The sequence below is a fragment of the Monomorium pharaonis genome, chromosome 5 (genome assembly GCF_013373865.1).
Source record: "Monomorium pharaonis isolate MP-MQ-018 chromosome 5, ASM1337386v2, whole genome shotgun sequence".
In the NCBI taxonomy this organism is placed as follows: Eukaryota; Metazoa; Arthropoda; class Insecta; order Hymenoptera; family Formicidae; genus Monomorium; species Monomorium pharaonis.
Window position 1 is genome coordinate 17856176 of NC_050471.1, and position 72089 is coordinate 17928264.

At 32.4% G+C, this 72089-nt stretch overlaps 3 protein-coding genes across 5 annotated transcripts; 2 read left to right on the forward strand and 1 right to left on the reverse strand.

Moving 5' to 3' along the window:
• The first annotated feature begins 1408 nt into the window (after positions 1–1408).
• Positions 1409–3377, forward strand: LOC118645777 (protein NYNRIN-like). Its single transcript, XM_036287484.1, has 4 exons — positions 1409–1553; positions 1654–1920; positions 2029–2361; positions 3223–3377. The coding sequence occupies exons 1-4, from the start codon at positions 1409–1411 to the stop codon at positions 3375–3377; spliced, it is 900 nt and encodes a 299-aa protein (XP_036143377.1).
• A 12616-nt stretch (positions 3378–15993) lies between these two features.
• On the forward strand, positions 15994–19388 carry LOC118645612. 2 transcript variants are annotated; one of them, XM_036287036.1, is made up of 7 exons: positions 15994–16614; positions 17109–17309; positions 17528–17605; positions 17729–17929; positions 18195–18388; positions 18463–18622; positions 18703–19388. In XM_036287036.1, exons 1-7 carry the CDS (start codon positions 16398–16400, stop codon positions 18819–18821), a joined length of 1170 nt encoding a protein of 389 aa, XP_036142929.1. In that variant the 5' UTR covers positions 15994–16397; the 3' UTR covers positions 18822–19388. The 2 variants fall into 2 exon arrangements, with proteins under 2 accessions (XP_036142929.1, XP_036142930.1); XM_036287037.1 differs by lacking the exon at positions 17729–17929 and having other exon boundaries at positions 16014–16614.
• A 5601-nt stretch (positions 19389–24989) lies between these two features.
• On the reverse strand, positions 24990–31345 carry LOC105840195 (major royal jelly protein 3). Of its 2 annotated transcripts, none has more exons than XM_036286927.1 (3): positions 31213–31345; positions 29524–30391; positions 24990–26641 (listed from the first exon to the last, which is right to left on the reverse strand). In XM_036286927.1, the coding sequence occupies exons 2-3, from the start codon at positions 30288–30290 to the stop codon at positions 26119–26121; spliced, it is 1290 nt and encodes a 429-aa protein (XP_036142820.1). In that variant the 5' UTR covers positions 30291–30391; positions 31213–31345; the 3' UTR covers positions 24990–26118. The 2 variants fall into 2 exon arrangements, with proteins under 2 accessions (XP_036142820.1, XP_036142821.1); XM_036286928.1 differs by having other exon boundaries at positions 29524–30413; positions 31213–31342.
• Positions 31346–72089: the final 40744 nt, after the last annotated feature.

Sequence of the window (72089 nt, forward strand, 5' to 3'; positions counted from 1 at the left end):
AGACGGGAATTTTAAATGGATTATTTGAGAGCGCCCTTGGTTTGACGGGCAGCAGGGTGGAGAAGCGCGGGCAAATTTGTTCTCGAATTGAGGACTGCCCTGCTCGGCTCTCCGAATCCCTTCGACGAATTTTCGAAGAAAGTTCTTGTGGACTTGAATTTTCGCAAAAGCAAATGTTTTTAAACTTTTTAAATGAATATTCTCATGTATTTTCTGAAAAGGTTGTTGCTGGAAATTGCAATATTTTGTTTCATTGTATAAAATTGTGTGATTCTCGTCCTATAAAACAGGTACCTCGTCGAATTCCCCTTCATTTACAGGAAGAAGTGAATAAAATTTTAGAGGATATGAAAGTCCAAAAAGTGATTGAGGAGTCAAATAATCCTTGGGTCTCTCCAGCAGTTATGGTGAAAAAAAAGGATGGAACTATAAGGTTTTGTGTTGACTTCCGAAAATTAAATGCAGTGACTGTTAAAGATTCTTTTCCACTGCCAAGGATCGACAATATTTTAGACTGTTTAAAGGGGAATTCGTGGTTTTGTACTATCGACTTAAAAAGTAGATATTGTCGTAACAGGTAAGCTTAGATCCTAAAGATCGTGAAAAAACTGCGTTTTCGGTTGGAAACGGTTTGTGGCAGTTCACAATAATGCCTTTCGGTTTTTGCAACGCCCCTGCTACATTCGAACGATTGATGGAAAAAGTATTAAAAGGTTTAATCTCAAAGGTTTGCTTTGTTTATTTAGACGATGTAATTGTTTTCGGGAAAAATTTTGAAGAAATGTTATGCAATTTGAGAGAAGTTTTTTGTTGTCTAGAGAATGCTAATTTGAAAGTAAATCCAAGTAAATGTAATTTCCTTAAGAAAGAAGTTAAATATCTTGGTCATGTTATTTCTGCCGAGAGGGTTGCAACTGACCCTGAAAAAATTTCTTCTGTGAGAGATTGGCCACTTCCCAAAAATCGAAAGCAAGTTAGAAGCTTTCTTGGTTTTTGTTCTTATTATAAGAAATTTGTTAAAGGTTTTGCTGTTGTGGCAAAGCCTTTGTATAATTTGACGGAAGAAAATCGTAAATTTCTTTGGTCTTCTGAATATCAAGTAGCTTTTGAAAATTTGAAACGAGTTTTAACATGTCCTCCGATTTTATCTTTTCCTTCGGGAGAAGGACAATTTATTTTAGACACTGATGCCTCAAATCATGGCATTGGGGCGGTACTTTCTCAATTTCAGGAAGGAGAAGAAAAAGTCATTGCTTATTTCAGCCGAATTTTTAATAAAGCAGAGCGGAATTATTGTGTAACTCGGCGGGAGCTTCTCGCTGTTGTGGATTCAATGAGGTTTTTCCATTATTATCTCTACGGACGGAAGTTTTTGGTAAGGACAGATCATGTTTCTCTTCGCTGGTTGATGTCTTTTCGGAATTTGGAAGAACAACTAGCAAGATGGATGGAACGTCTACAACAATATGACTTTGATGTCCTTTATCGTAGGGAAAGGTTCACAATAATGCCGACGGACTTTCTAGACGTCCATGTCTGTAGGATTTATGCCGGTATTGTATAAAAGTAGAATCTAATGAAGAATCTTTAAAGGAGGAAATTTTTGGACATCTTATCTTTTCAAGTGAGAATTTTCAAGACATTGGCGTGCAGCTCAACTCCAAGATGCAGTTGTTTCTAAAATTGTTCATTTCAAGGAGGCCGGAACTCGTCCAGATTGGCAGGAGATTGCTTTTGATGATCCTTCTTTGAAAATCTATTGGTCTTATTGGGATACTCTATTGCTGATCGATGGAGTTCTTCATAAGAAGTGGATTTCCCCGAATTTGCAAAAGAATGTCTTTCAAATTGTGGTTCCTCGTCAAAGAATACATGAAATCTTAAAAGAAGCTCATGATTCTCCCTCAGGGGGACATTTTGGTGTGAATAAGACACTACAGAAAGTTCGAAAACGTTTTTATTGAGTCTCAAGCAAGAGAGATGTAGAGAATTGGTGTGCTTCTTGTAAAGAATGTGTTGCTAAAAAAGGACCACTGGGAAAAGGAAAATCTCCTATGGAAATCTATAATGTGGGAGCTCCTTTTGAAAGAATACAAGTGGATATTCTTGGTCCTTTACCAACTTCTTCTTCTGAGAATAAATACCTTTTGGTGGTAGTGGATTGTTTCTCCAAATGGCCAGAGGCTGTCCCTTTAAAGAATAAAAGGGCCAACACTGTCGCGAGATCGCTTGTGGATCAGGTGTTTTCACGTCATGGAATTCCCTTGGAATTACATACAGACCAAGGAAGGAATTTTGAATGTCATCTTTTTAAGGAGATGACTTTACTTCTCGGAATAAGAAAGTCACGAACAGTGTTGGGTAGTATCTCTATACATGTATTTAGATACATGTATAGAGATACATTTTGTGTATCTGAACCTGTATCTGAGATACATTTGAATTAGAGTATTTGTATCTGTATCTAGATACAAAACACAGTATCTGAACTGCTTTTCAGATACATTTTCAGATACATTTTCAAATACATTTTCACGTACTTTTTGTCTTTATTGGGAAAAAAATGTTTTTTTAAGGTCATTTTTGATTTGCTATTACTGTCGATAGCGTCATTTAGATTTGCGCAAATAGTACTTATGTATGAAATAACTTTGCTATCTAGTCTATAGAATCATTAGATTTTGTGCATATTACATACATTATTAATATTATTATTATTATTACAATAAAATATAATTTAAAAGACGAGAGAAACGCAAGTTTACTCAACAACTCAACAAACAAATAAAAAATTCGGAAAAGACAGTAAGAGTTCAGCGACAGGTATTTATGCGCAACACAAAAATGTAATCATTTATTTTATAATGCGCTTTTCGTGTTGCGCACAAACATTTAAATTTTTCAGATTTTTTTATTTGAATAATTTAAGAGTATCTGATACGTATCTGAGATACTTTTAAAGTATCTGAGTATCTGTATCTATATACATTTTGATTTGTGTATCTGTATCTGTATCTAGATACATTTTTTATAAGTATCTGTATCTGTATCGAGATACATTTTAAAAGTATCTTATCCAACACTGGTCACGAACAACTCCTCTTCATCCTCAGTCGGATGGACAAGTCGAGCGTCAACATCGCTCAATCTTGAATTATTTGGCAAAGTTTATTTCAGAAAATCAAAAGGATTGGGATCGTTGGATTTCGTTATATCTTTTAGCTTATCGTTCTTCGAAACAAGAAGCTATTGGAATGTCTCCTGTTGAAATGTATTTGGGACAAGATCTTCGTTTACCTCTAGATCTACTTAGAGGAGTTTCCCCTTCTACGGAGGAGGAGAAGGATAGTGCGGGTTTTGTTTCCAAGCTAAGATAGAGACTAGATTCCATTTATCATTTCACTCGACAACGTCTTTCGATTAGTTTAAAGAATGCCAAATTTTGGTATGATCAACGAGCAAGGCGAAAAAACTTTGAGCCTGGACAGCAAGTTTGGTTTTATAATCCACGGCGGATTCCAGGAAGAGCACCTAAGTTGCAGAGTCCTTGGGAAGGACCATGGAAAGTTATTAGGAAAATAAGTAAGGTTTTGTATTGTATACGGAAATGTCCTCGTTCAAAAAATAAAATTGTGCATGCTAATCGTTTGGCTCCTTACGTAGAAAGAAGGGGGGAGACGACATAAATCCGAGCCCAAATGTCAGGGGATTGTTTTCTTTTGATTGAGTACGTTGGGACGCGACTATCGTTTTTTTTTTAAGAAAAAAGTTCTTTTCGTTTTTTTTGTTCTTGTTCTGCTTGTTTTGTTTTATTTTCAGTAATTTTGCCGAGAGGTGCGGACGCATGAGGGCTGCTTCTCGAGATGAGGAGGAAGATTTTATTAAGAAGACTGCCTCGCCCACGGTTTTTTGACCACGGTTTTTCCGTGGGACATTGGGCAAATGCCGAGGCAGGGGGCAGGGAGCTCTTAGAGCGTTGGGTCCGTGGAAGTAAATTCCCCCCCTGACCCCGAAAAAAGAAGCGAGAAGTACACAAGATCGGGCAAAGAGGAAGCTTCACGGCAGGAGAGGAGCACGGGGACGGAAAAGGGAGCCGGCGCAGAAAATTCCGCGTGGGAGTCTGGCCAGCTCTGCGAGGAAGAGTGGAAGGGTCGTCTCGGTTGGACGTGGTCCGGTTGAGGACAGGGAAATCGTCCTGGAAGCCGAAGGGGCCTTCTTGGAGTAACAAGAAAACTGCTCTCCGGATTGTCGGGACGACAATCTTGAAGAGGGGGAGCAGTGTTACGAGCGTCGCCCGGTATACTCCGCGACTGCGACTCAGCTGTTCCGAAGCCGATCGATACATTGATTTTACCGAGAGCGTTGTCAATTGTCACGTTCTTGGCAACGTTTGTCAACAACGAGTCTAATCTCGGTCTCGAGCTTTGTCGTACGCGTTAATAAAGCTGCTTGGTTTTTAAGTTCAAAAGTGTCTTTCATTTCCGCGGCGCGCACGTTACATTTTTATTCAATTTTAATGCAAATCAGTTAAGTTGTTAATAAATGTTAGTAAATGTTAGTAAATGTATATTTGACGGTATTTATATATAGTTCAATCTTTATTTAAAAATCATAAATGCACTGTGCGCGCGAGTGCCGGAACCGCTCAGAGTTGAGCGCGGAGGGTTTGTTGCGCAAATCCGGAGACTCGCTGGAGGAAAGGATGAGCACAAAAAATGTAGACCACTCAGAAGTCGTTTTGTTTAATTCACAGTTTTATTGGTAATAACACACACAAAAAATGTCAATGTATAGTAGTGCTATAGTGACCGTGTCACGGATCGCGATAACGTTCGGGAGCGACAGATCGTTTCGGATAGTCGGAAATCTTCTAATCGAACGCTCGGTTCCTGCCTATCGTCGTTGCAATGGAAATCTTGCCGGGCGCGTGTCAAAACGCCCTAACGGGACGGAAATCTTGAGCGCGAACGAGACGGAAGGATTGATCACGAGGCAGACGTTCGATCGCGAACGCGAGATCAATGTCGCTTCTCGGAAAATTAGCACCATGCACTTCGCACTCGCGATCCGCGACAAATCTGCAATACAAAAGAAGGAAATCTTAAATTCAAAATAAGTTGAGTTCAAGTTTGATACTTGAGACGAGGAATACCGCCGAATAGCGGATGTGTTAGAGTTTTAGAGAATGCGAAAAGCCGAAAGAAAATTGTGAATTGCTTGGCGGGCAAGAGCAGGCGCAAAACTGACAATTGGTGATCGCGTCGAAACGTAGTGCGATCCCTAAATGCGGAAAATCATGCGGTCCTCCGATGACACGCACGGACTCACAGAGTCACGGGTCGTGTCGGGAGCGAGTGATCGCTATGTTAGCGTTCGCTCATCGCCGAAAGCCGTTGACACGGCACGTCGACGACACGCGAGATAAAGCAGCGAGAACTGGTGTTTAGAGCTCGAGCTCTAAACATGCACACAATGCAATAATGTTGATCATACCCAGCTAGCCAGGCCTATTAAAATCACATATCGTGAAAGCTTTATAGCAAGGATTGTTTCAATTTTGACAATAATTTTATGACAAGTAATTGTCTGTTGCTTTGTTTTCTAAAAGTTTCGAGCAAATTTACGGCAAAAGTTTTCATCACACGATGCTGCAAATAACAGAGAAAGACTTGTACATAAATATTACGTATAGAAATTACAAGATTTGTTCCGACACGATAAAATGCAAAATTTAAGCAAATAACAGAGCAAACCTTGCTACACGACATGACGATAAATTTATGGCAGAAACAGGAAATCTTGTTAAGCACAGAATAACAGCAAATTAGTAGCAAGAACAAAATAAAACTTGCCGAGCATGCTTTCGCAACAAAATTGCGACAAGGTGTGTCCGTAAACAGCTTAGTTTTTGTTGGCAAGGCTTGTCGCAAATAGTATGACGCACATTTTATGCAAATAACAGGGTTGCATTATCGGGTTTTAAACTTTATTTCTGACTTTACTATCTATCTCGAGATGGCGCATTTCTCGTGAAAAAGATTTACCTACTGGATTAATAAAAGGGATTCGTCGAGAACAGAGAACCAAGTACGATTGCACCATTCACATTTGATATTGGACTAATCAGTCTAATATTTTATTTTTGTTGATCTAAATTTCGACAATATTTGTTCTGTTCTTGCCACAAATTTGTTATCATATTGTGTACAGCAAGGTTTGCCTTGTTCTTACTGCAAATTTGTTGTTATGCTTTACTAGCAAATTTTACTTTGTTATTTGCATAAAATATGCGTCATACTATTTACAACAAGCCTTCCCAGCAAAAGCTAAGCTTAATGCGGACACACCTTGTCGTAATTTTGTTGCAAAGGTTTGCTCGAGTTTGCGGCAAACTTCGTGCAAAGTTTGCGTCATTTTGCTAGCTGGGTTATTGTGTTTCGAGTCAAAAGGATAAATTTAAAAATGATATCGAGACTTCAAAACAAAACGTCAAAATGATTCAAGTCACTCAAGTAACGTCAAATGTAAATCGCAAATTTGTAAAACACAAATTAATGGACATTTAATCAAGCTGCAACTAGACATTGGATCTGATATATCTATTTTATCAGAAAAGAAAATGGTCTTTGTTGGGAAAACCAAAGGATCACTTACTTTTCATGTTGTATGTGATGCGTCGGAAAATCAGATTAATTTTAAGGATTTAATTGCGAAGTAACTTTTAATGAAATCACCAAAATATTTCAATGTTTTATAACATCTAATTCAGTTTTAAATATAATGAGTCTCGATTGATTTGCAGCTTTTGATTTATGGAACTGCAGTTTAAATAGTTTTTGTAATAAAATTAAATGTCAAGCAAATCCGACAATAGAACACACAATTTGATCTATCTTTATTTATAAAGAGATGTAAAGAGGTTTTCTCTTCTCAATTAGGAAAACTTCCTTTGCCAGATAAAATATTTTCACAGTTTCAAATTGTAAATATTTCACTAAATTAAATTTGTCTAACACTTTTCTGCAAATAGAAATTGATGAAGAATCTAAACATTTATTAACAATCAATACTCATCGCAAATTATTCGTATATAATCGCTTACCTTTTGAAGTAACTAGAGCTCCGGGTGAATTTCAATCAATCATGGATTCAATAATTTCTGGATTAAAAAATGTCTTTGCATATATCGATGATATTGTCGTTGGTGGAGCAACAATTCAAGAGCATAATCGTAATTTATCTCTTTTATTGGAACAAATTATGGATTACGGTTTCCATCTTTGATTAAAGAAATGTAATTTCTTTATAACTCAATTCTTTATAACTCGGTTATATGATCAATGGACTAGGATTACATTTAGATCCTGTTAAAATTGAAGTAATCAAAAACATGCCTGTTTCACATAATCTCACTATATTACGTTCTTTTCTAGGAGTCATTAATTATTATTCACGCTTCATATCAAATGTGCACATTCTTAGGCGTCCTTTGGATAATCTTTTAAAGAAAGATTCTAAATGGAACTGGACACCTAAATGTCAGGAATCTTTTAATCAATTCAGAAGAATTCTTACTTCAAAACTTTTACTCACACATTATAATCCAAAATATGAGATAATTGTGGCAGCAGATGCTTCCAATGAAAGATTAAGAGCTTGCATTCTTCACAAATTTCCAGATTATTCCATCAAGGCTATTAGTCATGCTTCTCGAAGTCTCACTGAAGCTAAACATAAATACAGTCAGATAGAAAAAGAAGCGTTAACAATCATATTTGTAATTACAAAATTTCATCGAATGATTTTCGAAAGAAAATTTATTCTTCAAACGATCCACAAACCTTTACTTCAAATTTTTGGAAGTAAAAAAGGGATTCCAGTTTTTACTGCCAATCGACTTCAGCGTTGGACACTTCAGTTATGGTCTTACGAATTTAACATTGAATATATTAAGACATCAGAATTTGGTCACGCGGATGTTCTTTTAAGACTTATCAGTCATCAACAATGTCCTGAAGAGGATTTCGTTGTCGCTTCAGTTCAATTGGAATCTGATTTGTTTTCAGTCATTAACGAATCGTTTCAATCTTTGCCAATAACCTTTCAGCAAATCAAAGATTCGACAAAAGAAGATGGTGTCTTACGTAAAGTAATCAGCTTTAAATTCATAGCCACAGAATATTGATTCGGATTTACAATCTTATTACTGTCATAGAAATTCTCTATCTGTGGTACAGGATTGTTTACTTTTTTACGACAGAATCGTGGTTTCAGTTCAATTTCGTCAACAAATTCTGAAACAGATTCATAAATAAAAGTCACCCAGGAATTGAGAGAATGAAAACTATTGCTCGTTCTTATTTCTTTTGGCCGAGAATTGATCAGGAAATAGAAGAATTTGTTAGAAATTGTAAAAATTGTGCACTTTCTGCGAAGACACCAGTCAAAGTACCATTATCAAATTGGTCTCTTCCTTCAAAATCATGGCAAAGAGTTCTTGTGGATTTCGCAGGTCCTCTTAACGGAGAATATTATTTCATTTTAATTGACGCATATTCAAAATGGCCTGAGATTTATTCAATTCAACAAAAACAATTACATCTCAGCAAACCATTAATATTCTTCAAGAAATTTTTGCTCGATTTGGTGTTCCTGAAAGTTTCTGATAATGGAACTCAATTTATTTCAGAAAAATTTCAGAACTTCTGTCTAACACAGGGGATTACTCACCTTCGTACTTCTTCTTTTCATTCAAGTTCAAATGGACAGGCAGAACGATTTATCGACACTTTTAAACGCGCACTATCAAAAATCGAAGAAAAGGGGAAAGTCACGGAACATCTTTGGACTTTTCTACAATATTATAGGTCTACACCTAATTCAAATGTTCCAAACAAAGTTTCTCCTGCTGAAGTTCTATTTGGAAAATCAATTCGAACAACTTTAGACCTTTTAAAACTTCAAGAGTCTACGACTCATCAATTTGAAAAAAATAAAAGGCAAAAACAAAAGCAAGAAGAACAATTCAACCGGAGATACGGAGTTAAACCCAAGACTTTTGAATCTAGAATGAAAGTTTACGTTCAGATACATTTAAATAATAAATGATCTTGGATACCTGGAAAAGTTATTGAAAGAGTCGGAAAAGTTATTTACAATACATTTGTTGATACTCGAAGTCGTCTGGTTCGTGCTCATGCAAATCAAATAAGATGGATCAAAATAGATGGATCAAACTTAGATATGATGATGGCTCTCTTCTACAGGAACAAGTTCAACTTTCTCTCGAAATATTTTTAAACACTTTTGATCTTGAAAAAAATCAAGAGGATTTTCAAGAGAATTTTCAAAGAATTTCCGAAGATCTTTTCCTTCACGAAAATTTACAGCAAGAATATTCTCTTCCTCAAGAATTTCAAGAAACTCTAAAATCGGAAGTTCAACAAGAGTTTTAAGATCGAAGTCAAGAACAACAATCACAAGTAACACAAGAATTAGAAACTTAACAAGAATTACATGATCAAGGACAAGAGCCTGAAATTCAAGAACCATAACAGATTAATCCAGTTAGGCGATCTTAGCGCCTCCGACGTAGTCCGACAAAGTTTTAGTCTTAGGTGCTGTCAGGGTTCTTTTTAATTTTATAATATGTAATATAAACTATAATATATGTTTAAAAGTATTTATTAAAAAAAAATTGTTTTATTTGAAAACTGCTGTCATTTTAATAATATTAATAAAAAGGAATTAAAAAATCTCTTGATATGCATTTATAAGTTCAATAAAAATATTTGAAAAATCTTATTAGATGTACACTGCCCGTCAATGAATCGCAGGGTCTTGCAGAAACCCCGACTTACCGACCTGATTTACCCGAAGGGTAAATGGTAACAATGAACGCGCGCGCACTTTGGAAAAGTGCACATCAAAAGAGATGCATTAGCAAAAACGTTGAATAATTAAAAAACGGAATAAATAACTAATTATTTGATTTGCAATCTTTTTTAATTTTAAAAATGTGGATTATCCCAGGTAGCAAGGTGACGTTAATACGACGTCAATAATTCGTCATTTAAGGTCGCAGACGTCATGTTACCAAATTAAGACGTAATAGTATCGTCATTTTTTGACCTATTAATTACATCAGTCATTTATCCATCCTACAACGTATTTCCGACGTCATATCTTGACTAATTAATAACGTCAGTTAATTGATCATTTTACGACGTATTAATAAGATTTTATTAGTGATTAATTACTGACGTTAACTATAATTCTTTGTAATAATTGACGATTTGACCTCAAATGACAAATTATTGAGGTCTAGTGGACGACACCTTGCTACCTATAACTATCATTATTTAAAGATTGGTTAATAAACAACATTATTAAAATTAATATAATATTTTATATAATTAATACTATCAATATTTTAGAATCATCCCAGGCAGCACATAATATTTATGATAAATATTTATTAATATTTATTAATATTTATTTTTTCAAAATATTATATAAATATTTTACACATATTTTATATATATACGAAAAAAAAAATCTTTATTCAACATATTAAAATATAAATTAAATATTTTATGTAATATTTATGATAAATAAAAGATAAAGATTTGTATAAGTAATATTTTGTAAATATTTATAAATATTTCATAAATATTTTTATAATATTTATGATAAATCTTTATGATTTGTCAAATCTAAGACCACAAAAATATTTATAAAATATTTAGATAAATATTTATAAAATATTTAAATAAATATTATAAATATTTTATAAATATTTTATAAATATTGCGTTTTGTCTGAGGTATAATTTAGCTTTATCAAAAGAACAGAGCAAAAACATATTTCTATAAGTTATTCCACATGTTATTTTGCATATGTAAAAATCAGGAAAAAAACTGTAAATTTATATTTATTTATAAAAATATTAGTTAACTATAAGTTTCATGTTTCTCGCATCTATTGAACCGATCTATAACAAATATGTATTCATGATCATCAAGTGTTCATGGATCATCACAAAGGGCTAAGTAGCGTACGATCTTCGAAGTCAAGCAACGTCGACGGCGGTTCAGAGTTGGATGGGTGACCGCGGAAGTTAGGCAATTCCAAACGTGACTATGGTGTGGTGGGTCGTGATGCTTGTTGAGAAACAACGTAGATTTTTTTTTACGTTATAATTATGTTATTTCGATATTTTCATAATGCAAGTACTGCATATATAGGACATGTACCCAAAATATTTTCTAAAACGTCAAAATAACGGCTTTTACTACCTGGGATAGTCATAAAAATGACGTTAAAATGTCGTCTTTATTAAATGTAACCTAAAAACTTATGTTTTTTCATAAAAATAACAATAAAATACCGTCAAATGTACGATACTAGCTTCTTGAAAATGACGTCAATAATATGAAAATAATGACGTATTTTTGACGTCAATATATGACGTCGTTAAGATGAGACAAATGTACGTCAGTTTTACGACATTTAGACGTCATTTTATCTCGACATTATGACGTCTGGTTCGTCATAAAATGACCAAAAAATGCCGTCAATTAGACGTCACCTTGCCACCTGGGATATTATAACATTTGATTATTTGTATAAATATGTATTTTGTAACATGTATTTCGAATTATAGATCTATCTAGGTAAATATAAATAACAATATATGGAAAGAAAAACACACAAGGTAATGGGAAAGAATTATTTTATTTATCACAGTTAAAATTATTAACGTTTATTAAAAATATTGAATTGATGGAGTGAATCTTTGTTGAAAATTTTGATGGTTCTGAAAAGAACCGTTTAAAAAATATTTAATAATCGGTCCAATATCCCTCTCGTGCAATGACTTGTTGCAATCGATTTTGTATCGAGCCGTTAAGGTTTTGAAAATATTGAGGCTTATGTCGTAAGCCTTCCCATACATTTCTCGCGTGCGCAATCAGATTTTCTTTGGTTCTTTTATGACCACAATCCCATGAATTTGCTATTGTTCCCCAAACATTTTCAATTAAATTAAGATCCGGGGATTTAGGTGGCCAATCGAGGACTTCAATTTCCGGATGTTGAGCAAACCATTCTTTTACCACGCGAGAAGTATGAACTGCGCTATTATCCTGTACTAATCAAAATGTCGGCATATCTTCCACGGTATATATTCTTCGAACGCTGGGAAGCAACACGTTGTCCAAAATATCTATGTATTCATAGGCATTCATATGCGACGATACTTCGACTAGTTCTCCAGGACAATGTGCACTTATCCATCCCCACATAGCAGAAGTGATACGTCCACTCCGCTCGTGAGGGACTACATATTTCGGATCAAAACGACGGTTTTCAGGCCTCCACACGTGTAAGCGTCGATCATGCGCCGAACAAAATACCTTTTATAAAAAAATTATAATCAGCACTAATATCTAGCTGCAGACCATTTAAACCTTTTCAATCTTATCGATATATTTAAATATTTATTAGTCTAAGAATTTATTAAAAATACCTTTTCGTCCGTCCATATTTCGTTCCCAATCTTCCTCTGAAGCCGTGTTCATTTGATGCAGTGCAAAAGCGACACGGTTATCGCGATGATTCCTCGTTAAAGCAATTTTACGTGCAACATGATAACAATGCACGTTCGCTTCGTGTAAGCGTCTTTGCGCTGTTCTGTCAGATATTTGTAAAACTAATTCATTTACAGCATGCGACACAGGATGAAATGGATTCAAATCTACTTCGTCGACCAGAAATCTATCTTCTTTGGCAGTCGTCAATCGCTGCCTACGATTGTGTACTCGCTTATCCTTCAATCCTTCTACTCCCTGCTCTCGCCATCGCTTGATCCATTTACTGACATTGGATTCACTGCAAGGAATACGACGTGAAATATCTCGCACACTTGCACCAAGCTCCCACATCCCAATAATGCGACCACGATTAACAATATGCAAGTTGTCTGCCATTGTTGCACGAGACGAGAGAGAAAAAACAAAGGAATTACCGATTGCATTTTGTTTTTCATCCTTGTAACACTGACAGAACGGCGCAAAGACGCTTACACGAAGCGAACGTGCATTGTTATCATGTTGCACGTAAAATTGCTTTAACGAGGAATCATCGCGATAACCGTGTCGCTTTTGCACTGCATCAAATGAACACGGCTTCAGAGGAAGATTGGGAACGAACAATATGGACGGACGAAAAGGTATTTTTAATAAATTCTTAGACTAATAAATATTTAAATATATCGATAAGATTGAAAAGGTTTAAATGGTCTGCAGCTAGATATTAGTGCTGATTATAATTTTTTTTATAAAAGGTATTTTGTTCGGCGCATGATCGACGCTTACACGTGTGGAGGCCTGAAAACCGTCGTTTTGATCCGAAATATGTAGTCCCTCACGAGCGGAGTGGACGTATCACTTCTGCTATGTGGGGATGGATAAGTGCACATTGTCCTGGAGAACTAGTCGAAGTATCGTCGCATATGAATGCCTATGAATACATAGATATTTTGGACAACGTGTTGCTTCCCAGCGTTCGAAGAATATATACCGTGGAAGATATGCCGACATTTTGATTAGTACAGGATAATAGCGCAGTTCATACTTCTCGCGTGGTAAAAGAATGGTTTGCTCAACATCCGGAAATTGAAGTCCTCGATTGGCCACCTAAATCCCCGGATCTTAATTTAATTGAAAATGTTTGGGAAACAATAGCAAATTCATGGGATTGTGGTCATGAAAGAACCAAAGAAAATCTGATTGCGCACGCGAGAAATGTATGGAAAGGCTTACGACATAAGCCTCAATATTTTCAAAATCTTAACGGCTCGATACAAAATCGATTGCAACAAGTCATTGCACGAGAGGGATATTGGACCGATTATTAAATATTTTTTAAACGGTTCTTTTCAGAACCATCAAAATTTTCAACAAAGATTCACTCCATCAATTCAATATTTTTAATAAACGTTAATATTTTTAACTGTGATAAATAAAATAATTCTTTCCCATTACTTTGTGTGTTTTTCTTTCCATATATTGTTATTTATATTTACCTAGATAGATCTATAATTCAAAATACATGTTACGAAATACATATTTATACAAATAATCAAATGTTATAATATAATCCACATTTTTAAAATTAAAAAAGTTGCAAATCAAATAATTAGTTATTTATTCCGTTTTTTAATTATTCAACGTTTTTGCTAATGCATCTCTTTTGATGTGCACCTTTCCAAAGTGCGCGCGCGTTCATTGTTACCATTTACCCTTCGGGTAAATCAGGTCGATAAGTCGGGGTTTCTGCAAGACCCTGCGATTCATTGACGGGCAGTGTACAACTTTGCTTCCGCCGTTTTTCAATAGATGGCTGTAGCGGTAAGTGGTGGTCAAAATAAATAGACATCATACAATAAGCTTAGGCATTCGTAAACATAACCCCATCGAAATATTAGTCGATTTGTGCATCATTCTGCATCATAAAGTTATTCTAGATTGAAAATGTCAGCTTACGAGCCAAATTCTCGTCATTTGCGGGAGGTTTTAATTTTTTGTTTTAATATGAAGAAATCTGCGGCTGAGACTTATCGAATGCTCTCAAATACGTATGGTGAGGCCGCTATTAATGAAAGAACGTGCCGAGAATGGTTTCAACGCTTCAAGAACGGTGATTTTGACGTCGAAGACCGGAAAGTTTTCGAAGATGCAAAATTGGAGGCATTACTTGATCAAGATTCGTGTCAAACGCAAGAAGAATTAGTAGGAGGCCTGTTCTTTTTCGCTGCACTGCTGCACTGGTGCAATAAGTTAGAGTGAGAAAATCTATATTTTTCTTATTCTAACTTATTGCACTAGTGTAGAGATACTAAAACAGAGATTCGCCAATGCGTTAACGATTTCTGATTGGCTCCCGTCGCTTGGGGTATAACCGGAAGTATGAGAGAGAAAGATAGATATAACTGACAGAGAAAGCCTAGCCGACCTAACCTGTCACCTGTCAAAAGAAAACAGAGTGTCTACGTGTCTACCAAATAGAATATAAAATCAGAGAGAAACCTGAGGTTGCACATATTTTTCTACGAGTCTAAATACAACCCAGGTAACAGACTGACGTCGTTTTGACGTCATATTTTAGACATGCTGTGACGAATGACGTCAATTGACCAAAGAATGACCGTCATAAACAAGTCATTTAAATGACGTTATATTGATGTCATTATGTCACGTCGTTTTGACGTCATATTTTAGACATGCTGTGACGAACGACGTCAATTGACCAAAGAATGACCGTCATAAACAAGTCATTTAAATGACGTTATATTGATGTCATTATGTCACGTCGTTTTGACGTCATATTTTAGACATGCTGTGACGAACGACGCCAAGTGACCAAAAAATGACCGTCATAAACAAGTCATTTAAATGACGTTATATTGATGTCATTATGTCACGTCGTTTTGACGTCATATTTTAGACATGCTGTGACGAACGACGTCAATTGACCAAAGAATGACCGTCATAAACAAGTCATTTAAATGACGTTATATTGATGTCATTATGTCACGTCGTTTTGACGTCATATTTTAGACATGCTGTGACGAATGACGTCAATTGACCAAAGAATGACCGTCATAAACAAGTCATTTAAATGACGTTATATTGATGTCATTATGTCACGTCGTTTTGACGTCATATTTTAGACATGCTGTGACAAACGACGTCTAATATTAGCGTGAGCAAATGTAAAACAGTTTGCTATGACCAGCGAACAAAAAACATCTTGAGAGAGAAGGAGAATCTCCTTCATGGCTGGCCGCTTGCTGTAAAACATTGAAACGGCAACGCTAACAATTATTGTAAGATCGCGTTGTATTGTTTTTCTCGCTCGTTTTGGCGCGAGTGCACCATCAGCGTGATGTGCCTGTGATTGGCTGACGCGTTGCGAAGCGCGCCATGCGCGTGCGCGATCGGCGCTGCTAAGCGAGTGACAAGCGTGTCGGAGTAGCAGTTCTTGTGTGTGCATGCTCGTTGTTGTGTGCGTGCTCGTTGTTGTGTGCCTGTTGCGTCTTGCGTGTCCCGGATAAACCGGCAATTCAGCCACCCTTTCCTCACAATTCCATCCTCGTTACAATATATGCGTCCGCCGTAAATACGCGTATACGGCGTCGGTTCTCGTCTCTCGCCTCTTTCGCCTCTTTCGCACGTCCAAACCATATTCTCTTTCGGCCGATCTCGGCGGTCTTCTCGCGTCTACGCCGACGTCGACGTCGTTTCCTCGTCGCGCCATTGTCCCGACGATCCCTTTGAATTTACGGAGATCCACTGTAATATTGCGGAAGCTCTACCAATATTAATTGTTTCAATATGGCTTTTCTTGGCATCGAATTTATGAACGGTGATAATAAGGAAGAACCAGGAGAAATAGCCGTAATTCATCAAGCATGGTTAACACCTCTAAAGAAAGAGATTTGGTGGCCGCCATACAAAACAAGTGCGCAATTCAGGAAAGCTCTTTCCATCGGAGAAGAACCCAAAGAAACGTGGACCATATACGAATTAAAACGAACATTTTTTACTTGTGGTATGTACATTATATTTATTTAGTATTACTTATTGTTAAATATATTTGTCAGTTAAATACTTTAATTAAGTATGAGTTGTAAAATAATTGTTACAGCTTATGTAATTTATTGTACACAAAGTTAATTATTTAGGTTAGATTAGATTTGCTCTGGCGAAAATCAAACACTTCCTGAAATATCTGATAAACGTAAATTGAAACATTAAAGTGTAAAGCAAGCGGAAGGATAAGAAAAATTCGTATACGCTTTACATAACTTTCAGAGAGCTATAAGAAAAGTGTAAAGAATTAAAACCAGAGAGGAATCGATGGAACGTTAACGGAATCTCACTTACTCTTTGTTCACGCCTCTAGTTATTGCGCCCTGATGTTTCAGTTTACGCTTCAAGAAGTGTTCCTTGCTTTTAAGCTTTATTTTCATAAGAGTGGATTAGATTAGATAATGTTAATTATTATAATTAGCCTGTAACATGTCTTTTTTTTCTTAATTATAGATGACTTGGATAAAGCATTAACAAAAATAAAAAAATTCGAAGAAGTCTCAGATATACAGTCTTCTGCATCAGATAATAATGACAACGTGAAAAAAAGAAATAGAAAACCAAATTTAAAATATGTAGTATCTTCAAGCAGTGAAGAGGAAGTCAATGAAAATGAAAGTTCCTTTCGTCGACCACCAAAAATATCAAGATTTGGTAATAATAAATTTTATTTATATATCTTATGTCAAATCAAGTATTTCGGTTAACTGTACTTTTCAATTATTTTATAAGAGAAATTATTTCTTTTATATTTTTAATTTTTTAATTTTTTTACATTGGAAAAAATACATAATTAAATAACTAATTATATAAATAGAGTTATGTATTGAGTGTTTTTGTGCAAAATATTATAGTTATTAATAATCTTTTAGTACACGAGCAACAAGATGAATCTTGTCATCAGGATCTAACATCAGAATCAATGATATTAAGTCCTTTGGCAAAAACAGGTAAAAAGAAATGTTTGTGTCATATTTTTGAATGTTTATTTCTCTCTCTCTCTCTCTCTCTCTCTCTCTCTCTCTCTCTCTCTCTCTCTCTCTCTGATGTTAACATTTTTTTTGTTACATTAGCCTTTTCATCACAAGCCATACGTTCCGATAATTCTTCCACTTCCACACATAGTTGGACAGAAAATGTGGATGCTTTGAATTCCCCAAAACAAACGCCATGCACCACTGTCTCCACTAATACCATTCCTCAATCAAATTCATCCAATTCAACACTTATTAATCAAGACTGTATTTCATGTAGAGCGCATTTGTGCTTCTCTGGTATATACAATTTTATATTAAATAATTAATATAGATATATAGTGTCCCAATGAACACACAATATTTTTTAAATGTTTTTTAAATATTTATTTAATAAATATTTAATAAATAAATATTCAATAATAAATAAATATTTAATAATTAAATATTCATTGGGATCTGTAAAGTAGAAACAGTTTTTTGTATATATTATTGCTATTATATATTATTGCTATTTTTTCTACATTTTTGTTTACATTTTTTTTATGTGTATTATGTATTTTAGAAAAAATATTTGCTAAAGTAAAAAAGGTGAGAGAAGAAATTAAAGAACTTAAGGGTATATTGCGACAACAAAACACTGAAGGTAGCATACCATCTATCCCTGACGATTTGGCGGTGGAGTTTCCATTAAAGACACGGGAGGAACTGCAAGTTTTAGAAGACTACTTAAATTCTCGTCAGAATAAAAATGCTATGGTATGAGTTCAATTAAACAGTATTTATTTATAAATATATGTGCTCTATGTATGTTTCTTTTTTTATTGTTTTAGTCATTATACTTTACAACATTAGGAGGTGATAGCATTTCTACAAAAACGAATAGAATTTTAAAACTCGTTCTCAGTAACGAACTCGCTGCAACTTTCAACTTTACAGGGACAAATGTCAAAGAAGCTTTTCAAAAGTTGCATTTGAAGAATGTAATAGTCCGTAAGTTCGATTATTGTTGAAAATTAGAAAGTATTAATAATATATTATTTTTTATTATTGGAAGTTGTTTTTGTTTATAGATGGTGTGCAAAAAACATTACCTTTAAGCACAGAAAAGGATGTAGAAAGTGCAATTAAAATTTGGTTGAAGCACGCTCCTGATAGAATCAAGGAAGCCTTAAAGAAAAACCGTCGATAAAGGTTACAACTTTTTACTGTTTTTCTTTGTTCCACAATTTTCATATGTTCCTATGTTTTTTTATCTTCGGATGAAATACTTATTTTATTAATGTCATATTTTTAATTATATTTTTGTTTATTTGAATAATTAATGTTAAGATAAATTTTTGATCCTGTACGTATAAATTTTTATCTGTACGTTACTTTGATAACAGGGTGTATACTTCAGGGAAAAACGTGGAAAATTTGGTATTCTCAGGGAATTTTGTTAGGATTCAGGGAGTTAAGAAAAATAGCTTCTTTGGTCATTTTATTTTTATAGATAGACTATTGTTTCCCTCTCCCTCTCATTATCCCTGTCCACCTCTGTGTCTCTTCTCTTCCTTTTCTCCTTTCCACCTCTCCTGTCCTTTGCTTCCTCTTCCTTTTAATCGCCATTCTTCCGACTCTCTCATCCTTGCTTTGCTTCTCGCCACTGTTCCTCTGTGCTCCACATACCTCCTTCGTTGGTGGTTTTCCTAATCCCCATCTTCCTCTCCGACTTCTCTATCCTCTCCAATCCTCTCAATTCCTCCTTCACCTGTCCTTAAAACATAGAAAACATCCAGCTTTGTATCCTTACTTCCCGTTCCCCCTTTACGTTCTCCCCCATTCCCCCTTGCTCTCCCTCTCTCCTCAGTTCCCCAACTCCTTCCTCCACCTCCCCCTTTCCTCATCCCATTCCCACTCCTTCCCATCCACATATTCCTGTTCCCAACCACTACCTTTTTTCCTAGCCTCCTCTCCTCTCTTGCCTTCTCCAACATTCTCCATCTCATCTTTCTCTCTTCCCACGTCAAATCTTCGTCAATACCTATATCCCACCTCCTTATTTCCGACCTTCTATCCAGCATTTCCTCTTTATCCATTAATCTCCTCATCTTGACCAAAATTATCACATCCCCCTCCCCTACCCTCTCCCTCTCTTTCCATTTCCCTTCTCATTATCTCCCTTATAAACTCCTCCCTCTCTTCCGCGTCTTCCCCCTCCTCTTCCGCCAGCTCCCACCAATCTTCATTTCTTCCTCGGTCTCCTCTCTCTTCTCTGCCCTCTCTCCTCTCTCTGCTCTCTTCATCACCTTCTCTGTTCCTCTTCATCCCTCCTCCTTCTGTCCACGTCGAAGCTCCTCCGCTGACCTTCTCCTTTATCTCCCTATTCCTGTCTCCTCTCCCTCTTCCATCTTCTTCCACCTCCTTCTCCCTACTTTCCTTCTCCATCCTGCCTCCTCTCCTTTCATTTTATTTTTGTATTGTAAATGATCGCTTTTGTGTCGCTACTGAATCTTCATGACATTCTAGTGAAATATTGTGTGTCTAGTCGGCAATGATGGTTGGCTTTTAGAAATTAGAAGCAATTAAAAACATAAGTATTCTTATATTTATATAAGTTATATATAAAATATTTATATAAGCTTTATTATTAAGTATTTATATAAAGAGAATATATTTATGTAAGTTATATATAAAATATTTCATTTTATAAATTTAGCCAGTATTAAAAGTTACAAAGTTCTATATAAAATTTTTTATAAATATTTATAAAGTTTTTTATAAAATATTTATAAAAAACGTAAAATATTTTAATTTAAAATCTGCTTAAAAATTATTTTTATGTCTGTATAAAATCTATTTAAAACATGTTTTTATTTATATAAAAAATAATACGCTAAAGTAAATAAGTTAAAAATTGCATCTTAAAATATTTCAATTTTAACTGAAATTTTGAAAAAAAATACCTGGAACGTCCTGGAATTTTCGGGGAATTTTTTTACACAATGTAAGTATACACCCTGGATAAAAAGTTTATCATTATGTTAAAAAGTACACGTAAACGTAAAGAGTTCGTTGGTCGACGCCAACAATACCGAAGAGTACAAGAAGCTGTACACAAAACATTTGCTGCTAGTATTATTAATACAATTTCTCGTGATATCGCTAATAATACATCAAATAAAACAGAAAATGCAACATGCAATTATTTAGATACTAATGCAAATACCAGCATTGATATAAGTAATAATGAAGAAGAAATTGGAAATGTTTCTGCCTGTTTAGATGTACAGTATGACAATCATTCAACTATAGATGCTATATCTGATGTTAGCAAACATTCTAATAATTCTAATACAGACGTTAGTGATAGGCTAACTAATCAAAATTGCTTGGCAAATGAATTAGTTAAATGGGCTACCACAAGACACATTTCACAGGTAGCTGTAACAGAACTCTTGCACATACTTTCGCCCTACCATCCTGAGTTACCTTTAGATTGTCGAACGTTATTACAAACTCCAACTTCTACAATAGTTAATAAATTAGATACAGGGGAATTTTGTTATTTAGGTCTAGGCTTTGCTTTAAAAAATGTATTATCACAAAAATATACCCACAATTGTTTAAAGTCCATTGAGGTATTAAAAATCTCTTTTAATGTAGATGGTATTCCTTTGTTTAAAAGTAATAAATTACAACTATGGCCCATTCTAGGGCAAATAAAAAATTGGCGTAGTGCTCCATTTGTTGTATCAATTTTTTGTGGTACATCGAAGCCGAAACCTTTGAATCTTTTCTTGAAGGATTTTATAAATGAATTAAATGATTTATTAAAAAATGGGTTTATTTTTGACGGAAAAAAATATAATATTGAAGTTCATAGTTTCATATGTGATGCGCCTGCTCGTGCTTTTTTAAAATGTACAAAAACACACACGGGTTACTCGTCATGCGATAAATGCATTGAAGTTGGAAAATATTTTAAAAACAAAGTTATTTTCCCGAATGAAACGGCCTCAAAACGTACAAACGATTCATTTAGACAACAAACAGACGATGATCATCATCTTGGCCGATCTCCTCTTTTAGATTTGCCCATAGACTTAGTTAAACAATTTCCTACCGACTATATGCATAACATTTGTCTAGGAGTAACAAGAAAATTATTAACAATGTGGACTGGAGGGCCACTAAAAACTAAATTATGTCACAGTAAAGTGCAAGAGGTCTCACAACGTCTTGTAAATTTGCAAAAATTTTTTCCATCAGAATTTAATAGAAAACCTCGGTCACTAAATGAGTTAGCGCTTTGGAAAGCGACAGAGTTTAGAACTTTCTTGATTTACGTTGGTCCGTTAATTCTAAAAAATGTTTTAGATACAGCTATTTATGAAAATTTTCTATTATTGCATGTTGCAATTTCCATATTAATATCGCAGAAACATATAAATAATTTTGGAGTCGCATTTGCTAGAAATTGTCTACTAAATTTTATTAAGCATGGTAAAAATGATTTGTATGGCTTAGAATTTGCTGTATACAATGTTCATCTTTTGGCACATGTATGTGACGATGTGGAGATATATGGTCCTTTAGACAACTATTCGGCCTTCCCGTTTGAAAATTATCTTGGCCGTTTAAAAAAATTAATAAGATCTTCTAGTAGACCATTGCAGCAAATACATTGCCGACTGCAAGAATTTAATTTTTCTTTCTTAGAATCAAATAAATTACATTTATTGGATTCTAAGAAAAATAAATATTCTCTAGTCATAGAGCATAAAAATGGACCCTTACTTAATTGTAATCTTTATGAATGCAAACAATATACAAAAATTATTTTTACAGATGTATCATTATATATTAACCGTTATAGCATATCTGATTGTTATTGCATTTTGAAAGGCGATACAAAAGTAATACAAATACACAATATCATACAAACAACAACAGGCCATGTTTTTCTTATTGGAAAACAATTTATTAACTATTCGTCGTTATATTCATATCCATGCGATTCAGCATTACTAAATATATATGTTCTCAAAGATTTAAGTGATTTAAAAATATGGCCTATTAATCTCATTAGCAGCAAATGTATTGTACTCCCTCATATTAATTTTAATTATTACGTATGTTTTCCAATAATACATAACACTTTTGATTAATGTTTGTAACAAATTCGCGATTATACTCTGGGAAAATTTAAAAATTATACAAGCGTCAAACATATGTTGAATATGTATCTATTTTTTTATAGATATTTTTTGTGTGTAATTAAAAAATACGATAAAATACGATAAATACGATAAAATAACACTGTCACCGCGATTTTGTATCTCTAGTACACAATATATAATAAAATGTAAGTAGAAATATTTTAACAATGAAATGTGATAAAATGATATGTATGTATGATATATGTGATATATGTATATATATATAGCAATAAAATTGTTAAATATATAACAATTATGTGTGTTATTTTTTAACTCCTGTTTTAAAGACGTCAAATTTGTTGTACAAAAGACGTCATCGAATGACGTCAAAATATGGTCATCGAATGACGTCAAAATACGGTCATCGAATGACGTCGAAATATGGTCATCGAATGACGTCAAAATACGGTCATCGAATGACGTCGAAATATGGTCATCGAATGACGTCAAAATACGGTCATCGAATGACGTCGAAATATGGTCATTGAATGACGTCAAAATATGGTCGTGCAGTGACGTCAAGTTTTTGTGACATTAGACCGTCATTTTCACGTCATAAAGACGTCAATTAATGACGTCAAAAGTGGTCAGTAAAGGACCAAATTCTGACGTCAAAACGACGTCAGTCTGTTACCTGGGAATGCTTAAATTATATTTATAATACATAATGTGTATATAAACATAATATGTATTTATATATAATAATATATAATTTCTTAATAATCAATTTATATTACTTAACCTTACATGGGAAAATTAATAAAATATGCTTAAACCTTTTTTTTAAATATATTGTGTTTTAATATTTATTTTGTTCACGATTATTAAATATCAATAACTACAAATAAAAATATATATATATTGTATTCTTGCATTTACAATCAAAATAAACCGCCATCGAAAACGTCATATCCGATATCCTGTTTTACCCCAAGACGGCACATTGGCGAATCTCTGTTATAGTGTCTCTACACTAGTGCAACGGTGCAGCGAAAACGAACAAACCTACAATCATTGGGAGTGACTCAACAAGCCATTTCAATATGCCTGAAAGTCATGGGAATGATTCAGAAGCAAAGAAATTGGGTGCCGTACAAGTTGAAGCCGAGAGATGTTGAACGGCGTTTGCTTGTGAATAGTTGCTTGCAAAGCAAAGACGGAAGGGATTTCTGCATCGTACTGTGACTGGAGACGAAAAATGGGTTTATTATGATAACCCTAAGCGCAGAAAATCATAAGGATTTTCCGGCCATGCTTCCACGTCGACGGTCAAACCAAATATTCACGGCTTCAAGGTCATGCTCCGTATTTGGTGGGACCAGCTCGGCGTAGTATATTATGAGCTACTAAAACCGACTGAAACAATCATAGGCGATCGGTATCGCAATTGATGCGTTTGAGCCGAGCACTGAAAGACAAACGGCCGCAATACACGATAAACTGATTTTGCAGCATGACAATGCTCGACTCCATGTCGCAAAGCCCGTCAAAACATACTTGGAAACGTTGAAATGGGAAGTCCTACTCCACCCGCCGTATTCTCCGGACATTGCTCTCTCTGATTATCGCTTGTTTCGATCAATGACACACGATCTAGCTGACCAGCACTTCCGTTCTTATAAAGAAGTGAAAAATTAGATCGATTCGTGGATCGTCTCAAAAGATGACCAGTTTTTTTGACGCGGGATTCGGATGCTGCCAGAAAGTAGTGGCCAGCGATGGACAATACTTTGAATTGTAAATGTATAACCAGTTTTTCACAATAAAACCTCGAATTTCGAAAAAAAAAAAAAACGGTGGAAGCAGTTGTATACCTAAAATTTTATTTCAATATTTTTATATAAAAAAAATTTAATATAAATTATAAGAAAGCTTGTAACAAATAATCTATTATAATATCAGACTTTAACAGATGGTTGACGGATTTTAATCAATACTTTCGAAAAAGAAAAGTTTAAAGAAATTATTTCGATATTCAGTAAATACTACAATTCAATTGTAATTTATTTTATGCTTATTACTTTTCAATATTTTTGCAAATAATAGTTTTAATCTTGTGTTGCAATATAAAGTATCTAAAATGACATTACTAAGGCGTACTTTATGTTATTTTAAAAACTATTGAAATTGGGAATATTTTGAATTGAAATAAACTAAGTGAAAATAAAATCTTTATTTTAATCACTCATAAAAATGCATATCTTTCATAAATAATATTTATAAATGTAAAACATTTTTTTAAACATGGATATTGAATCTTATTAACATTGCTTATAAATATTACAAAATAACATTGCTTATAAATAAAATAAAGTCCCATCTCACACACGCATACCCATACATACGCATGCACGCACAAAATCGAAAATAAATTGGAAATAAAAAATTAAACATTATCTTCTAAACCAGTTTTAAAATGATTATTAAGCATAAAAATAAAATTATTTAAGGTCTTTATTTTTAAACACGATAACTATCTTTTATTTAATTATTATTATTTTTTATCGTTGGAATTTTCTAATCTTTGGATGTAATTTTAGCTTTTTAAAAGTTAGATGTAGTATTGAAAATTATTATTCTATTATAAACCTGTCTCTAAACAAATATATATGTAACAATAGCCATATAAGTAATTCTTATTTAATAAGTACGTTCTAAGAAAATATATACTTATTTTTAAAAATTGATATAAATATTTATTATTTTTTATAGTTAGAAAGTTAAATAGTATTATATGTTACAATAAATTATAAAATAATGTGTACATAATAAACTTTGCAGAACTTTGCGAATTTTTGTATAACAATGGCTCATACAGTTTTTTTTGTTTCACACAATTTTTCATTGCACTAAATAAAACCGTTATTGCCAATTTCTTAGTCTTTTTATCCATTTCTTTTTTATAATATTTTTAAAAAATGTTTTAGCATAAAACACATTTTTAAGTGGTAAATTTAAAAATATTGTTTTAGTGCTGGGCCTTATTCAACTCAGATATTTTATATCAGATAATGACACAAGAAATTATCTAATAATCTTTTAAACTGAAAACTAATATGAAAAAATTCAAAACAATAAAATGAGAGTAATCATTCAAATTTTTGTTTAATAAGTTGTATCTCATAATGTTTGTCAGCTGTATTTCTTTAATTATTAAATAAGCAAATAAGAAAAAAAAAACACATTTAAGAGTTAATATGATCGACAGTTTTAACGCGGATTTATAAATTATTTTTTTTGTGCGCGCAAAGTACATAATTTTAACAGGATTCTATTGTTAAGCGATTATTTCGCGATAAGTATTAACATGGTAGGCAGCAGCGCGGTAAACATAAATCTAATGGAATTAGCATTGGAGGTGATATCTGGTAATTCGGGTGCCGTACCGTTTTCGTAATATTGATAACTTCTAACGCCTACGTGTGACCGAATGAGACGGTAATTAGGTACGTTGGTATCAACGCGTTTGTTTAAGAAGTTTTGCAGCATATTGGTAACGCACCAAAAATTGCCGTCTTCATCGAAAGCAAAACTATCAGGCCACTGCGTTAATACGTGATCGCGCGATATAACTCGTTGACCGACAGTGAAGGATGTTGTACTCTTAGTATCCCACATGGCAATAGCGTCGTCAGCCAGTAGACCGAAGTAAAGCACGCCTGTAGCCGACATCGCCATGCCATCCGTCTGCGAAGACTTCTGCCCAAGTTTCTTCACGTATTGATCGATATTCGTCACGTTGTTCTTTAAGACGGACACTGGAACCGAGTACAGATGGAAAGAAGATAAAGGCGAGTAATAGACTTGTCTGAAACAGAAAAGTTGTTTTTTATTAAAAAATCTTGTAAAAATGTTGTAAAAAATTGTTCTTTATAAAAAAAATTTATTCTTTATTAAAAAAATCTTATAAAATTTCATATTTTATTAAAAAGTATAGAAAATGTTAAGTTTAAATATACAATATCAATATGACAATAATTTTAATTTAAATTTAATTAATAATTTTAACTTTATTATAAAAACTTTTTTAACGAGATACATACAAGGTGTAAATTAACCTCTTGAGGTCACACTGGGTGGTTACCACCCATTGCTTAAATTCAACACATTATATTTTTCTGATCTAAGAAAAATACTAGTAACGCCATTTAGTGGTAATTCAAGGTTTCATCTATCTTCTTGTACTATTCTGTAACTGAAAGTCGTATTAATTCGCTTTTGGCAATCGTTCGAAGACAAGGTAGGGTGATAGCCACCTCATGTGACTTCCATGTAAGTTTTTGTGTTATTTGGTGGTTCGAATTTTTTGTGGTCTAAAAAATATAAGTATATGGTATAATACAATGACAATGAGCATTGTCAATTTGATAAATAAAAGCGATGTGCATTATGTGACAATAAAAAAGATCGAAAGATAAAAATGCAGTGTCCGTCGTATTCAAGGCCTATGTGTGACTACCATGGGATATATTTATGCACTGATTGCGGTAGAAGTGATTAATTTTTTAAATAAACACTATTTATTTAATAAATACTCACTTACTTTTGAACTTTTTTAACGACAAAAATATAACAAACTTGATTTTTCTATGAAAATACCACTTTTTCCGTATACTAAAATATTCATGTTCAGTATGCAAAATAAATATCCCTTTTTAAGAGAACGTTAAAGACATTTTTTCCTTAAAGTAGAAGACTTGAACAATAAAAGTCTAAATTTTTAGCTAAAAATATTGAAAATTACAAAAGTTATGATTTATTTTGTAAAAATTCTTTTTTTCAAATGTTGCAAGATTCAAGAATTTTTTAGGAACTAACGTTTTTAGATTTTTACTTAAATAATATCAGAATACATTTTTCAAACATTCAAGTTTATCCATGAATTTTTTTGTTATCATATCTTTGATAATTTTATAAATACAGCACTTTAAAAATGAGGATGGGTAACCATCCAGTGTGACCTTGACGTTCGAAAAAAAGTGTGCCCTCAAAGGGTTAATAATTGTTAAATATTGTAAGGACATATTTCCATCGATCAAACATTAAAAAAGTTTATATAAGCATAGATTACAAACGCTTAGTTTTTGACATAAGAAGAGTTTTGTTGTAAAACAACAGAATGTTTTGAAAACGAAGCAATTGATAAGAAAGTATTTTAAACAAAAACTGTATGATTTGTGTGTGAATAAGGATCAATTTTTAATATTATTTTTCAATTTTTTAATTTTTATGTAGATTTTATGAAATATATAATTTTTTAAATTATATGCTTGATCGTCTAATTATTTTGCATATAAAAGTACTAAAGTAAAACTATAAAATAATCAATAATTTATGAAATATTTTATAATTTAGCCTGATACGTTTTAATATAAAATCAGTTGTTTTATTTTCAAAATATGTTATTTCTTCACAGTAAAATTTTTCTTATCTTACAAAAGAAGTGCACCAAGTGTTAATCGCGAATGGATATGTGTTATATATCGTTCAAAAAGTCTTGTCAAGTAGAATTTATGTGTGCAATATTTCGTTTGAATGGCGTCTTTAGAGGGCGCTATGCGTAATGTAATTTACATAACTATTTGGGTTTATATAAAAGCTAATTGGAGTTTTTGCTTCAAAAATAGTATCAAATAAAAGGTATTTAGTAGTATAATTAGTTGCACAAGTTTAGGATATTTTATTTAACTTAAGATAAATTGCATTTTCTATTTTATTTTAAAAGTACAAAAAGTCCAAAAAGCCAAAAAGTTATTGGCAATAAGATACTTTAACATAATATAAATTGCACTTTGTATTTTATCTTAAAAACAAAAATAAAGTAAAGAAAAAAAGAAAATCAAGAAATTAATATTAGAGTTTTGAAAGTAAAAAAAAACGAAAACGGCAAAAAGTTATTACTAATAAGATACTTTAATATAACATAAACATTGCACTTTTTATTTTATCTTATTGTTAATAACAAAAATTAAAAAAAAAGATGCTGGCGGTCGAAACACAGTTTTGGCGTGGGGAAAGCCAATCTAGCTCTATAACTTACATTGCGCATAGCGCCATTCAAGCGAAATATTGCACACATAAATTCTACTTGACAAAACCTTTCGAACGATATATAACACATATCCATTCGCGATTAACACTTGGTGCACTTCTCTTGTTATAAATCTCAATAAGTATTTTTAGACTCATATTCATACTTTTTTTAAAAATGTTGATTGATGGAAATTCGTTCTGAGAGAAAATAATGAGAAAGAAGCAAAGAATAAAACTGGGAACAGAAAAGAAATATCGTTGATATGGTCATTTTTTTTGCTTTATGTAGCTCTATATTGTAATATTTTTCATTTTCTAACTTGTAGAAACACTGTGAAATTCACTGTCAGTACTGAAAATCTGTAATATACGTAACATAAACTGTATGTTTTTAGTGTATATCAAACTAAAAATATATATTAAAACACAACTACTGTTATTTCTGTAAAGTAATATTTTCTTTCTGCGCTACTCTTCATTTATGTACTTACGTTTACTATTTAATCTTAAGTGATAGACGGCATACAACATTTTCATTTTGTAGATGTGCCATTAGAACAACAACAGTAAATGAGAGAAAATCTCATAATAAAGGAGATATTTGATACAAGTAGCTATGTAAAAAAAAATTGTATTTTATGTAAAAAACACTGATACCTGTCACGATTGCTCGCTGGTGAAAGCGCTATGCCATCCACGTCCACTGGATTATTTAGACGCGTATTTGCTACCATGAATGATATTGCCTCTGATTTCGCTTTCATAGAGTCGTGTCGCACCTTCCAGGAATTGTTATCCCTTAAGGAATATACAATAATGCCGGGATCAGTACTACTAGTATCGGTGATATATGCCATACCGCCGTTGTCATGATCGAGAACAATATCGTTGAGATACGCATCTTTACGGTTAGTCACATGCTCGGGGAATTCGTAAGTACGAAGAATCTTGTCGTTGTTCTCGAGATCGAGAATGACAAGACGAGGTGAGCAGTTGGCTCTGGATTCCCTAAAAATGGGCCGGCCGGAATCAAGCACCCACATACGACCCTTAGGATCAATCTCTATACTGTGAATTAATTGGAATGCTGCACAATTATCCAATTTCTGCATGTCCCAGCTGGGGAAGGCATCCAATTTGGGCGCTGTCACTCCGTTGATCGGTTTCGACGACGTAACGCCCAGTGTCACCGGTACGCCGTCTTTCCATCGCGGTAACGTTAGATACATTTTATCCTTCCAAAATTTCACAGTAGTGATGAAATTATGCGCCTCTATATACTCGCCAAGCAATATAGCAGATTTCTGTTGGTCTTCTGATTGCCAATGGAAGTCAATGGACTTCCATTCAAAGATCACTTGAAACGGCTCGTGGCATAACACTGTGGTGACTAGAAAAGCCAGCAGCATCAATCGCTCCATCATAATTTAAGTCAATAATGTCTTTGATTAGGGTACAAATATCACTAAAGTTATTTTTCTTCTTTTTTTGTTCACAGATCCGCTGTTCACTGTGTCGTTTAAACCTGTTTGTAAAAATTGATGTAACTGCCATGTAAAAAGAAATTTTGGCAAAATACACACACACACACATACACACACAAAATAAATTTTTTGCGACAACAAAAATTTGAAAGTATTTTTAATTTACTTATTGTCTCATTGTTTAATTTATATTTTATTTAAGTATCAATAATGATAATTAGGCATCATTAATGATAATTTTTTTCATTCAAATATAAATTAAACAACGAAGCGATAAATAATTTTAAAATATTTTCAACCTTTTATTGCCACAAATTTGTTTTTATTTTTATTTGTTTTTAAGTCTTATTATTATTATTTTTCGAAAAAGGTGCTTTTTATATTTATAATTTTTACATATTTTATTGGTCATATATATATATATATATATATATATATATATGTAAAACCAATAAAATATACATATGCGATTAGTCGTGTGTTTTCTTACAGAAAATTCAATTCCCCAATTGAACGTAATTTACAAATGCATTTAAAAACAAAATGCATATAAACTTAAGTTAAATTTAGAGATACTAAAATGGATGAAAAATAGTTTACAAGTGTAATTTTTTATTTCAATTTACTAATAATTTCTCTAATACATAAATTAATGTTTCAAAAAATAAACATTTTTATATAAATAATTTTATATAATTGTGTATAAAGTGTTTGTTCGTTATAAATTAAATTTTAAAGTTATGGTGTGGTTAAAGTATGGTTATTCCTTTTTCTGTGTGTGGATCTATAAAAAAAGTTATAAACTCGCAGAAAATATCATCACAGAACGCCTAACCGGAACAAGTTATTAGGCTTCACTTACTTCTCGACGGAGTTTATTTTCGTACGTAGGTCAATCCGCACGTGCCGAGATTTGTATAAGAAGTGCAATGTGTTAACGAATGATCACACAACGACGATCGCGATTTGACTGACGAGAGACGCGCGGCGCAACGGCGCTACCACCACCGTCACCGTCGCCACCACCAACGACGACGACGACGATGACGACGACGATGACGATATTTCGGAAGATGTTCCACCAGTGCTTTAAAGACAAGAATCATCTAAGAGTCGAGTAAAGAGAATACGCATGTAGAGATGAGAAAACATCATACGTATGTGCCCCGAGTTTTATCTATAAATTTTATGCCATTGTATCCGATTAACTCAAAGTAATAACTTTCAATTAAAAAGAAACTATCATGATGACTTAACCCATGATTAATTTATTCAATATTTGTATTATTATATTAACAAGAATAAAATAATATTTTTTGTTGTTTGAAGCGTACATGTATAGTATGTGTTTAGCGTACGCGTCTCCTCCATTCGATTCTCGGATGTCTCTTATTTCTAATCTGTAAGCAATGTCTCCCACCCGTTCGTTCAAAATGTATTTACACATGAACGGAGACAAGGGAAAGATGTCTGTGTTACAGCGAGCTTACGCAGATAACCAAGTGACGCAGAGATGCCAATTGCCGCGCTCTGCTGAACTGTGCTGTAAATTTTCAGTCCAGTGATGTAATATTATCGTGAAAATAAGCTTTCATTAACTCCGCTAGTTTTCGATAAACATTTGTATAGTAAATTTTTTTATTATTATCCAGATATTATGATCGATATAATAATTTATGATTGTCAATGTATGATACATCAGAATACAAAATTCTGATAAACATGTTGAAAGGTATTGAAATGCTGTAATTAAAAAAGCTAAAATAGCATTTAATTATTTACTTCTGCGTATTCCCTTTTTATTTGATAAAGAAATGAAATAAGACAGTTACTTATAATATAAATAATAATTTCAAAATAAGTTTACAAACTTAGTGAACATAGATAAATAAAAATTAAAAAATTTACGAGTATGTAATTGTTCATGTTTTTTTTCTTTCAGAATATGTTTCTTTGTTAATTTTTTAAAGAAAAACTAAAAAATTGTGTTAATTTTCTCTCTCTCTCTCTCTCTCTCTCTCTCTCTCTCTCTCTCTCTCTCTCTCTTTCTGTCTTTGTCTTTGTAATCTATTTCAACTTCTTTGATTTTATAAAAATTTTTAGTAATTTTAATATATAAGTTCATAGATTGATGTTAACTTTCACTCTGCTTTTTTTAAATTATTGCTGTTATTATTGCACTATTTTTATTGATATCATCGGCGAACAGCTCTATAATTATGGAGAGTCAATATGCGTGAGATCTTTTTTTTTCTTAATTGAAATAAACATATCTCATATTTTGAATCCCATATATATAATAAACTTGGATCCATTTTCAAGGTTGGTACAAGACATAACTATTTTATTAAAAACCTATTCTTTTATGTTTACATTCTTCTCGTTTTTTTTTTTTTAGAGAGTTCGAAGTAATATGAAACAACACAAGCTATAAGATCTTTGGATGTCATTGTGTCGCACAGGAATTTTCCGAATTATCTTTTAAATATTACGCGAATGAATTTTGAGAACAATTTGACTTAAGAAACTCTTATGTTTTTTTAAAAACAAATTTCATAATTATTTGTTAAGCGCGATTTCATTATTCTGCCGTTCTTAAAAAATTTACTTCCGTACATTTGTAAAATTCGCCTCTCAAATTTCCTTGGGTAAATCTTTACATTGAGGAGATACAGTTTTGATTTTGATTACAAATACAAGTCATATAAAAAAAAAGAAATAAGAAATGTAAGTTTTATGTAAGTATATATATATATACTTACATAAAATTTCTATACGACTATATGAGTCGATTAATTTATAAGAAAAAGCTGATCAGTATTCTCATCTACACAACACACATCAAGGTCAAGGTTACTGAAGCTGTCTGTTAGGAAATATCCTAACGTAAAGAAATACTTTCACTTGCACATATTTGCATTTATCACGCGTGTGACAAACATATACCACATTAATTTTAATTATTCTTTAAACATTATTTCTTTGTTCAATACACTATAAGCATGTCATTTTTTTCTATGTACAACATTTATAATTTTAGTTTTTAGCGTTTGAGAGAATGCTATGCTAGAGTGCGATATAAATCTTTCTCACTGTTTTAAAATAAACATTTGGAAACAAAAATTATTTTTGGTCTTTTTAATAGTAGAAAGTATAGTCAAAGCAATCAAAATAATTAATTTATAAGTATTTATTAAATTTATAATATGTATTCACCAAATTCTTTGTCATTTATCACCGTAAGGATTAAATTGATGATATCATACTCTTTCTCTTCTTCTTTTGAAAAGTACGTAGTAATTAAAAATATATTGTACATATTCCTTATAATGTAATAGTAAGCAGTATTAAGTTGGTCAGTAATAATTATTCATTTTCATATTAGATAAAAGTATTAACAATAGTATTTTTAATATTAAAAAAAAATATTAAATACGGGCCAATTTAATACGTCTAGTATTACATTTTTTAAAGATATACAAGCAGAAGATATGTATATTGCATTAAAAAAATATTATTTTTTTAAATAATAATTTTATACTTTACTTTACATTTCGCGCGCACTATTTAACTTTTTTTCCTTTATTAATTTTATTTGTCAAATTTTTTCATATATTTTACTTACATTTTTAATTTTTTCTTTCTTCTCTCTTCCATTTATAACAACTTTTCTTTTTTTTAATTTTTTATTTAATTTTAATTTTTCTAATATATTCTTTTTAAATATTGTATTCCTTACATTTTTTTCTTATTCCTACTTACATTACATTTGCATATTCCTTTTAATTTAAATTTTTACATTAATCCCAATCACCAATTCGTGCTATTAAATTCCTACAACTCTTCCATCTCACACTATCTCTATTTTCTTCTTTCTCACTTTACTAATCTGTCTTTTTCTTTAAATCCTGCATCTTCTAAAAATTTAAATAAAACAGCGTTATAATAAACTCTTACTTTTTTTTATTAGTTTTGAATTTATTTCAAAATTTTTTTATTAATAAAAAATAACAATAATCGTATAAAATAAGAGTACATTTATAAATATTTTAATATAAAGAAGAAAATACGAGTGAATGCACTCATCTACTGTTCGTACGTTCATTCCCCGTATTCATATTTAAAAGGCCGACTTTATGCCTTTGTTACATAACGTACTATTTTTATATTGAATTTCACATCGTTTCTAACGCCAAATCACACAGTTAATAAAATTCAGCATCTACTTCTACAACTTTTAAAAACTTTATTTTTAAATATTTTTTAATAATTAAATCGCTGTCACAAACTGTCAAAAGTTTGAATATCAAATGTTGAATTATCAAATATTACTGTCAATGGTGACAGCAGCAAACAACACAGTGAAATAACATGTTAAAAAAAATGGATTAATTTATTTGATTATTCTGTGCACATAAATTAAAAGTATTAGGGCACAGTTTGATAAAAGAACGAATATCTTATATTTTATGTTAAAGTATAAAATAAATTGTAAAAAATTTCTCTAAACTAAGTGTAAAAAAATTTCTTTAAATTTTCTTGAAATTTTTTGGAACATCTACTTTAATACAATACTATACTAACATTTTTATATATAAAATAAGTAGAAGAATTGTATTGTCACTTATATTGTTACATTATATAATTGAAAAGTTGTTTATAAGAATGGAATAAACTTATTTTTTTTTATCTGTGTATTATAGCACCAAATATTTCTTTAACTGTAAAATCACATTATAACGAATTTTATTTCGGCAAGAATTAAGCAAAAAACAGGAAATATAACAATTTAACATTTATTATTTTATAAGAATAAAACTAACCCATTGCCTTTTTAATAAAAACTAAACGTATACCAAAAACCGTACAAAAATATAAAAAATACGCCAAGTACATAAACGCGTGCATTCAAAAATAAGTACGGGATTAATCAATTAGTCAAGTATATTTTTAAAGACGTAGAAAAATCTTATAAAAATATATTAAAAAATTATTTGAAAAACGGGGGGGGGGAATGTTATAATGCTAATAATGAAGCAAAAACTGAGTGTGTCTGGTTCGCATTTTTTTGCATTTCCAAGTTCCCTATATTATTGACATTTGTATTGAAGAGTGTATATACAAGAATGCAATTAATGCGATTCGGGTACTCCTTCTATGTGTTATTATCATTGATAACGTTTCTATTTTTAAAAAATTTTTTGAATAACTTTTTATAAAATTTTTTTAAGTTTTTTTAAAAAATATACTTGGCTAATTGTATTGATGTTGTACTAAATTTTGAATGCACGCGTTTATATAAATTGATTAATGTATTATATATTATATATTTTTTATTATATATATAACATAATATTTATGTATATATATATATATATATATATATATATAGCTTGTGTATGTGTACACATGTGAGTCCGATCCTTGGAAAAGCCAAAGATTTCGGGATTATGTGTATCGATTTTAATCGGATTGGTCGCAATCGATAATTCGTGTCGCACGGCACAATTTTTTTTCGTACTTGGTGTCGCATCGCTACTTTAAGGTTCGATTAAATATTCGACTAGATTATTTGAAGTAAGATATTTTGTGTATATTATATTCAGCAATAGATTTAAAAACAAATATATTTATTATAAACAGTTTTAATACCGAGCTTTTTCATAGTTCTTTTAGAATGTATATCAGATAATAGATGTGCATAATAAGAGTGAGTTTATGATCTTTTCATTCAGTAATTAATGCGGATGACCTAATTCCACCTACTTGTCTTCTACCAAAGCTTTCAGAGGAGCCTTGAAAAAACTCAGAAAAAACCAATGCGTCTATGTGCTGATGCCAAAAATATTGCCTTGAGCCCAACTTCGTTCGACTCCCATGCAAATTTATTCACGCGCACATGATGCACATTAACGTACGCGTATGATCGCCGTTGCAGTAGTACCGTAGGTATTTTGGAATGTTGCATCAACGCAACGCAATGTTGCTTGATTCTTTTTTTCATTATTGTCATATTAATATTAAATATAAAAAAATTAATGTAAAATATTATAGAATAAATAGATATAAGTACAATTAAATTTATCGATATAAATATAATTAAAATTATTATTTTTAAAATAATTAGACAGGTTCAAAATTAAAAAAATTTATATATATACATGTAATGGATCAATAAAATATTACTCAAAGTTTTAAATGTTGTTCTTATACTGATGAGTTTGGAAAACAATAATTACAATCAACGATTTGAAGATGAAAAGTTTTTTGTTTCCCGTAAATTTCATTTTTTGTGACGTTTTGGTAAAAAAATCTTCGAATTTTATTTTTTATGTAAAACATTTATTTTTATATAAAAAATGATCTTTACATAAAAAAATTGATCCTTTTGCCTGTTTTTATTTATCAGACTTTGAGATTCGATTAGATATTTGACTAGATTATTTGAAGTAAGTTATTTCGTGTATATTATATTCAGTAATAGATTTAAAAAACAGAAATATATTTATTATAAACAGTTTTAATATCGAGTTTTTTTCATAGTTTTTTTAGAATACATATCAGATAATAAATGTGCATAATAAAAGCATGAGTTTATGATCTTTCCATTCAGTAGTTAATGCGGATGATCTAATTCCACCTGCTTGTCTTGAATCTACCAAAGCTTTCAGAGGAGCCTTGAAAAAGCCCAGAAAAAACCAATGCGTCTATGTGCTAATGTCGAAAATATTGCCTTGAGCTCAACGCTCGATTCCCATGCAAATTTACTCACGCGTACAAGATGCACATTAATGTACGCGTGTGATCGTCGTTGCAGTAGTACCGTAGGTATTTTAGAATGTTGCATCAACGCAACGCAATGTTGCTATAGCGCGGAACAACAGAACTGTTACGCAAGATACATGCGCTTCCTTTTCCCTCTCCGCTCTTTCACGACGTGAGTCAGATGCGTATATGTATGGTGTCTCTCTACACGCAATGACGATTTCTCTACATTATGATTCGTGACATCAAGGCCGAAACAAGAAAACACTCCCACAAAAGCTATGTCATAAGAGATTTACACAAAATGAATTATACTCTGCATCGCACAAATGTATAATATTTATATATTTTATTATAGTTTACATTACTGTAACATATTTTTTATGTACTTGCGGACTGCCAACTACAGATAATAATTAATACAATAATATTTGCTGTTAATGCAAGTATGTTGATACTGCAATAGCATATATTATTGTATTGAATATATCTGTAGATGGCAGTTCGCAATTACATATCTTATTGGATATATTACATTTTTTTCGTGTATGTATAATAATAAAAAAGATAAAAAAAAAACGGTGTCAAGTGTGCTCCTCAATGGAAAAATTATTATCATCATTATCAAAAAAACCCAACTAATAATATCTTTAATTCCTCCTAAATAATAATATCACAAAATTATGTTAGTCAACTTAAATAATATAAATTTTACATAAAAATTTTTTTAATAATATATATTTAAAATAACAAAAAATATATTTCTTTTCTACAAAAATAATGGTATGAAAAAATGTACCAACTATAGAAATGAAGATTTATATAAACTTTATTATTAATTCTTTATTAGTTTAAACAATTTATTATTAGTTATTAATTTTTAATATAAAATATTATAATATAAATTACAACACAGAGATATACTGAGAATGTTTAAAGAATATTAAAAAAGTACAATGCTGAAATTCTCAGAATATTCAAGATACATACTGTGATATTCTCATTGTCAGTATACTGATGAGTTTAATCTAATGTCCGCCTTTTCCATTTATTCAGTACATACTTAGAATATTTTGTAATAGATACTGGGAATATTACACAGTAAGTATGTACATTTGTAGAAATATGAGTAACCTTAAATGTTCAATATGTTACATGTATATTAGAATTATTATTTAACAAAAATTTTTTAAAGCAAGCACCCTTCTGTTTTATTCATAACTATAAAAGGAAATAATATAGTAATTTTCAAAATTTTTTAAATGTAAGTGTCGCTACTATATAGTTAAAGTTACGAAAGGCGACAACTTTAATTGCTGGCGACCTTTACATTTTATTTAAAAATTAAAAAATGTATTATTTCCTTATAATTATGATGAATAAAATGAAAAATACCCGCTTAAAATTTTTTTTGTGAAATAAGCAACATTCTTACATATATTACGCATATTTTATCAGATTACGTTTGAATAATTTATATCTTTTATGTATTTATTTTACAAATTGCAATGTTTCTTATTTTATTTATTTTATTTATAACAAGAAGTTTAATATTTTATATATAATTAAATATACTTATATATTATAAACATAAAGAAATAAAATGAAATGTTTTTTAAAATTAATTTATGCAATTTACCATATAAATGTTTTATCAAAAAGAGTTAAAAATTGTTGGCGGAAAGGATTCCGATTAAATAGATCATCTGAAAAAAAATAAAAAATAAAAAAGATTATTAATCTGTGGGAAAAAGGCTCCAGTAAAGACTAGAATGGAGAATTTTTACTGAAAAATCACAAAATGGCGGAAGTTATTTCCAAAAACATCGTTTCCGTAAGAAAAAAAAAGTTAATAACTCAAGAAATTGTTAACCAATCGTTGTGATTATAGTCTATACTAGAGCCACAGATATGTACTACAACATATTAAAAAATCAAAACAATCGGTTGAGTAATTTTTTTTAATTTTTTTTTCGCCGTGCGAAAAAATGCAGCTTTGAGAAAATCGCGTTTAAATTGTGAAATACAAATTTTTTGTAAAAAAAAATACATTTAATACATTTAAAATATATAATAAATTAACTATGCCTGGTGCATACAAAACTCCTTTTCGTATTGTTCTTACTGCTTAAAATCGATTTTTTGAAAATTCCAGACCGATAAGTCCTCTTAATAATAAATAACAATCACCCGTTTTCACCTAACAATTTATTTTATATAATTTTTTAATAGAATACTGTTACTCTGTAAAATAAAACTAATTTTTTACATTTTTACATTTTTTACATTTTTGTGGTGGCCACATTATCACCCTTGTTTCTTTTCAACTCATGCGGCCATGCAGTGTCGTTACATTTTTATAAATAATATGCAATATAGTAAATATTTCATAACTTTGAATTTACAATCTAATAAACAACACTTTGATAAATATAATTGTTAAGTTTTAATTAAAAATATTAATTATTAACAAGTTTATTAGATAAAATAGGTGGCCATATTACCACCTTCTCCTGTATATTCAGCACTAAGATCCGTTGTAGACTTGATCCTCCCTGGAATGGACAATCTTATCTCTATCTCTATATTTAAAACATACATCGATCAAATAATTACTTTATCATGAGACACGGTAGTGTCTCGCACCAAGTGAACACGCAGCGCGAGACCGCCCTGTGTATTATACGCGAGTACGCGACTTGCGAGCAACTGAGATTATCAGATCTCAATAACGACTGAACTGATCGAGTTTTAACTAGACTCAATCGAAAATTTGAGTTTGATTTGTATAAGAAAACTGTTTTTATTTTTCCTCTACATGCCCTACGAGTGGAGATATTGTCACGCAAAGACCGAATTTAAAATTTTTCATTTAAGATACGTCGTCGTCACTCTTTATTCTTTGTCCAGTACATGAAATCAACACTAGAGGGCATTAATATTTATCTGTGAGAGGTCTCTTATAAAGTGTTAATGTATACTATATATTGATATGATAAATCGCTGATAATCATTCGTGATATGATCGTTTTTGACAGAATAAAAAATAAATATTAAGTGATATATCTGTAAATCGTACGGTTAATAATTTCTTATAAGAAGAAAAGTCTCGTAGATCCGATGAGAAGTGCGCGTTCGTAGTCGAATATATGCTTTGACGTTAGCAGACGAGTACGCGGCGAGTTTCACATGATATATAAAATTAACAAAAGTAATATAAAGAAAGAAGCTCTACAGGAAATTACAAAGGATGCAGTATTAGGAAGTTATATAGTAGCAAAAAATTTCACTATACTTTTAGTAAATTTTATTAAATTTATTAAAAGTATAGTAAAATTTTAGTAAATTTTACTTTTACTAAAAGTATAGTAAATTATCAATATAAATAATAATTTTTTATTGCAAAAATATACAATATTTTAAATAAGATGCTTAATACTACAAAATGCGTGATATCCGAACAAAATTACCTTTTTTAAAAAAAGTAAAAAAAGGCGCCAAGTGTGTGCGCCCCTAAAAATAACTATTATATTAGGTAAATTGTCTTACTGTCCTATTGTTTTATTGTCTTCTCTACACAAATAATGATATAAAGTAAATGCGCCAATTATAAGAATATTTATACAAAATTTATTTATTATAATTTTTTATTAAAATATTTAGTAATAACACAGACACACAAAAAAAAGTGGTTGGTCCGGCGGACTACTAGTCAATCCTTATGTATTTCGACCCGCTGAATCCGAATCCAAGGTCAGAATTGCAAAGTTAGTTCGCATTTTCTAACCTCAAAAAAAATTTCTTTTTTAATGTTGGTCCGGCGAACCAATCCTTATGTATTTTGACCCGCTGAATTCGAATCCAAGATCAGAATTTCCGAATTAGCTCATTTTTTTTTCTTTATGTTGGTCCGGCGGACCAGAATAGTCTATTTTTATGTATTTTGACCCGCTGAATCCAAATTTAAGGTCAGAATTGCTCAATTGGCCGGACCAAGATTTAAAAAAAAATTTTTTTTTGAATTAGGAAGAAATGAGCCAATGCAGCAATTCTGACATTGAATTTGGATTCAGCGAGTCAAAATACATAAAGATAGACTATTTTGGTTCGCCGGACCAACATTAAAAAAAAAATTTTTTTTTTGAGGTTAGGAAAAAATGTGCCAATTCGGAAATTCTGATCTTGGATTCGGATTCAGCGGGTCAAAATACATAAAAATTGACTAGTCTGGTTCGCCGGACCAACATTAAAAATAAAATTTTTTTTGAGGTTAAAAAATGCGAGTTAACTTTGCAATTCTGACCTTGGATTCGGATTCAGCGGGTCAAAATACATAAGGATTGACTAGTCTAATCCGCCGGACCAACCACTTTTTTTTGTGTGCCTGTGTTATTAGCCAAATATATTTGATAATAAGACTTTTAAAAATTTTATAAAATCTATCAAAAAGTTATTTAAAAATGGAAATGTTATCAATAATAACAGATAATCAAGCAAAAACTGATAGATAATAAAACAAAACCCAAGCCACATTAATCGCATTCTTGTATATATACTTATTGATATCAATAACATAGTCTTGGAAAAAATATTGAAAAAAATGCGACCCGGGCACGCCAAGTTTTTGCTTCACTATAATCCCGTTAGTTGATTTTAATCATTCAATTATTTGATCATCAAGTCCGTTTATTATTATTAAATATTTTAATAAAAAATTATAATAAATAAATTTTGTATAAATATTCTTATAATTGGCCCATTTACTTTATATCATTATTTGTGTAGAGAAGACAATAAAACAATAGGACAGTAAGACAATTTACCTAATATAATAGTTTTTTTTAGGGGCGCACACACTTGGCGTCTTTTTTTACCTTTTTTTAAAAAAGGTAATTTTGTTTTGTTATTACACACACGTATATACTATCCAGACAGCAAAATGTTAGCATTTTGCATCCAAATTACTGATAAATTCAAACATAAATATTAGCAGATTATGATCAACTATGTCCGCATTAAGTTGTATTTTGGTGACAAAACTTGTTAACATAACCCGACAGTAAAAAGATGAGCAAAACTTACCCAGATAGCCAAATGAAAGCAACGTGTTGTTATTTTGCTGTCACTTATTCTCTATTAATTTTATCAAACTAAAGCCAAGGTGTTTCCTCAAACTGTCTGTTGTTCTGACATCATATAAAATTCTACATTAGAATTCAACAAACTGACGGCAAGTTGTCAACATGCATGCACAATTGCTGTCAATGTGACAAGTTTATTATTCCTCAATGCATGCACTTATAATTTTATAAATTCATGAAGGTTATTTGCTCTCCTGATGTTAACTTCGTTCCACGTTAAATTACAATGACAGCAAATTGTGGGCAAGTTCACAACATACATGCAGTGCATTAATTTGCCCGATATGCTTAATCTTGCTTGGCTATCTGGGTATTTTCAAAATAAGATTTGTAGTTAATTAATTTGCTGTCCAGTTTTTCACGGGTAAAATGTGGTACACAATGATCAGATCGCGTAGGGTTAGAAAGACGTATATTGTAAATATTGTATTTTTTATGTATCTGACAAGATAGAAAAGAAGGATGTGAAGGGTTTGGTGGTTCCCTTGAAAACACCCCGGTAACATCAAGGGAAGTCCGGAATAAACTACGAATTATAATAAATATGTAATATTTATGTATAAACATGAAGTATTCGTGGATCGTCATGAAGCGTTAAGTTGCGTTTACAATTTCACAGGCCCACAAAAAGAGTTATACCCTGCGCCGTGGATCAAACCAAATTATTCCCATGTATTCTGCCTCATTAAAAACAAATCTGATGTCAGTTTTGATCCATCACATCTTAGTTTCTTTTTACAATTTTTTTCGTCGTTTGTATCAAATCCCCAAGGTTATGGGGTAATGGGTTGTGCTATTATTGGGTTATCAGGTTATGGGGCATTTATTAAAGGGTCCCGAGATTAGAAATGATTAGTTAAAATATATTGGATCACAAAATTTTATGTTTGTAGAAATAAAAGTCAGAAATCCCCGGTTTTTAAGATGTACATCCCTTGTATATCTGAGACTCTCAAAGGATATCCAAGGAATATTGCGATATCCTAAAATGACATTTCAGGGACATTCCTACCCACATAGAAATGAAATCTCTAATAGACGTCCATTAGACGTCTGCCATGGAAGTTTGAACTTCCAGTGAACGTCCATTAAACGTCCAATATAAAGCCATTAGAAATCCATAGTTCCGTATTGCGTACGTCTATTAGACCTCCATTAGACGTCGTCAAAGAGGTCTATTAGACGTTGTGTGGATTATTAATAGAGGCTTCACGGAACCTCGATGGATGACTGACGGAGGTTTTGTGGATCATTAATAGAGGCTTCATGGAGCCTCGATAGATGATTAACGAAATAAAAATTTAAAATAAAAATTTCATTTTTTAAAAATTATTTTTATTAACAGTACATACTAAATTTAGGACAAATTTTTATTAATTAATTATATTTAAATTATAATATTTTATTTTATTCTTACTTGCCGCTGGTTTTGAACCCGGGACCTTAGGATTACGAACCTTGTACTCTACCTACTATGCCAATTTGACTCATTGATATTGGTACTTGTTATTGTCAACATATACCTATATGTTATAAACTGACACAATTATATTATTTTTTATAAAAGCAATTAAATTTTTATACATATTACATAAGCAAAACATATTACAAATAAATAGCATTAATTTATTTACTTATTAATTTCATTGTTAAATTTATCTTTTTCTATAACCTTAATAATTTGATGGAAATTGCGATCTATTTAGCATTAATACTTTGAAGCATTAAAATGGTTAATTAGATGATTAACTATATAGATCATATATTCTAAGAAAAATTGAATAGTACATTTATTATCCTGTTTTTGTTCAGTACATGATGAATTTAGATTATGTGCATTTTTTGTGCGTAGTAATTGTAGACAAACCGTTATTTTTGAAAACATTATCTTTATTTTATAATTTTTTTAAATATCAAATGGTTCTCTCATTCAGAATGTTATAGTGTTGTCTGATTTCTGAGTCAACTACGACGCTATGGACGACTCAAAAATCGGACAGCATTGTGATATCTTTTATGAGACATTAAGCTGATATTATTTAGCTTATGTGATAAGGATAACATTTTTAAGAAACTTAAATGAAACTCTTCAATGAGATATCTCAAAGACCTCTCTTAGTAGACGTCTCTGATAAATGTTACCATTTTGACATCATTTCCAAGATATCTAAATATTTTCTTAAAAAAGTTCTCTTAAAGTTTTCATTCTGACAAGCGTGTTGTTTGGATGACTTCCACTATGGAAGTCAATGTTCCATAGAACTATGGAAGTTTAGTGAATCCCTAATGGACGCCTACCTGACTTCTACCATGAAAGTAAATGTTCCATACAGCTATGGAAATTTAATGGATCCCTAATGGACGTCTATCTAACTTCCATCATGGAAGTAAATGTTCCATAGAGCTATGGAAGTTTAGTCGATCCCTAATATACGTTTATCTAACTTCCACCATGAAAGAAAACATCCAATGGAGCCATGGAAGTTTACTGGATCTTCAATGGACGTTTATGTAACTTCCGCCATGGAGGTAAACCTTCAATGGAGCCATGGAAGTTTACTGAATCGATAATGGACGTCCATCTGACTTCCACCATGGACATAGACGTCCCATGGATCTATGGTATAATGGACGTCCATTGGGCTTCCACTGAATGCCAATTTCTATGTGGGTAGGATAACGAGTGCTGTGTGAAATAGAGAAGAGAAGGCGGTTATGGACTAGATGTGAGATTATGAAATTCTCGATATCTGATATACTTGTGTTAAGTTCTCGGGATAACTGTCCAAATCACTTCTTTACATCTCGTTTAGACATTGTAAAAACTGATCATTAGTATTTGTTTTGTTGTCATAAAAGCTGCATTTTAATATTGCAAGTAGCCAAAAGTTCTATAGATGTCTATTTTTTGCCTCATTTTGAAAAATATAATATACTATTTATATTTTATAAAATATAAATAGTGTATTAATTTTTTAACATTAGTGTAATTTGAAGCGTTTGAATATAACTTTTAAATAATGTAATTGATTTTAATGTTTGCCGTAATGTGTGCATGCATTTGACATGTAAAATTATATTACTTCCGTTCAGGGTTATGGACCCTTGCGATTATTGGAATGAGTCCCAGATGCGCACAGTAATAAACGGATACAGCAAGCTGAGTGAAACGGACACAGTAACAAACGGACACAGACCAAACGGACACAGTGCGAAACGGACACAGTAACAAACGGACACAGTGCGAAACGGACACAGTAACAAACGAACACAAACCAAATGCGCACAGAGCGAAACGGACACAGACCAAATGCGCACAGAGCGAAACGGACACAGTGCGAAACGGACACAGACCAAATGCATACACGGAAAGTCGCAAACCCATGTGATGCAGTGAATGCTTTGCACGCGCGCGCGCGCGCGCGCGCGCGCGCACACACACACACACACACACACACACATTATTTTCGCAACGCAAAGCAAGCGCAGCGAGAGAACCAAATCAGCATCGCGAAAAAGAGGCTTCACTATATTTTATGCTTTTTTTGACATAGGAAAATATGATACATTTTAAGAATTATTTTAAAGTAAAATTATAACATTATTGTACAATGTAATTTCCTATTATATTATTACCTAATATATCTCTTTATTACTTCTTTCTAACACTTTTCCTTTTCTTTTTTATACTCTCTCTCTCTCTCTCTCTCTCTCTCTCTCTCTCTCTCTCTCTCTCTCTCTCTCTCTCTCTCTTTCTCTCTCTTTGCTCCTTCTTTCTATAAAAGTCGCTGTTTCTTCTTCTGTTTCTTTCTCTGCTTCCTCTTTCTACAAAAGTCGAGACTCTCTCTATCCTATCTCTCTCTTTCTATCTTTATATCTATCTGTACGAAAGCGCTGAAATGTGCTGGTAAGAGCGCGGATCGGCGGTGGAGAGAGGCAGACACAAATTGAGTTAAATAATGCACTTAATCCTCATAATCACGTTTATTTCTTTGTCACACAAATCAGTCAAATTATTACAACAGTCACTAACGCAACGGCGCTCTGAGTTTTCTCGTCAAGCTAAACTAGAGGAAAGAAAAAACGAAGACAGTGATCGGCTCCGACCAGAAAAACGTTATCGCGGCGGTAATTGAGATCAATTGCTTCTGCGGTGCGCGATCGTGGTTCGAGGCACGTCATTGGCTCCCGGGCTGGCAGCGCGACGGAATCCTTGGTGCGCGCGCCGGCCGAGCACGCGGAACGACGTGTCTGTCATGCGGACCGTTGTCAAGCGTGTACGACACAGGCTTATCCGTTACGATAAACAAAGAAGGAAGGTCGATAATAATCCTTCGAATTTTACTATGCTTATGCCGCACAAAACTTGGGAAAAGATACGACTTTAACGATTCTGAACACTATCTGTCTACCAATCTATTTCCTTTCCTTCTTCTTTTTTTCTAAAAGATTATAAAATTTTAAAGATATTATTATAAGATATACCACTTTATGTATTATTTAAAAGTAAAATATAATACATTTTATGAATTTTAAAGTAAAATTATAACATTATTGTACATTGTTATTTCCTATTATATTATTACCTCATATAGCTCTTTATTACTTCTTACAAATATATAAATTATTATTTATTTTATTAAAACTTCCTGCACAATTTACACACTTTTAATATTATTATAACCAATTTTAATTTGAAATTGTCAAAACACAACTGTCAAACACAACTGTCAAACATTACGAAGCATGCGGCTCAATTATCAAGGAAAGAACCAATCAGTACCGCGGATTAAAGGCAACAATTCTTCGAGACTTTCCAGATGACTTCGATACTTCGATTAATAAATACCATGCCTTTTTTAAAAAAAGACAAAATGGACTTGGTTAGGAGGTGTGAGAGCGAATAATGTATAAATAAAATAGCGTTAAGTAGGTATTTAGATTTAGGATAAGAAAATAGAAGTAAAAGGGAAGAAAGGAGAGTAAAGTTGCTGGGAAATTGAAGGAAATGCAATAGAAATAGGAAGAAAGGATAGAAGACGGTCAGAAAGATCACGGCTTGGGAGGTTAGGCGAATTCGGGAAAATGTGTAGAGAAGGGAGAGAAAAAAAGAGGTAAAGGGGGATAGAAAAGGGCCAGAGGAAGCAGATAAGAAAGAATTAAGTAAGGTAGAAAGATGAATTAAAGAAAACGGAAGAAAAATAGGATAAGACTAGAGAATATAGAAGTAAGCAAGAGGAAGGTTATGTTCATAGAATATAGGGAGATGATTAGGCGAGAAAGAGAGGATGTAGATAAGAGAAGTAATATAGTATAGAATATGTAGGATAGGTAGAATACGTAATAATAAATAAAACTGTTCGTATAAGATTAAGGATTTTAAAGTAGAAAAAAAGAGTGGACTCAGATCGCAGCCCCTAAGCGATAAAATTGGAAACAGAAAGAAGAGGAAGAGGAAAGAACTGCAAAAAGAAGATGAAGAATAGAAGAGGACGAGCAAAGCGTATACACGAGGAAAAGTGGAAAAGGCAAATAGAAAAAGACCCTGAGTAACAAGACAACAGAATTTTGAAAGAAATTATAGGAAACAATCCAAAAAGCAACAATAAAAAAAGGCGTAAAGGAAAGAAAAAGAATTACAAGGCCTGGTAAAATAAAGGCTCTACAAGAGAGAAGAGGAAAATGTAAAGGATGTTAAAGAGGCAAAAGAAAGAATTATGAGAAAGGATCAATTAGAGAAGTAGAGTAAATTAAAGAGTTTTCTTGATCAAAATCAAGATAAAGAAAAAGAAGGAAGGAAATGAAATAGACTTTAAAGACTGAAAATGCATTGGAATTGTAGAAATACATAACTAGGAAAAAAGGAGGAAAAGAGCGAATAAGAAATAACATAGGTAAGGAAGAAGGAAAATTCACTTGAAACTATTGGATGGAACAGAGTTGTAAGAGAGAGAAAAGAAAAGAGGAAATATCAAGATAAAGGAGCAATGGACATTTTTTATTTTGATCCATACTGTGCAGAGAGAGAGAGAGAGAGAGAGAGAGAGAGGGGGGGAGGGAGAGGGAGAGGGAGAGGGAGAGGGAGGGAAGTAAAAGGTTTTCATCCTCTTTATGAATTGGATTTGAAAGTAGCCCACGATAACGTAAAAAGAAAGAAAAATTAAGATGTACATTAAAGGAATTAGGAAGTGTGAAGCCAGACGAATAGAAGATTGATAGAAGGAGGTGACAGTACCCCTACAGCATGAAATATTGCTGCAACGTTGCAGAAATATTATTTTGCAAGATTGGAATATTGCAGAAAATATTGCAGCAATATTCCTATGTCTGCTCCAAAACAATATTGTGCAATATGTCTGCAATATTTCTGCAATATTCCCCGTAAGATTTCTGTAATATTTCAGCAATATTGCTGCAATATTTCTTGTAAGATTGCTGTAATATTTCTGAAACGTTAATGCGCAATATGAAGGAAATGTTGCAGGTAGTTAAATTAATCAAATAATATGTAAGATGTGTATTATACGAAAAACGGAAAATGAATTTATTGTCATACCGTTACGGCACAATAATTTAAAAAATTATTAATTAAAAAAGTAATTAATTAAATTAACATACACTAACGGATATCGAATATTGTTCCATTCTAGATTTAAGTAAGCATTAAAATGAAGCAAGTCCAGAAAATGCCCATCCTGATCAATTTATACGGTAGAATTACACATGCATGTACGGTTCACACATGTTTAATTAATGTATTATATATATAAGTCAGAGTGAACATCTTCTGGACTTGCTTCACTCAATCTAGTATGGGACGCAACGCTGTCGTGATTACAGAATTTGTTGCACATCTATGTATCTTTTAGCTCTAATCTTACATAAAAATTTAAAATAAAAATATCCTGCTCTATTTTTTTATTTGTCCCTTAAAACTATGTAAAATATTACTTATTGTTAGTTCTAGATTAAGAAATACGGATTATACGGAAATAAATTTTGCACGGTTGCAATATAATATTGCCACAATATTGTGCAATATCTGTTAGGAAATATTACATTTGTAATATTGCTACAATATTGCACAACATCTGCTAAGAAATATTACATTTGTAATATTGCTGCAATATTGTGCAACATTTGCTAGGGAATATTATATTTGTAATATTGCTACAATATTTCTGCAATATTGGTTATATTATGCACTATTGCAATATTTCTGCAACGTTGCAGCAATATTTCATGCTGTAGGGGTAAGAACAGAAGTAGGGGAGGATGGGGAGTTGTGAGACACGTCAATCTCCACCATACTGAGAAAGTTAGAAATGTTCCAAAAAATGTTAAATGTTTATCTTGACACAACATCATTTTTCCGTTAGCATTCGTTGCGTCAACACGCATTCTAAGCGTCTCTGTATATTGTGATATAAAAAACATTATGGAAAGTTTTTTCGACCATTTGTGTTTGTGGTAATTTAACTCAAGTTTAGAAGCTGATTGCAAAGGTAAGTACGTGCAAAATTATCATTGAGCGATTGCCTTTTTATACACATAAGGAATTTTGGATGAACATTCGGTGTGTCGATGGCAATGCAGTTAGTTTGAAAATGTCTAAAATGGGGAGTTGTGAGACACACAACTCCTCAGTTTTTGACATTTCTCAACTTGAGTTTACATCTTTTATGCGTATTTCGAATTATTCATATATAATTTGAATGTTTAATCCAAATTCATTGTGAGTTCAGCCATTTTTATGATTTTTTCGAATTTATCCTTGATTTTTGTAGTCGTCATGCCGCGTCACAAATATAAAAGTGAGACAAGTAAATCAGCGGATATTAATGCGGTAATGGCTGCCATCAAAGAGGTGACGATTGAGAAGAAGTCGTTGCGGTCTGTTGGTCTAGCATACAACATTGATAAATCAAAATTTTCTCGCTACATTTCGAAGCTCACTCAAGCAATGTTAGATCTCGCTTCGAATGAACAATTGGTCAATTTCATTTCATCACTAAGTGGCCAAACTGGCGGAAAAACGGTTTGTTGTTTTATTTTGATTTTTTTCCAACATTTTGTTGATGAATTCCTTATTTTTACAGATCTTCGGCGCACAACAAGAGGAAGAGCTAATGAAATATATCCTCAAAGCCAGCGCAATCTACTACGGATTGAGCATAAGTGAGTTAAGAAAATTAGCTTACGAATTTATGAAGAAGATTGGCATTCAATATCCTGCGACCTGAGATACTAATTGTGAAACGTCGAAGAACTAGTATTATGCATATATGCATTGGCATAAAAATCTCTCTCTCAGAATTCCAGAGCAGATCAGCGCGAATCGCGCTAAGTCATTCTCCGCAGCCAATGGCAATGCATTCTTCGCTAAACTTGGCACTGTGATTGATGAGACAGTCTTCGAACCTCATCAAATCTGAAACGTCGACGAAATCGGATGTCCGACCGTTCCCACCAAGGTAGTTAAGATCATCACATCGAAAGGATTAAAGCGAGTTGGCCAAAAAACATCGGCTGAAAAAGGCACAAATGTCACCATAGCGTTCGGTATAAGTGCGACCGGACAGTCCATCCCACCATTTTACATATTTCCGCGCAAGAATATGGAGAAAGTGTTTATGGACAACGCTGCTCTTGGTGCCGTTGGCGTCGCCAACGAATCCGGATAAATGACGTCACAAGAATAATTAACGTAAAATTTATGGCTTATTTTATCAAACACGCCAACGCATCCAAAGAGTCGCCGATTCTATTATTACTTGACAACCACACTTCCCATCTCCAGCGTGGAGGCCATAGATATGGCGGTTGATAATGGCATCACGATGATTTCTTTCCCTCCCCATTGCTCGCATCGTATGCAACCGTTAGATGTCAGCGTATTCGGTCCATTCAAAAAGATGTTCTACATCCAGTGCCAAGCTTGGCTGAAAAATCACATCGGCAGAGTTTTGGAATTGCATCACATAGCGCCTATCGCTGATAAATGTCTTGATGCGTCTGCCACGCTTAAGAATATCAAATCTGGGTTTAAAGCAACGGGTATTTACTCATTCGATCCGAATGTATTTACGGCTGAAGATTTCTTGGCGGCTAATTTGAGCGGAGAAAATGCACTGATGACAACAATGATCCTGATAGTCGTCGTGTTATAATGGCTAGTGCAGATGTCATCGAAACCGCCGCAAATAAAGAGGTCACCACATCTAAAATGGCCAAGCACATCGGCTGCATTTCTTTGCATTGCAAGATGTTGGACCTCTAAAGCACAATACACCGGCCAAAAAATCCAAGCGAGGCCGCAAACCAATGGAAACTTTTGACTTCGTCTGAAAATGTGGCCAGCTTACATAAGAAAGCTGAGGACAAGCGGGCAAAGGAGGCAAGAAAAGACGAGAAGCAGAAGAAGCAAACGGATGTGGCACCACCGAAAAAACGCAGTCGTCATGCCATTTCCATGCCAGCGAAGGCAATATCAAGTTCATCTGATGAAGAGGAAGACTTCTGCATTATCTGCAAAGGTGCAATGCCAAAGAAATTAAATTGAAACAACGCAATACATTGCAATGTATGTGATCGGGCTGTGCACTTGAAATGTGCCTGCACAACAACTGGTTATTATACCTGTGTTCACTGCGAATCGGACTAAGCAGATTATTTGGGCTAACCGGATTAAGTTAACTCTAAGCCGACTTTGTTTTTTTTTTTCAACATTTTCTTTTTCCAAATTGTCTCAATTTTCATTTTTCACAGCTTAAATAAAGATTAAATAAAGATTAATCATAAAAATATGCCATTTTCTCCCATTTTTTGTCATGTCTCACAACTCCCCACCATTTATAAAAATTCTAAAACCACAACTTTTTTGCGAACCATATAAATTTTTACACTCGCTATGAATTTCAACTAACTGCTACAGCCAATGGTTGTATTTTTAAGTCTACTACATATCCTAATTTAAAAATTTGCAAACTATCGATTTTTATGGTAGTTGCGCCTTAAAAACAAAACCCGTCTCATAACTCCCCACCTTCCCCTACTATATTAGCAAAAGTTTGCAATACGACGAAGGGAGCAAGACGGGGCTGTGAAATGGGTCCTTCGGTTTTCAGCTTGTGAAATTAGATAGGTACACGCAGAATAGAAAAACAGGAGGTATTAATTAGATTAAGAGAGGATATGTTCACGAGAGTAGGTGTTGAGATAATAGAAAGTAGAGGGAAATTACGAATATTTACCAATCATACTACTCTTTATTAAGAATATAATGATTACTTAAATAAAATAAAATAAGTCACTTTTGAAATAAATTTTTAATCGATAAAGAATGACAATTTCAGGACTTATTTTACACAATACGAACTTGGCAACACAAATTGGTGTCAACCGTCAAGTAAATAAAACACATAATCTGCATATTATAACAAATAAGTTATTTAATTTAGAGATTCACAACAACGACATTCTATGTTATATTTTATTTCCATTGAAACTAATTCTTCCTTAATCCTTAACCAAACATATATAATATAATTACATACTCGTAAATAAAGACTGCAATCGATTTGATGCTTCGAAGCGTTTCTAGTATAAAGTCGACCATAGCTATATAATTTACATTGAGTATATCTGAGGCGTTGGTATGCGCCCGAAATGGCGATTATACTCTATACGAGTAAGAAATTCCAGATCTAGTTATTCAGGTTAACTTTTTAAGTCAAAGTAATCAGCAACTTTTTGCTTTTTATATTTACTTTTAACTTTTGTATTCACTAATTAAAAAATATTAATAGTTTTTATAAGAGATCTCAGAATTTCTACAAAAGTTAAAGAAAGACAAACCTTTTTCAATTTAATAACTTGTGTCTCAATATGTTTAATGATTTATACTAATTAATTTTTTTCATCAAAATAGTCGACAATCGACTTTCAAACTTTAAAAACAAAAATAGTTTGGACAATATTATTTAAAAAATTTAAAATTTTTTCAGAACTTTTGTTTGGTGATAGAATCATTTTAATGTAATTACTCTTTGAAGTATATTACTACACTTAAAGTTTTATTTCATAATTAGTTTACTAACAAAAATTTCTCTGATAAACTCGTAATTTATTTTGAATTTAAAAAAATAGACTTTTTTTAAAGTAAAAAAATGATATTTTAATGAAAAGTAAGATAATTATCTAAAAAATAATGATTTCACTAAATATTTTTTTAAACATTTCTTTAATATTTTACAAACATTTATTTTTTATTAATTATTTACTTGACAACATAATTTCAGTAAACGTTTTTTAAACGTTTATTTAATATTTTGTAAATATTTATTTTTTATTAGTTTTTCATTTGAGAAGATTATTTCAGTAAACATTTGTGTAACATTTATATAATACTTTTTCAATATGTATTTGTTATTAATTATTCATTTTATAAAATAATTTTAGTAAACATTTTGAAAACGGTTTTTTAACATTTTTTATTAATTACTTATTTCATATGAAATATTCTATTAATATCTTATGATATCCTATTACATCCAAATAATATTCCATCATATCTTTTATCTCTACAATTAATGGAGCGTAAATCAAGTGTAAAGGGAAAGTGAATTTTAATGTAATAAAAGAGTGACAAAAGCGTAAATTAAATCTCTAAGAAACGTAGAATAAAACAGAATATAAAGAATTTAAAGTACACTTATCGAAACAATGTGGTATATTAATAATACTAAAAAATTATAAAAAATAACATTAAAAAATGTTTTTGATTTTATACGAACAAAGCAAAAACAGATTTTTTAATAAGTTAGTCTACATACACTGGAACCCCGCGTTAGCGGACTGTTCGGGGCTTTGGTCCGCTAACGCGGGGTTATCTCCTATTGCTTGGTTTCACTCCCACTCCGTGAAATACGCGACTGCATTGCTCATTGCTATCCCCACACACGCTACTCATGTGGGCCGAGTGCATATGGAGGGGATAGTTTCCGCTAACGCGGAGTACGCTACCCAGACAGCACCAGATATCGTACGAATATTATACTCTCATACGTAATGTACTGTGATCATACCGAATATACGTAAAACATTCATATAACGTCTCAGTAGAATGTCATTTTGATATATCCTCAAGATAAACTTAGAATATAGCGACTGAACTTCGCAACTCCTACTGAATATATTGAGATTATATCTAATATACTCAAAACATCCGTAAAATATCCTATGATATATCTCATGTATATCTATCACATATTTCCAAAATATCCGCGTAATATCGAAAGTGAATCATGTCAACGCTATCTATGATCTGTAACGTTACGCATTTTCGTCTGCCGTGTGATGCAGACACGTGGTGAAGTGTAGGGTGTGAACGTGCGAACACGAACTCACGGACAACGTGGTTTTCTCAGGAATTACGCCCAGATAACTCTGGTATGTACATAAGATATAATATAGTAACGTAAACTATAATAATATATATATATATATATATATTGTATATATACATATATTATTTAGGTTATAACCTACAATTATCTGAGCATAATTTCCCAAAGCACCCCAGCGTATTCAACAGATATTACGCTTCATTTTTTGCGATAGCTTCCTGATGTGCGAAATGATTAATTCCTCTTCTTATTTCTTCTTGCTAATTCTGTATGTTTAATTCCTTGTTCCTTATTCCTCTCATTATGCATGAGCCCATATAATGTGAACTGTAGACATATTGTGAATATACTGAAGATATACTTTAGACATACGTATAACATTCTTAAGATATATTCGGTATATTCTCATAAACTGCCAGCGAAATTCTATGGGATAAGGCAACGCGGACATAGTACGTTATGAGTATATACTCGCCATATCACAGACGTATCTCTAATATTATACGAATATTGCAATATACTTTCGCAATATCCTATTATCGTTCTCATAATCTACATGTGCTGTCTGGGTATTGTATATATACATATATTATTTAGGTTATAACCTACAATTATCTGAGCATAATTTCCCAAAGCACCCCAGCGTATTCAACAGATATTACGCTTCATTTTTTGCGATAGCTTCCTGATGTGCGAAATGATTAATTCTTCTTCTTATTTCTTCTTGCTAATTCTGTATGTTTAATTCCTTGTTCCTTATTCCTCTCATTATGCATGAGCCCATATAATGTGAACATACTGTAGACATATTGTGAATATACTGAAGATATACTTTAGACATACGTATAACATTCTTAAGATATATTCGGTATATTCTCATAAACTGCCAGCGAAATTCTATGGGATAAGGCAACGCGGACATAGTACGTTATGAGTATATACTCGCCATATCACAGACGTATCTCTAATATTATACGAATATTGCAATATACTTTCGCAATATCCTATTATCGTTCTCATAATCTACATGTGCTGTCTGGGTAACGCGGGGTTCCAGTGTACTATTTTGCGCGCATATATAAAAATAGTAAAAAAAGTAAAAAAAATTGTAAAACTTCATATTTATTTATAAAAATATAAGTTAACTATACATGTTTCATCTCTTTGACAACATCTATTGTAATGATCTATAACAAATATGTATGCAAGAACAAGAAGTGTTCATGGATCATTATCATCACGAGGCGTTAGGATGCGTACGGTCTTCGAAGTTAAGCAACGTCGGCGATGGTTGACACTTGGATGGGTGGCCGTTTTTTCAGGTATAGAGATATTAAACATGCTTTAATAGGTACGACTCTGGATTGGCTGAAACATGTTGTATAGTAGTCTTCTTTTTCTTACAAAATTACCGTAGAAATAATTAGAATTTTGTATTTTTTGTTCAAGTTTTTTCTTAGAAACTCTTAAAAATACTTAGAAATATTCAAAAATTTTCAAAGCAAATTTTAATAAAACGTTTTTTTAACGTTTAAAAAACATTTTCTTTACATCTTTAAAAAAACGTCTTTATAACATTTAAAAAACATTAATTTTAATGTTAAAATAAATGTTTTTCTAACAAAAAAAAGGGCGCTTATCCCATTATTTTTAACGTTTTTGAAAACGTTTTAAAAAATGTTTTTCAAAACATTTTAAAATGTTTTAAAAACATTTTTTAAACATTTTATTGCTGATTGGGTCAATGATTGGTGAAGTAAATACGATCCTAATACGAATGAGAAACGACTCATCGAAATAACAAATCGATATTAAGCCAATATTTTTTTGTGACAAAAAGATATCACTTCTACATCGATGTTTCTTTAATTGATGTTTCTCACTAGGAAATAAAAAACTATCACATATAATATCTTATAAGTAATATAATTTTGATAATTTTTCTTAATATTATATTTTACTTTAAGGAGACTGGTGACGGTTGAAAATGTCGACAATTAGCTTGCATTTAACTGTTAATAACAAAGTCGCGGATAAATATAGAACTTTTTTATTTTTTACAGTATTAACTACATTATAAAGTAAAAAATCCACTCAGAATCATTCCAAAGTAAATAATTTCGATGTTTCAATATAAAATATAAAATATGTTGTATTTGGTTTTATCACGATTCCGGTCAAATAGAAAAAGATTTTAAGAAATCGCGAAAATATTTCCTCCCCTTTGGTTTCCCTCTAGAGGTTATACCTGAAAAATTGAAGATAAAAATAAAGTTAACAAAATAATGTTTAAAAAAATTTACTTTTTTTTACAACACCCCAATGAGCACAATGTTTGAAAAAAATTTTTTTAATATTTGAGAAACATTTTTAAAAACATTAAAAAAAACATTTAAGTAATAGGATAAGTTCCATTTTTCTCATGAAAAAAATGTTTATTTTACATTAAAAAAAATATTCTTTTATTATTTAATAAACATTTATTTAACGTTTAAACAAATTCTTTTTTAAACATTTACTAAACATTTGTTTAAGGTTTTAAGAGCAAAAAATTGGTTGCATTATTCAATAATTTTGATAAATTTAACCTCACCAGTCTAGCATCACTTAATTTCTACGATAATTTAGAGGAGTAAATTATATATGTTTCATCAGCCAAGCTATAGTCGTATTTGTTAGAACATGTTTAATTTATACACCCAAGAAAACGGTCACCTGTTCAACTGTTAACCACCGTCGACGTTGCTTGACTTCGGAGATCGTGCGCAACCTAACACTTCGTGATGATCCATAAATACTTCATGTTTATGTATACATATTTATTAGAATATAGATTATTTCAATAGATATTGTCAGAAGGATGAAACATGTACAGTTAATTTATATTTTTATAATTAAACATAAAATTTTACAGTTTTTTACTGATTTTTACATATGTGAAATAGCTGAATGTGGAATAACTTATGAAAAGATCTAGTTTTGCTCTGTTCGTAAAAAAATAAAGAATAGATGTCATTTTTTATAATTTTTTAGTATTATTAATATATCATATTGTTTCGATAAGTGTAGTATATATTGTCTTAATCTCCACTTTCTTTATGTTCAGATGTTTCAATTTGTGTCTCTTAGAGTTTTAGAGGTTTCATTTATACGCTTTTAACACTCTCATTATATAAATTCACTGTTCCTTTATATTTGATTTACGCTCCATAATTAGTGAAGCTTCCTAACCAGTTAAATATTTTTAAAAATAATATTTTAAACTTTTTAAATGTGAAATAATTATTACATAAACATTAAATAAATGTTACGTAAATATTGTTTCAAACGATTTATTAAAATATTAAGTTGATATTATAAAAACATCAATTAAATGTTATAAAAATATTTGTCCTAAATCATTATTTTAAATAATTATTGTAACATAAATATTAAATCAATATTAAATAAATATATTTTAAATATGATTTAAATTGATTTTTTAAATGTAAAATAAATATTACTTAAATAATTTTTATAAATCATTATTTTTAATAAAAAAATAATAATTTATAAATATTAAATAAACGTTAAATAAACGTTTTATAATTTTATAAATATTTTTTCTAATTCATTATTTAAAATAAATAATTAATATAAAACAAATGTTTAATAAATATTAAATAAATATTATTTGTACAGTAAACGCTAATAATGTAAAAATAATTAAAAATAAATATTTAAAAAACGTTTAAAAAATATTTTGTGCGTATTGGAATATTTTAAATTATTACATTGAAACATTGAAATTATTTACTCTGGAATAATTCTGAATGGATTTTTATACTCTACAATGTTGCATTTATTACTATAAAAAATAAAAGAGTTTTATATTTATCCGTGGTCTTGTTATTAACAATTAAACGCAAACTAATTTTTGACATTTTCAAACTTAATTAGTCCCCTTTATTATAATATCAATTGTTCCGAAATTGAAGTAATTTATATTATCAACAATTATACACATTCAAAATAAACTCTTTAATTTGAATTAATTTTTTTAACAACAATTTTATAATTAATTATATTTCTTCTAATAAAAATATACTTTTATGTTTATACTTATAGTATATATGTTTATACTAGTATTTAATGTTAAACTCTTGAGTTATAGTTTCCGATTTATTATCACTTGAATCATCAATACAAGGTGTGTCCTTATGACGTATGAAAGGCGCGAAAGTAATCAGTCAGTCGAAACAAGCAAATCAATCAAATTGATGAAGAATAATTTGATTTAAGTCGATAAACTTTATCTGTTGAAACAAATAAACATTACGTTTTCAAGAAACTGCATGGTTATCACAAGGCACGTACTTATTTCTTTGTAAAACGAGCACTCGAAGACACGATTAGGATGAGCTAATCTATCATCGCTTGAACAAATCAGTCAGATTTAACGAGAATGTAGCGTACGTATACATACATACACCTATATATATATAGGGCAAACTATACATACATACATACACCTATATATATATATATAGGGCAAAGGCTCCATTTCCGTTCGCCACTGGTCTACTAAAATCGATGTGTGCCTGCGACGTTGCCCGAAATAGCATCGCCATTTGAAAGGCATCAACTAGTCCCCTAACAGAACAAAGAGATACTTGAGTGTTCGGAGAATATCACAAAAGTATATTAGTGATATTCTTAGAATATTGGAAATATATTATAATATACATATTCGGAATATATATACATCCGCTTTTTCTATTTATTTAATACATGTATTCAGAATATTTTACAGTATGTACTGAGAATATCACGCAGTATGTACTAATTGACATTAATAAAATATAGGACCACATATGCTCAATATGTTGCACGTATATTAGGGTGCTGTTTGACAAAAAAATTTTTTAAGTAGACTCCCCAATTTGTCCATAACTATAAAAAAATAATGTAATATTTTTTTTAATAAAATAAAAAAGTCGCTATCAACAGTTAAAGTTATGAAAAGTAATAACTGTAACTAGTAGCGATCCTTGCATTTCATCTAAAAATAAAAAAGATACTATATTATTTTAATTTTTATTATAATATTATGATTGAAATGAGAAGATATCTATCTCTAACAATTTTTTTGTCAAAATAAGCAGTAATTTAATATATATTATTTTATACTTGACACTACAAAATGAGTGAAACCACAAAAAATCACCTTTTTAAAAAAAGGTACAAGAAAACGCCAAGTATACGCGCTTAAAAAAGGACCTCAAAAATCTATTTTTGTACAAGACAACTTAGATTTGACACTACAAAATGAGAATTAAGTTTTTTCTCTATAAAAATAATGATACAAAAAAATGCGTTAACTACCCTGATAGCAAAATGCTAGCAGATTGCGAGCAGATTGGCAGCAAATTCAATCAGATTCCCACTGCAGATCCATAGCATTCTGTATCCGCATTAAACTCAGGATTTGTCGACAAAGCCTACTGACATGCTATGCCAGCAGATTGGTGGCAGAAATCGAGTAGAGTCTGCTGACATGCTATGCCAGCAAATTGGTGGCAGAAAGCGACTAAGGTCTGTTGACATAACCTGACGGCAGATTGGCAGCAGAAATCAAGCAGAGTCTGCTCGTTGTAGCCATTTAAATCGTGCATTCACCTTAATATTTATATACACCCTTGGCCAAACTATTAGACACCTATACTTTTTTAATTTATCTGAAATTCTTTTATCTGTATTATTTCCTATTGGTTGCCGGTATTATACATATACTTTAAACTTATGTATAATATAAGTAACTTATAGGAAGTAACTAATAGGAAATACAGATAAAAGAACTTCAGATAAACTAAAAAATATACAGCTGCCTAATATTTTTGTCCAAGCCTGTATATAGTACATATATTTCCATATATTAGGGATCGTAAGGAAATAAAATTATTATAATTGTCAATACATTTTTAATAAGAGTTTAATTGTTCTCTCGCCAATATATATATATATATATATAAAAATACGTCTTAAGCTCGCTTCTACCAAAAGATTAATTTTAAAATCTCGGTTCAACTTACTATTCATCTTTTTCTAATTGTAAGAATTAGAAAAAGATAAAGAGCAAGTTAATCGAATGTCAATAGAGATTAACTTCTTAAACCGTGTTGGTAAAAACGGGCATTACCAAAAATCCAAAGCTTGTAACCTATAGTATACAATACACATATATAACAATATTTAATATATCCTAAATGTCATACAAATACAAACAAATCCACATATTTTCAATTTACAAGATATACATTATTTACACAAAAGCATCGGTCGTTTGGTAATTAAAAGTTAGTTAAGTGAAAAAACTTTGGTAAAAATAGACAACTTTTCCCCTTAAAACTGGTTGAGACAAGTTAGAAATACTTATTGATATCGGCAATTGCTAAAGAGCTATCGTTTCTATTATCTCGGCTTGATTCCGAACCACTAGCTGGTGGCTTCTTTAAGGATAAGTTACAGCGTGATTACATTATGCAGAAAATGTTTATAATCTGAATATAATCATTGTATTTTTAAATACAGCAAACTCAGATTAAAAAGTACACTAATATATGCCTCGGTATTCTAGGTTTATCAATTTTTAATTTTGAGAAAAATTTTTCAGTAGCAGCGCGTTAGTACGCGTCTCGTACGATATAGAGATCTAAATGCATCGGAATATTCAGATCTAGTAGTGCAAAATGTAATTTTTCCTGCCATTAAAATTATTAGCAAAAAACTGTAACGAGTCTTTCAGTACAGCTATCTTAAATTAAAATTGTACTGAAAAATCTTTCTTAAAATTATTTCCCAGATTCTTTGTTCTTTTCGAAAACTTCTTCGAACTCACAAACAAGACCAAAGATGATTTCTTCAGGAAGTATCTATCGTAGTACCGAACCCAATCTAAACAGAAAAATGAAATAACTTTTGAAAAAGATAGATTAAAAAGAGATGTTATTAGTCGCAGTACTCTTCAGTGCAGTATTATAATTTTTAGCATCAAGAAGTTTACTGATCACGACTAATATTATTACTATCAATAAGGTTCCAATGACCAAATATGCAGTCCATAATTTCTAGATACTTATATGAAAATTTATTATTATTACACTATTAATGTTAAATTATTTTTTATTATAATATTACAATTTAATTGTAATCTTTTTTAATATATGTAAAGAGATTACAATTAAATTTTAATATAATAAAATAAGCATTTGTAAAAAATTAATAAGTATTTGTATAAGTGTCCGGTAAGTACATGTCCGATTACTAGAATGTTTATCTTTCTATACGTATTATTCTTACGATGATAAAAATGCAAAAGATAATATATAAAGATAATACCACTAACGTTTTAATCGATGGACTCCTCATTGTCATGTTATAATTATCCTCTCTCTTGTCGTTCCAAAAATTTTTATTGATCTCTCTTCTCGCGGGCGTGGGCCATGAATTCGGCTTCAGTGCCAGTCTTCTTTCATACAGGCTTGGAATTCTGAGCGAGTTGGTTTCTCAAAATACTGATTTCTACATACGGCTTCTGAAAAAGAAATAAAAGAAAAGATTGTTAATATAATAATGACGTTACCAAGAATGAAGTATAAATAAAAATTAAAAACATTTTACCATAAATTGCTGATAAATCGGGCATTATACAACAGCCGTTTACGCCGTTGTTCATTCTTGCGCCCCCCCCCCCCCAATCAAGTAAAAGAGAACGCCAAAGCATCTGCGAAATCTTCTTTAAAACATAGGTTTGCGGCTCCCTTCAAATTGAAACCGCCAATGTAACTAAAATATTTCACCTAAACAAAAAAGGACCATTAATGCAGAAAAATGTTATATTATAATGTACAGGATGTCTCATGTTCTTCTTTATGCATTGTTTTACAATAACAGATTGTCTGTATTTTTCGTTTCTTGTTCAGAAAATCTGTCATTAATGCGGAGAAAATTATATATATTAATGTATGTATTACATTGTGTATATATTATGTGCGAAATGAAGTATAACTGCAATGAGTCTGAGGCCGGTATTCACGTTTGTTTCGTTGTCGTTTCGCTGCTTTCAACCTCGTAAAAAGGTTCGTTCACCAAGGCAGGGAGTCACAGGGCAAACTCAATAAAACATTGGTCGAGTTGGATTTTGTGATCTTAGATATTTATTTTGAACTAATAAATTACAATACAGACGTCTTGTCGCGAAGACGTGCTTGATCGATCTGCTGTGAAAAACGGCGCTCAAAGCAGAAACGCGATGATCGCGCACCGGAACGCGTTTGGAAAACTGTCAAATATCATTTCGTACATACGTGATACCGGCTCGGCGGTACGTGCCAAACACCGATCTTGGTTTCTACAACGGTGAAATTTAATAACATTTATCGAGCTATCGGGTAAAGGACGTATCCAAGTATGTAACGAAAAGCTCAAAGATTCTGGAAGCGAATCTTCGACCAACGAAAAGATGCGTACCGGAACAACGTTCTTATTTTAAGATCGTCTTAAGTAATGTCTCAAGACGTTAATACGGCTCTGTGATTAACTTATGACATCTTAAGACTGTACTTAAGACGGTCTTAAAGATTAGAATCCATTATGAATACCAGCTTGACAATCAAAAAGTCCTGAGTCAATGTTCATAAAAAACAAACTTTTATAAAAAAAATAACTCGACACATTTTAAATTTCAGATACACATAGAACTTCTTTCTACTTACAACGTTGGAATAATCGTTTTCATTTAAATTTTCAAAGGCATTTATCTGTGACAAATGGAAGGCTGTTTGGTTTTTGTGTGTAGGTCTGGCTATCTTGTACACATTTCAACACTTTCTCTAAGATACTATTCATTCTTCTGCAAAAAAATATACAAATAATTAGTATTAAGTGTTACGTCCTGGGGGAAATGTGCGGGGGCCGAGCGGGAGCCGTAGCTTCCCCCAGGAGCATACAAAATCCGATCGTCATTCTCCACGTGGTGCAGATCGAATCACTTTGATGAGAGCGGTATGATTGAGTTCAACACGAATAAAATCAATGTGCAATATCATATTGATACTCAAAATTCATGATATTAAAAAAATACCGTATTTACTTGCTAAAATACCCGAAAATACAGTGCAAATTTCAAACTCGTGTGCAATCAACAAAAAACATCGTATCGACATGTTTTTTTTTAAATTGCTTAGAAAAGAATGAACTTTCAGAATCTGAATTAATATTAGCAAGATTTTAACGAGAAACTTGTGCAAAATGATAACAAACTTTTACTTTTTTCAATTAAAAAACACATGTTTAGTTTTCATGCGATACAAAAGGTTTGCACTTAACAAATCAAACTTTCGCGTAGAGATTCTCAAAGTAGAGTCTTTGCCTTTTAATTTAAAAAATAAAATTTAAAAAAGTACATGTAATTTGGATGATTTTTTGCAAAGTTGCATCACTTTGAATATTGCCTAAAAATCGGTCAAAAATTTTGTTTCGTTTTTTTTGCGCCAGTGTATATATATATATATATATATATAGGCTACTTATATATGTATATATTATTATCAATTCGCGACCGGCCTGCCCTTTTTCTTATTTGCCTGTCCCGTTTTTCGGGGAGGCTTGACGAGCCTCTGAAAGATGGCCGCCAACCGTGGGGTTGCTCTTGCGGAGAGCTCCAGTCTTGGGAGTTCCCCTATGATAATTTTGTTTCCGATGATCCAGGGACCTCGGCGCGGTGGTGGCCGGACTTGCCGGTCCACCCGAGCGGGCCTGGTAGTCGCCCGCGAGGGAGCGATGTCCTGGACAGAGGGCGGCGGCGGAGGAAGGTGCCGTGCGGCGCTTGGTGGGGGTGGAGTTGGCCGGGCAGATGCGGGTGCCCTTGGTTGTGGCTTTGGGGGCGGATTCAGCTCGAATGGGCCAGGGGACCCATGCCGGATCGGGGAAGATTCGGCAGATTTGTCAACAACTTTCATCATAATGCTTTTTATTAATGTTAATACTTTTTATTAATGTTTATTATAAGATTTTTAACATAAAATTATATATCAGTTTGTAATCAAATAAACTAATAATTAATTTTCATTTTTCTGGTGATTACTTTCCCTACTGTTTTCTTAATTTTTACATCTTGTTTAAATTTAATTATTAAAAAAGTTTATTATTGATTATAATAAACAAATAAAACTAAAGTTTATAATTTTTTAACGTATATATAAAAATTAATAGAGCGTAACTTTATATATTTTTAAAAATATTTCTTAAAAACAAGCAATTAACAATACTTAATAATAAAAAAAAAAATTTTTAAAAATGACATTTGTCAATTACTTCCGTCTTAATTTTTAATTTTTAATTATTAGATATATGAAATAAAATAATTAAGTAAAAAAACTTTAAAAAATTGTAATTAACAAATTTTTTAAATACAACAAAAATCTAATGACGATTTTCATTTTTCTTGTCACTTTCTTCAGAACTGTTATTTTGATTCTTACATCCTTTATTGTCTATAAATTGAATTATAAAAATAATGAGTATTATAATAAGTATAATAAGTGTAATAATAAATATTTAAACTTACATAATTCTTATAGTAATTTTAACTTTTCTTTGTGACGACGTTTTTTGCCGTTTTTTTCCCTTTATTAATGGCTTCGTTCCGAAATTCACTGCTAGTACTGAAAGTCTATAGTTCATGTTACGTGTACTATACATTTTTAGTACTGGCAGTAAATTTCGGAACACAGCCAATGCCATATAAAATCTTAATCTTTTTTTTAACTTGTTTATTTGATACTTTCATATTGCACGATTTCAAGGTTTGATTATTTTTTATGTTTTTTACTCCTCTAAAAATTTCTGGTTCGTCTGCTGTTGAAATTTTTGTGAGTTCTTTTTCATACTCTACTTCCATTCTGCTAGAACCTGATTTGCTGTTATTGATCTACTGATTTTTTCTTTCTTTTTATAATTGTTTTGTATCTGTTTTCACACTGCACAGCAGTCTGTTCGATATTTAAATATTCTTTTAAATCTTAGGCAATTTGGATCCACACAACTTTTTTAGTTTTGTCTTTTTTTATAGGACTGACTAATGAAAGATATGAATTATATTTATCTAACAGAAACTTTGTTTCAGGTATGGCCTATAATTTGTCTGCAAAAATGAAATTTATAAAAATGTAACGCATTACTTACTAATTAAAGAAATGTAATGGTAAATATATACATAAATTTACCACTATCATCATTGCAGTCTTCTAATTTTTGTGAATTAGTATAATTTTTATTGGAATAAATAATATTCTCCTGAAGATTTATTTCAGTGTTTGATGAAGAAGTTGAACCAAGTTTATTGTGAGCTTCATTTAGAGCAACTGGAATGTTGTAATAAAAGGAATAAGTTTAATATAGTAATCTTTCAAACCTTTCACCTTTATTCCATTTTTATTTTCTAGAGTATTTATTATTTATTCAAGTTATTTATTTTTAATGTCCGTTAATAAAACAATATTTTTTACTATTTTATATTAGTATTGTTATTATCATTATTTTTATTAGGGTGATACAAAAATGTTAATATAAAGTTAAACATTCCAAAAATAACTTCAAGTTTTGGCAAATAAATAGATAAAAGCTGTATTTGTATTATAATAATTCTATAAAAAAAAGTAATATAAATGTAGATATAACCTATATGTATAATATGTATGTTTAGATAATAGAAATAAATTGATTCTTTATACTTTTTGTTAATTATATAAGTAAAAAAGAGCTTAAGATACAACATTTACAATGTTGTACCATCACGCCAAAATATTGAGCTAGTGAAACTATATTTTCTTCTAATATTATCATTTGTTTTTCGACTAATTGTAAAATAAAATCCACTGTGTAGTTATTGATATCTATAAAATATATTTTTTTAATTTATTAAATAAGTTCTAAATTTACGATTGTGCTTAATTAACAAACATTTTCATTGACGTAAAAAAAAATAATTTACTTACGTTTCAATTTTTATCCACTTCACAACATATTGGTTTTAATAAATTTATTTTAAAATAAATAAACTTGCAATTTGCTTCTTCACTCGTCATTATTACAATATAGTTGAAGTGGAAAAAATGATAAAAGATAATCGCAAGAGAGATTGAATGCTGTAACCTACACTGACCTACACTCACAAAACTCGATTTGTCTCTGACTTGTTTTTTTCTAGAATATTTTGGAATGTTCTAAAATGCACTCTTTTATTAAAAGTGCATTAAGACTTCCGTTTCCGGTGTCGTAGAGTGACAGGAGTGTGAGTGGCGTGTGATTGAGTGAGTGTTTAGGGTGATTTAGAGGCAGAGAATAATTGCGAGAAGGGTAGCGGTGAGAGCAGGTACGTTGGATGGTGTCAAGGAGAAAGAGTAAGATATAAGAAGAGAGAGATTAGTAATTAAATAGATTGTAGAACAAGGGGGATTAAGAAGGTTAGAGAGCATTGGATAAGGGATATAGATAGGTAGGCGAGGTAGAGTAGCGAGCGGGAGGGAGACGCGAGTGACGCGAGCGGTCTGGCGGAGAGATAGAGAGGCGGGCGAGTGTGTTCGTGGAGAGAAGAATAGGTAGAAGTAAGTAAGTTAAGAGTATAGTAAAGGGGATACGGCTGAAAATGGGAATAAGGAGGAGGAGGGATTAGGAAGAGAGGAGCAAGTGGTTGATGAGATGGAGAAGCAGGGAGGAGTGAAAAATAGGGGAAAAATAGTTAAGAGGAAAGGGAGACCAACAAATTTAGAGAAGTTGACCAGAGAGAGATCTGAAAGCATGAATAGTATAGAAGAGTTGCTGACTAAGGGAAAAAGAAAAGAACGTGAGCAGGATCAGGAGGATATGGATTTGGAGGAGGAGGAGATGCTTAAGAGAAGTAGGATAGTGAAGGGATCGCCGGAGATGAATAAACTTAGAGGGGGTAATTTAGGAAAAATAATAGAGGAGTTTGGAAAGTTAGGGAGAAAAATGGATGAGGGGAAGGAGGAATTGAAAAAACAGATTTTAGAATTGAAGAATAGGTGGGAGGAGGAGAGGAGAGAGATGAGGGGTAAAATAGAGTCGTTAGAGAAAAGAATAGAGTATTTAGAGGAGAGGTTAGAGAAGGGGGGGATAGAGGGGGAAATTTTCAGAAGGAGAGAAGAGAAAAGGAGGAAAGGACGGGGTAGTAGGAGTAACGAGAAGGATGAGGGAGTTTGAGATAAGGTTAGATAAAAGGGAGAAAAAAGTAAGAAGAAATAATGTAATAGTTAAAGAAGTAAAGATAGGGGAAAAAAGGTGGAGGAGGCCGTAAAAGCGCTATGGGGGGAAATGAGTAGAGGAGAGTGTTAAGAAGGTAAGGAGAGTAGGGCGTTTGGATAGAGAATGAAGAGAGATGATGGTAAGGTTAGGAAGTCTAGAGAGTAAAAAGAGAGTGATGGAGGCAGAGAAAATTAAAGGGGAGAAGGGAGAGGATAGATGATGACCTAACGAGAGAAGAGAGGAGGGCGAGATGGAAAGGCAAGCAGATAAAGAAAGGGAAAAAGGGAAGAGAGTAAATGTGGGATACATAAGGATGTGGATGGATGGGAAAATGAAGGTATGGGACGAAATAGAAGAGGTGCGGTTTGGGGATAAGGAAAACGAATAAAAAAGAATAGGAGGAGAAATGGGAAAAGGGAGGGGGTGGTGGGAGAGGGTGATTGGGGAGGGGAGTATATAAAATAGGGTTTTGAAATGTAGCAGGGATAGGGAATAAAGATAGGGAGTTTGGGAAGGTTTAAAAGAATGGGATGTAATAATAATGAGTGAGATATGGGTGAATAGAGGAGGATGGGAAAAGGTAAAGGACAGGTTTCCAAAAGAATACGTATGGGAGGCGCAGTGGGCTGGAAGGAAAAAAGTGAAGGGAAGGGCTAATGGGGAGATGGTAATAAAAGTGAGAAAGGGGATAAGGATAGATAGAAGCAAACATGTGGAGGAGACAGAGGGGATTTAATAAGGAAGGCATGTATAGGGGAGGAATGGTGGAGGATGATAGGAGTATATGTAAATAAGGATTTGGAAGTTAAAATAGAGTCGCTGAAAGAATGGATGCCGGAAAAAGAGGAGGGGATAAGGGCAATAATAAGGGGAGATTTCAATGTAAGGACGGGTAGAGAGGAGGGAAGATATATGGAGGGAGAAAGGAAAAGGGAATCAAGAGACGTGTTGGTAAATGGGGAAGGGAGAATGTTTTGTAGGTTTTTAGGAGAGATGGGGTATGCGATTTTAAACGGGAATGTAAAAGAGGATGAGAGAGGGGAGTGGACGCATGTGGGATGGAAAGGAGGGTCGGTAGTTGATTATGTGATTGGGAATGAAAAAAATGAGAGAAAGGGTGGTTGAAATGGAGGTGGAGGATAAAGTAGATTCGGATCATCAGCCAATATCGGTATGGATAAAGGAAAAAAGGAGGAAAAGGGAAGTCAAAGAGGAGGGCATAACGGGAAGGAGAAATGGTCAGAGGAAGAGAGAAAAAAGTTTGCAGAGAAGTTTGGAGAATTTAGGTCAAGTGACATAAAAGTAGAAGAGGAATGGGTAAGGGTGAAGCTAAGGAGGCTGTAAAGGGCATGAAAAAGAGGATAGTTAGTGGTAGGAGGAAGGGATGGTGGGACAAAGAATATAGAGAGAGAAAGAGGAAAGTGAGAAGGGAACTGAGGAGGTGGAAAAAAAAGGAGAGAATGGAGAGGCTTACAGGAAGGAGAAAGGGAGGTATAAGAGACTGTGAGAGGGTAAAAAGGAGAGGGAGAGAGGAATGAGAGAGGGAGGTAGGAAGGGCGAGGACAGAGGGGCAGGGTTGGAAAATAGTAAATAAGGAGCGGAAGAAGAGAGGAAAAGTGGATGAGTCAATAGATATAGAGGAATGAAATGGTTATTCTAGGAAACTGTTAGGGAGGAGTGGAAGAGAGGGTAAGGATGGAGTGGGTAGGAAAGAGGAATGAAGACGGAGAAGGGGAGATAAGCAGGCAAGAGATAGAAAGAGTGTAAGAAGTTTGAAAGATGGGAAGGCAACGGGAGAGAATGAAATACCGAACGAAGTGTGGAAGTATGGGGGGAGGAGTTGAGAACAGGTTTATGGAGTATATGTAATAGAGTGTGGAGAAGGGAGGGCCAAAGGAGTGGGAAGAAGGGATAATGATTCCTATAGTAAAAAAAGGTGAAGGGGTAAAAGTGGAGAAATATAGAGGAGTGACGTTAACACAAACGGCATATAAGGTATATACGGCAATTTTGGGGGAAAGGTTAAGAGCAGAGTTAGAAAGAAAGACTATTTTTCCTCCGAGTTAAGCAGGGTTTAGGAAGGTTTGAGATACAATTGATAATATATATGTTTTGAATTATCTGGTCAATAGGCAAATAGAGAAGAGGGGGGAAAACTGGTGCTTTTATTTATAGACATGAAGGGAGCATTTGATACGGTAGACAGAGAGGTCTTGATTACAGCGATGAGGGAGAGAGGAGTAAGGGAGGGACTAGTAAAGAGATGTGGGAAAGTGTTAAGAGAGGCAGAAAGCAAAGTGAATGTAGGAAAAACAGTGGGGAAGAAGTTTTGATAGAAAGGGAGTTAAGACAGGGTTGCCCGCTGAGTCCGAGTCTTTTTACATTGTTGTTGGCGGATAAGGAATTGGAGAAAGAAGGGTGGGGGGAATTGAATTGGGAGGGAAGAAAGTATACTCGCTGGCATATGCAGATCATGTAGTACTAATAATAGCAAGGGATGAAGAGGGGATGAGAAGGATGATGGGTAAATTAGAGAGCTATTTGGATAGGAAAAAATTAGAGGTACACACGGAAAAACGAAGATAATGAGATGTAAGTGAGGTGGGGGAAGAAAGAAGAAGGTAAGTTGGAGATGGAAGAGGAAGAAGATAGAAAAAGTGAATAAATTTAAGTATTTGGGATACACTTTGTTAGCAAACGGAAAGCAGGATGGACATATAGAGGAAAGAATTAGAAAAGATTCGGCGATTTTAGAGCAGGTTTGCGGGATAGGAAAAAAGAGGTTTGGAAGGATTGGGGGAGAAGACTATGGTTATTTGATAGGTTGGTGTGGTCGGTGAGTTATTGGGTCGAGATCTGGGGTTGGAAGATGAGAATAGGTATAGAAAGACTGCAGGAAAGATATTTGAGATGGATGTTAGGAGTGAAAAGAAGTGTTCCAGGTTATATGATAAGAGAAGAATTGCAAAGAGATAGATTGGAGGGGAGAGCGGGAATGAGGGCATGGGGGTATGAAAAGAAGTTGGAGGAAGGAGGAGGAGGAGAATTGACGAGATGTTGGGAGAAGATAAAGAAGAAGCCGAAGGAGGGTAAGACAAGGACAAGGTGGGAAGAGGAAAGGAAAAATTTTTATGAGACAAGGGGGTGGGGAATAGAGGAAGTGGAGAAGCTGAGAGAGGAAGGGGAATTAAAAGGAGAGGTTCTGATGAAGAGAGAAAGGGATAAACAAAGGAAGGAAAGATGAGATGAAATTAGGAAGTCAAAATATAATAAGTGGTACTGGAGAGTGAAAGGGGAGGGAATTCCGGAATATTTGAAGAAGAATTGGGAGGAGAAATGATGGCAGAGAGTAGCAAGGTATAGATTGGGGGGGGGGGGCAATGAGAGGGGCAAGGTATTGGGAAAAGGAGACTGGAAGGATTTGTAGGCTGTGTGGATGGGGGAACGAAAGTAGTGGATGGAAAAATTGGATAGATTAAGGGAGAATAGGGGGATAGTGGAGGAGGGGGGGAGGGGCAGAAAAGAGAAGAAAGGAGAATGCATGTGGATGGATGATGGTAAAGGAAACGGAATGGTAGGATTGAACAGCGGAAGCGGAGTCCATATGTGAATGGGAGTGAATGTGTGAATGTTCTTTCTCTCTCTCAATTGAATGCATGTGTGAGTCAAGCAGCAAAATCTAGGTTAAGTTTATCGAAGATTGATGTAAGCGGAGCGGAGGTCCGCTTGTACCCCGCAAGAGATAAGCAATAAACTTTATTTATTAATTATTAAGAATGCATTTACACTTAAGCCATTATTTTTATTTCTCGCTCTTTACTTAAAACTGAGTTTTAAGATGTATTCCATTGAAAGTGCAAAACTGCTGGCGTTTTGTGTTATCCCACCAAAAAACTGAAAAACTAGGGGGCACTGAGTGCTAGCGAGTTTTTGCCAATGGAAGACGCTAATATATGTGTGCGCTTCACGCCAATCGCTTAACGCCATTTCCTAAGCTTATATGTACATATGCTGCACTTTGAGTGCGGTCGAGTTGCCACTCTCGAATGCTTCGAACGTTTTCGATTTCTACGCTTCCATGGAACAGTCAAGTAGTGCTACCAATGTTATCAACATAAATCAAC

Excerpts from the sequence above, each read along its gene's own strand:
- LOC118645777 (XM_036287484.1), top strand. The coding sequence starts at position 1,409 with ATGTCTTTTCGGAATTTGGAAGAACAACTAGCAAGATGGATGGAACGT. Across the intron at positions 1,554-1,653 it reads TGTCTGTAGGATTTATGCCG|CTCAACTCCAAGATGCAGTT; the intron begins GTATTGTATAAA and ends ATTGGCGTGCAG. Across the intron at positions 2,362-3,222 it reads AAAGTCACGAACAGTGTTGG|CTTATCGTTCTTCGAAACAA; the intron begins GTAGTATCTCTA and ends TATATCTTTTAG.
- LOC118645612 (XM_036287036.1), top strand. The coding sequence starts at position 16,398 with ATGGCTTTTCTTGGCATCGAATTTATGAACGGTGATAATAAGGAAGAA. Across the intron at positions 17,930-18,194 it reads AGCGCATTTGTGCTTCTCTG|AAAAAATATTTGCTAAAGTA; the intron begins GTATATACAATT and ends TATGTATTTTAG. Across the intron at positions 18,389-18,462 it reads GTCAGAATAAAAATGCTATG|TCATTATACTTTACAACATT; the intron begins GTATGAGTTCAA and ends TTATTGTTTTAG.
- LOC105840195 (XM_036286927.1), bottom strand. The coding sequence starts at position 30,290 with ATGATGGAGCGATTGATGCTGCTGGCTTTTCTAGTCACCACAGTGTTA. Across the intron at positions 26,642-29,523 it reads CCAGCGAGCAATCGTGACAG|ACAAGTCTATTACTCGCCTT; the intron begins GTATCAGTGTTT and ends TTTCTGTTTCAG.